This window comes from Vombatus ursinus, unplaced genomic scaffold (genome assembly GCF_900497805.2).
Source record: "Vombatus ursinus unplaced genomic scaffold, bare-nosed wombat genome assembly UNPS02012179.1, whole genome shotgun sequence".
Lineage (NCBI taxonomy): Eukaryota > Metazoa > Chordata > Mammalia > Diprotodontia > Vombatidae > Vombatus > Vombatus ursinus.
The window spans coordinates 5,470,854-5,542,942 of NW_020951957.1; positions in this window are offsets into that span (position 1 = coordinate 5,470,854).

Below are 72,089 nucleotides of genomic sequence, written 5' to 3' on the forward strand. Positions count from 1 at the left end.
CCTAATACATGCCTTTATAGAGGGCAAAAAATTGGACTCAACTCATTCCATTTTGCATCTACTGTTTGCCTACTTTCAAATTTTTGGAAAAAAGATGACTGCTATACCTTGGTGTCTCCCTCTTTTTCCTCTACCTGGCAACTTTCCTACTTCCTTTGTTTGTGTTATCTCCTCATTTAGACTGTATTATCCTTGAGCACAGGGGCTGTCTTTTTAAAAACATGATTATATTTTCATGCATTTAGCATAATGTGTGGCACATAGTAAGTTGTTAATAAGTATTTGTTGGATTGGTTTTCCCTGATAAAGATTCCTTCCCACATGAAAACTGATTGGTCCTAGCTTCTCTGATGTAATATCCTAGGACCAATAAAAAGCCCAAACACCTTAAGACTTGATGGGTTCCTTAGACAATGATAGCTGTTATATGTTTTACTCTGATGACTACATGATGAATGATCAGATATATTTCCAGATGGAGATGAAGGAGTTTGTATCTAGAAAAGCTAAGCACCACTATATCTTTGCTGTATATCCTTGTTGCATATCCTTGCTATGTGTTCTTGCTGCATCAGGGCAAGTAAACTTCTGTTAAATAAGTCCTGACTTCTGAGTACCTCATTTTCTCCCAACATTGAAACTAAACTAAGAGGGTGCTGGTTAGAGTCATGCCTACAACATGTGAACCTCTTTGAGTGTGTGTGTGAGTATACACATGCATATACATATATGCATATATATGAATATACATATTATGTACCTGTACCAGCAACAAATTTGGGGACAAGAGTAATGTGGTATTTTGTCTCTCTTAATATGACTAATATTTATGAGTAGCCATCTTCAGTATGCAAAGTCAAAGTTAGTGTTTTGAAAATTATAGAATATACTTGCATGCATTGCCATTTGGGATTCTGTTGGTGGGGACAATAAAAAAATCAATTTAAAGCAAGAAAGTATAAATGAATCATTCAATAGATCCACATTTCCTTGTTTCTTCATATTTATCATTTTATGACATCGTGACATTTCATTATCATCATACTATGCTAATATGCCACAATACATTCAGTCATTTTACAATCACGGAGAAGTTTGTTACTTTTTTTATCTTCCCAGGTAGATCTCCACTTCCATTTTATGGCATTTCTGGAAAAGTTCTAGAACTCGGATCCCTGGATGTCTCACTTATTTCAAAGGATGCCCACTCACTCTAGACTTATGTCTAGAAGCATTAAACTAGTGACAAACTGTGTGTGGAAAGTGTGAAAGTTTTGTGAAAAATTTTGCTTTATGAGAATGGAAGCAAGGAAAAGAGATACAGACAGTGTATCAGAATACAATCTTTTTTTTCCCCTTTTGGTTCTAAGGAGGTTGTAATTCTCTTATACCCTCAGTCATCCCTACCACTCTATAAAATGTTAAGTTTGTAATATAGTGGGTGGAAATGGGAGCAAAGAGAGAGTAAAAAAAAAGGATAATTCAAAGAAATCTACCATGAATTTATTCAAATAATTGCAATAGTTCTGTTCCATTATCAGACTTGGGGAATTTGGCTACCAATTCTTTTTCTTTTAATTTAATTTCAAACTAACATTATTTATGAGTAGCTAGGGTGGACTGAAATATTTTAAAATATGTCTAAAGGTATGATTGTTGTATAGTCTAGAAGTGTCCATAAAATATTTTATTGTTATGAAACATTATTTTTGTCACTATTCTTTTAAGCTTCGTTTAGAACTGCTTGGGATCTTGCTAAATTAAGAATAAATCAATCCAACTTCTGGGATAAGAACTCACTATCTGACAAAAAAACAAAACAAAACAAAACAAAAACAAAAACAAACAAACAAACATAAAAACTCTGCTGGAAAAACTGGAAAATAGTATGGTAGAAAGTAGTCATAGACAAACATCTCACACCATATATCAAAACAAAGTCAAAATGGGTACACAATTCAAATATAAAGGTTTATGCTTTAAGCAAACTGGGAGAGCAAAGAATAGTTTACCCATCAGATTTATGGAGAACTGAAGAATTTATTACTAAACAAGTGATAGAGAACATTATGAAATGCAAAATGGATAATTTTAATTACATTAAATTGATAAGTTTTTGTACAAACATAGCCAATGCAACCGAGATTTGGAAGGAAGCAGAAAACTGGGAAAGAATTTTTACAACCAGTGTCTCTGATAAGGGCCTCATTTCTAAAATACATAGAAAACTGAATTGTATTTACAAGAATACAAGTTATTTCCCAATTGATCATAGTCAAAGGATGTGAACAGAAAGTTTTCAGATGAAGAAATGAAAGCTTTCAATAGTCATATGAAAAAATGCTCTAAATCACTATTGATTAGAGAAATGCAAATCAAAACAACTCTGAGGTACCACATCACACCTAACAGATTGGCTAACATGACAAAACAGGAAAATGATAAATATTGGAGAAGATGTGGGAAAATTGGAACGTTAATTCATTGTTGGTGGAGTTGGAACTTATCCAACCATTCTGGAGAGCAATTTGGAGCTATGCACAAAAGGCTATAAAAATGTGCATATCCTTTGACCCAGCAATACCACCTCTAGGTCTGTATTCCAAAGAGATCATAAAAATGGAAAAAGGACCCACATATACAAAAATGTTTATAGCAGGTTGTTTGGTGTGGCCAAGAATTGGAAATTGAGGGGATGCCCATCATTTGGGGAATAGCTGAACAAGTGGTGGTATGTGAATGTAATGCAATACTACTGTGCTATAAGAAATAATGAGCAGGCAGGCTTCAGATAAACCTGGAAAGACTTGAATGAACTGATGCTGAGTGAGGTGAACAGAACCAGGAGAACATTGTACACAGTAGTAGCCACATTGTTCAATGACTAACTTTCATAGATTTAGCTCTTTTCATCAATGCAAGGATCTAAGACAATTCCAAAAGACTCATAATGGAAAATCTGTCCACATCCAGAAAAAGAACTATGGAAGCCGAATGCAGATTGAAGCATATTATTTGCTCTCTTTCTCTTTTCTTTCTTTTTTTTGTTTGTTTCTTTCTTTTCATGGTTTCTACCATTGGTTCTAATTCTTCTTTACACTGTAAAAGTAGGTTCAATATGAATGTATATGTAGAACTTATATCAAATTGCACACTGTCTTGGGGTAGGGGGGAGGGGAGAAATGGGGAGAAAATTTGGAACTCAAAATCTTATGGAAGTTAATGTTTAAAACTAAAAATTAATTAATTAAAGAAAAGGAAAAAAAGAATAAATCAAAATCAATTTTATTTGGTAAAAAAGGCTTGTCATGGATATGCCTAGATAACCAAACATCAAGGCACTCTGTGTCATCTCTTACATAGGTGAATTTAGCCTCCTTTGTATGACTGCATAACTGAAAAGACTGAGTCTTTAAAACTGACCATAATATGACAATCTCTTGATGCACCCAGAAGAGAATGATCACAGTTCAACCACAGTGCAGGTACCATGGATTTAATTGGGGAAAGGACTTCAGTCCTTTGCTCTCTCCTTTTGCCCCAGTTAAAAAAAAAATAGGCCTGGAAATGTTTGTTTCTATTCTGTTTCATTTGTCCTTCTCAGTTTTTTTGGTGCCTACAATGATCCTCAAGCTCCTGGAGTTTCAGCTGTAGGGACTTGGTAGCCAAAACTCCGGAAGGAATATTGCAGCCAGCTAGCACAGGAGGGAAGCACTGAAGAACCAGGATACCTAGGACTTGCTTCTACAGGATGTTTTGGTTTTGGAATTGGAACAATGTTTGAAATGAAATTAACTAAACTATGAACCAAATCTGCTTCCCCTCCCCAGAGACTGAGTTGGTGCAAGAAAAAAAGGAGGTTCAAAGCCCATGTGTTGGGGAGAAATTTTATACTTGTAATTATACCTTTTTAAATAAATATTTCTTTGTAAAAGCTAATCTGATTATTAGTGGCTAAATGGAAGTGGGGGTACAACAGATCAGTCCTGTACTACTAGAGGAAGACCATTAGTGGAGGCTACAGCTTTTGTCAGAGAGCTCATACAAACCCATTACCCTTAAGGATATCAGTGAACCCTGGGGAAAGAGTGAAAGGTAACAACCCTGGCTTTTAGAGTAATCAGTGTTACCATATATATGCACATACATGTGTCTGGATATATGTGGATATGCATGTGTATATACATGCATTTATATTAAGGAAAATATGTGACTTTTAGTTAAATAGATGGGTTAATGCAGGTACATATTTTATTTTTAAATTTGCCATGAAATTCTTTAAAACATTTCCCAATAGCGCATAAAAACATCTCAGCTCTTAGAACCTGATTAATCTTTCAAAATTGTCTTCTCTGCTCATGTTTTAGATGTGGTTTTCAATTTTCATAACCTTCTATCATGACTTTCTCTTGGGACCTCATGATTCTCTCTTAGCTTACTTGTTTTCATCTTTCGTTTTAATTTTATGGCTCAATTTATTATTGCTTTCCAGCTCTACTCTTTTCTCTTTCCTATGCATTTTCAAGACCTTGTTTAACTTTCTTTCTCTTCCTGGTCTCAAGGGTCTTTTTTTTTTTTTTTGCCTTCCATGTCTCTGGGTTTCTTTATTATTCAATCCATCAGAATACATTTCTTTTAAGTCTTAGATACTATGTTTTTCTATGTTATGCTCTTCCTCTTGTACACTACATTTTCCCCACCATTTCATGTTTGAGCAAAAGTTTAATCCAGTCAATTTAAAAAAAAAGATTGAAACAATATCACAGGAATATTTGTTGTAGTTAGTAACAAATATCTTGTAATATCTTTAAGCATCAATCAAAACATTGTATGAGAAAATTCAATTTATTTTTTTTCTGAATGAAATCCTTTTGTTCTTATGTTGAATGGATGCTTTACATTGTGACTTTAACTCAACATAAAATATATATATATTCTTTAGCCCTGTGGACTTTTGGGCTTAGATATGGATAAGGTCTTAGTTTTACTCAGCACAGGTAGCTCCTACCTAAACATTCTTATTGATAATAGAAATTCTTTAACAATTTATTGTCATTGTTGTTCTTGAGCAAGTATAGACAATTCTAAGTTTTGTAACCCATTTGATGAATGTGAAACAATAGAATGTCTGCTAACTGAAATATAGAAGGAAACTAAAATATCCTAAAAAAATAAAAACCTCTCTATCAATGATCAAGTATTGACACATGCTAACACTAGAGAATTGAAATTATAAAAAAAAGCATATTTACATGTAATATTGAGAAAGTTACACACTTCACCAGTTACAATTACAAGTAGCTTCTTTTATAATATTATTATGTGAACATTCATCAAGAAATTAAATTAAGGATTTGAAAAAAAAGATTAATAAAAATGAGTCTTTGTAAAAGTACCAGTAGAATCACCACACAATTCTTAGATGCATGTAGACCTGTAGGAATAAAATTTATATCCAGAACTGTCTGGAAATGGATAATTTTGTAATGTCAGTGTCATGCCCACTCTCAAAGGGTTAAAGGGCACAATAGGTGCAAGTTCAAGAGTTCTAGGGCACATCATATTATTAGGGAATGGAGAAGGGAAGGGAGAAGCAGGAGGCAAACCAGAGACATTGTAAGGTGAATTCCAAATCAGGTCACAAATTATGTGACTACCAGAAATTAATATTTTTAATTTATATGAATTAAAACTGGAAAGGGTCTTAGAAATAATTTGGCTAAAAACAAAACAAAATGGAAAAATCTGAAGTCTTGAGAGGTGACAAAATTGAAAGAATATTTAATTTGAATTCAGAAGGTGTGGGTTCAAATTCTAACACAGTATCTGGAAAATGGTAAGTGCTTAATAAATGTTATTGACTAACTGACTCATGGTTATTACCCTGTGTAACCTTGACCCAGTAACAATCTCATTCCTAAAATAAAGGGGTCTGACTAGAAGACCTGTAAGAACCCTTATGCTCTAAATCTATGTAAGAAACTTACTTAAAGTCACACAAGTGTTAACAGGAGCTGAATTTGAATCTAAAACTAGGAATCTTTCTTCCATATTAGGATGGCCTTAAGGTATGTGATGACATTCAGTCACAACTTTCTCTTGTAGAAAGACATAGGTATTTCATACAATAGATTTTATGGCTGTTAGACCTTGAGTTAGCTATCTTTAGCAAAAAAAAAATGTAAAACAAACTTTTATTCAACAGACTTTCATCAAATAGCTTCTACATTGACAAAGTACTGAGCTAGTTATTTTTTTTCCTTTTACTTAGTGACATACTAAATAAAGCAAAATATAAGTGACTCAAAATGCAGAATTTCCCAGAACAGCAATAATTGTCTTCTGGAAAAGAATGCAAATTGAACACAATGAAAGCACCTCCAATCTTTCCATAAAATTAAAATTAAAGATAATCTGGATCTCTCAGCCACTGGGTATTTTTAAAATGAATTCTAAAATGTTATATCACAAAAAAAAGCTTTTCATCTCTCTTGAATTCTCTTGTGTTAGAACAGGAGAACAAACACTGCTCTCTGATACAGCTAAATCTGGATAGGAAACAAAGATGAAAAATGTTGAGAATGAATAAAAAATTCACCATCACACAGAAACATCTTACTCTGTGATGAATAACTGCTGTCTGGCTGTCTGTTTTGAAAGCATCTTAGTTCTTCTGTCACAGTATCTCTTTTTCTCAAATCACAAGCAACATATATTTTAGGAAGTCTTTATTAATGTTCTTTTTTATAGTTTCCTGATTCTCACTTTTATGGTTTCTCAATTCTCATGATTCTTGGGTGTACTTAGGTGATAGCAGGCTATTATAAAATATTCTTGAACTCCTATTAGAATGCATTCTTATATACAGTAAGGAATGGGTGGGAGAACTTGAATGCCATCCTCTATGCATCTATATGGTACTTCCGCACATAGCTTAAGGACCAAAGTTTCTAAAGGCCCCAATGTGGCCAGCTCACTCTTCTGCTACTTTTTCCAGGCATACTCACTGGATCCATTTCAGGGATCATTATTTATGCACACATAGGCTGTGCGTATACACTGTTGATCAATGTACAATTGATGTGGAATTTAGGTCTACTGTGCAGAAACCACATTTTCTCTGTTCTTTTATGCACCCTTCAGGGCAGTGTTTTACCTCCTACTGTGTGTAAAAGCATTATGCTATCTTCTGCTTCTCTCAAAAGATATCATAAGCATGGAGGGAAAAACACAAGTATAGCAAAAAAGACAATCAAAAATTCTTTTCTCTATCTTTTTCAAGAGCATATTAAAGATGCTGTGGTTATTGTTTGATGCTTCATTGTGAAAAATGTTAAGATTCTATCTTGATGAAGACATTTTTGTCAAATTACACATCCTTTGGCAGATAACTGTGATAATTCAATCCAGTGTCTAGAGTAACAATTCAGTCCAAGGCAACATGTATTTAATGGGTACTTTGTTTCAGATACACTTGGGTACTATTGATACAAAGACAAAAATAAAATATATGTCTAGATTATATTTTACTGGAAGAATCTGGGAGATACAAGCTGAAATAAACACAAATTACACACAAAACCAATGCAAAGTTATTTCAAAAGGATGAGTAAACATAAATAACTTGATAGGTGTATAAGGGAAGGCCACTCATATGATGTGACACTTAGAGCTGACCTTTTGAAAAGCCTGCCATGATATTAAGACTGATTGATTGAAGGTAACTAGGGTTTACTAAAAAAAAAAAAAAAAAAAAACAGAGTTAGGAGGAGAGAGCATTTAAGGCCTAAGGTTCAGCCTGGGGTACAGGGTGAAGGCACATAGGTGGTTCTGTACAAGGAACAAGTGGTCATTCTGTCTGTAATGTAGAATGAATTAGCGGAAATGACACAAAATAAGTCTGGAAAAGGTTTATGTTATATTGTGGAGAAAGAACTGTATTTAAAATCAGGAAGCCTTAGATTTAAGTTGAGAAATACTTATTACAGGACAGTAAATCATTCCACTTAACTCCTCACTGTTCTTGGCAATTCTTTGGGACTTTAAATGGCAGAAAAGTTATAGTTCTCCATGAGCAGAGAGCTTCCTTCATCTAGTTATTCTTTAAACTAATAAGATCATAAGTCTAATTCCTATCCCTATACTTAGTTTGGAAGAGTGTGAGAGCTAGAGGGAAGGGGTGGAAATAGACTGATGTCAGATTTTCAATGGTTTTAAAACAAAAAACCAAATAGGAGGACTGTGTGGTTTACCTTAGAGGCAATATGGAGACCTAGAATCTTCATGAGCAATAGAGAGACTTATTCAGACCTTTCCTTTAGGAATATAAATTTAGCAACTATATGAAAGATTAATTTGTTAGGGAAGAGACTGGAAGGAGGAAAAAATGGAGGGTAAAGTTATATCAACCTTTCAATTACAAACACAGTTACACACATACATATTCAAGTGAGTAAAGAGTATATATATATATATATGTATATATATACATATATATTTGTGCATTGCTGTGATAAGGAAATGTTAGAAATGCACTCAGTTATGCAGTCAATTATCTATCTTATCAAAGATATGAATAAGAAAAATAACTTTTTGATAAAGAGATTAATAAGAAGTATTATTAATTATAGTAAAATTGCTACTTGGTGTACTCGTTTGTTGAAGTAGAAATAATGCCACAATGGCTCTTTTTTTTTCCTATAATCCAAAGCTCTATTGAGAAAGGAAACCTAGAACTTTTGTTGCCCAGTACTATAGTTGCTCAGTAACATAATAATAATAATAATAATAATAATAATAATAGACAAATGAATTGTCATTTAGGTAAATATGATAAAGATTACATGATACAGTGTAAAGAAAGACATGATTTTAAATAAAATTTTCAATATGATGTGTTTGCTTTATTTGTTGTACCTAATAGGATTAATTTTTAACCACTTAAGATAATTGCTTATGGAGATGAACTGTCACCATTTGATTGGCCTATATAAAATGTTCTTCCCTTTCTTTTCTTACCCACATTTCCATGTGAAGTTCAAGCCCTCATATCCTCCAGGAAACATCTAAGAGACTATTCAGTCCCATTCTTGATAAGTCCCTTGTCTATACCCTTTGACACACTTGATATTCACACAATCAATACTTTTATTTAATCCCACTTGTAGTACAGGTTGGTTAAGGGCGAGGCATATGTGTGATATTTACAATATGTTCTTTAGAACACTGAATATAGTTCTTGCAGCATTAATCTTAAGTAAAATCTTGATCTATTGACTGAATGATCCTCTTTCTAACTTCTTCCTTGGTGTAATACAATTTTTCTTTAAAATCTAGGTAGGAGGAAGAAAATATAATTCACCTCAATCTACGATACACCTTGTGTTTGCAAGCAAAATATTTGGGAAGAAGTTCAACCAATGATAAATAAGATTTTCTATGTTGCCAGGAGATTAAATTTAAAATTTTGTTGTCCCCCTTTCCACAAATATTCCAAACCTGATATATTTTCTCCTACTCCTTCCCAATACATAGATCGATAAAAAATTTAGTTTTGGAAGGTAGCTAAAAGCAAATTCAGAAAAATAGGGATAATGGTAGGAACTGCAGTATATGTGTGTATGTATGTATATATGTATATGTATATACAAACCAACAGACATAAATAGAGTGTGTGTGTGTGTGTGTGTGTGTGTGTGTAACAATAAAGTTCTGTGTATGCTTGTAGGTACTTTCCTTGCAGCATAGAATCTTAGAGAGTTACCACTCAGAGAATAAGGGACTTCTCAAAGTTCATTTATCCAGTAAGTATTAAAGGGAGAATTCAACTCAGGTCTTTCTAGATTTGTGCCCTGTTCTTCATTTACTCAGCCACATTGTTTCTCATATTACAAAAATGTATGAGGTCACCATTCTATACACTATGCTATTATAACCAATGATCAGTCATAACCAGAATTTTTTTTTCATCTCATTCAAAAACAGTTAACAGGATGTAAGAGAAAAGTCTGCCTGGAAATAGCAACAACATAGAGAATATTTCCGCTAATGGTAAGTCATACCAGGAGAGGGAGCAGTCTACATCCTAGAAAGACAAGAAATATTTACAAGATTTGAAGGGGAAGGTGATCTCTCGGGAAAGTTGTTGCTTGTCCTTCATCCTCAAAGAGGACCATGACATCAGGAAGGTGATGCCATAACATGCAAGTAAATTGGATTTAAATGAGGGAGGTCTGTGCAAAGTCACCAGCCTCACTCACTTTCTCCTCCAGAGCCACCTGGGTCCAGTAGCAAGAATTGGACCAGAATGACTAGAGGATGCCTTGAATACAGTGGAAGACTTTAACCTTTTTAAGCTAAGGTCTTTAACAGAACTCAGTTTGACTGAGGCAATGCCTATTCAGCAATTAAGGCTAGGTAAAAAAAAAAATCTAACTCTTCCTGACCCCATTTGAGGTTTTCTTGGCAATGATACTGGAGTGATTTGTCATTTCTTTTTCTAGTCCATTTTACAGGTGGGGAAACTGAGGCAAACAGGATTAAATGACTTGCTCATGATCACACAGGAAGTATGTGCCTGAGACCAGATTTGAACTCAGAAAGATGAGTCTTCTTGACTCCAGGCTCTGCATTCTGTCCACTGTGCCACCTGGGTGTCCCGGGCAATGACAATGTAATTTGTTAATTGACATACATAGTGATGACCATAAGTCATCAAGAAAAAAATTAAATTATGTGCAGTATGAATACAGCATGTTATGGTAGTAATAATATGTCATTTGTTAAGCATCCATTTTGGGTAGGGAAGTGAAAATTGTCTAAGACTAAGTTAAAACTGTTTTCTGAGCCTCAGTTTCCTCATCTGTAAAATTAAGAGGGAATTTAATCATATTAACTAATGTGTAAGCCTAATTTGAAGACCAAATTAGATAATAGTGTATGTTGTGTATAACCAAAATGTTGGTCTTCCAGGGGAAAAAAGAAAAAAAATAATAAATGAAAACAGAAACAAACAAAAGAAATAGTTTTCATCCTTAGATGAGCAAGTACTCTCATTAGACCCATACAACAAATTTGATGATTCTTTCTTGATTCTTGTCACAATAGCACAAATAATCCAGTTCTCATCCCAACCCAAACATGGATAAGCTACACCAATTTGATCCAGGCCAAGACTTTGTACTTAGACAAGGTTTAGTTCTGTGGTGGTAGACACCAAGAGTTTCATTTTCCTTTTCTTTGGCTTATTCCTACACTCGGTTTTACTCTGGGGAAAAAAAAATTCCAAAAGCATTCACATTTTAGCAGAAGGCAATAAGGTCTTGAGCTCCTATATTAGTATTCAAGGTGGTAAATGCAAATTAGGTGCGGGATAGCCTTTATTTCTCCCTACAAATAATGCAAACAAATACCTACGGGAGCCTATAAGCAAATACAGAAACATATAAGCACAGAAATACTCCATCAGCTCTCCTCATGAGGGAACAACTTGGCCTTTCTATGGAGACAACCCAATGATATTCTGATGAATCTCTCCTTACCACATAGTTCTTCCTACACAGTTCACTTAAGACTCCTAGTTCCAAATTATGCTTTGAATTCCCCATAAAGTAAAATAAAATTTCAGGACTCCTAAATAAGTAATCCTTTATTCAGTGGGATTCCTTTCTCAGAATAACTCCTGGCAATAATGGGGGTAATAAAATTGATATCCCTTGATTCCTTTATGAAGATATTATATGTACACACACACACACATATATATATATATATATATATATATATATATATATATATATATGTAATTAGATTTTCAGACAAGTGATTCATGTTGGTAATTCTCTTCCCTCTTCAACAAGAATACCATTGAAGAAATATTATTTTAGAAGAACAGTGCTTAAAATCTCAAACTTGATAATTTGACAACTGGGGATTGCTTATGAGATAACTCCCAATTTGACACTGCTGAGGAAATTTACCTTTTAGGATTAATAAAAAAATATTCCAGTAGTATGCTGGCTAAAAAAAATCCAGACCTCTTTCTTCGTCATTGTCTGGTACTTAGCAGATTTCATAAGCATATGTAGCTGTTTAATAAATGTTTTGCAAATGATTGACTTCTCTCTGAAATCTTGTGCATATGTAACTGAAGGGAAGAGACTCCAAATAGCCACAAGTGATCCTTCACCCTGTTACCCTCACAGAATGCAAGTCTATACTGCTATATGCCTGGTTTTATTCTGTACAGAAATGTAGAACAGTGAAAAAGCTGTTTTCACAGTTTATACACAATTCTTAATCTTTGGGGATTCTTATCCTCTCTTACCTGTAAGTCTTCCATGGAGCATTTAACCAGCACACTAGAATACTTCCTCTGAAGATTTTTATTTAATGTTGTCACCATTGCTATTGATGAATCATGTCACTGTGTATCATCATATCATCGATTACAGTATTTGCATCAAAAGTCAGAATCAAATCCAAAATGTAAGAGCTAATAAATATGGAGACATTGTAAACAATGAAAATATCTCCAACTTTACCTATTCCAAAAAAGATATTTATATCCCATTAAAAATGACCTACACAGAAAATGCATTGATGCTGACTTCCTTATCACATTTAATGTTGATTGAAAATCCTTGACCACTATGAAGAGGCCTGAAAATCCCAGGATTCAACTTAAGCAGTAAAAACTTAATTTCTATGTCAACCAAAGATAAGTCGTTCAGGGCTTACTTTATTGCCAAAGGTTATAGAGGAGGATGGTAGAGGAGTATGAGGAATATCCAGTACTTAAGACAGTGCCTGGTATGTAGGAAGCACTTAATAAATGTTTATTGATTGATTAATTGATCACTGCCTCACAAAACAATAAATAGAGGTGGATAGGCATGAAGAATTTTTGGCATGATATTTTCTCTTTTTTTCAAACAAGAAAATAGTGAGGATTTATTATACAGGTGTGCTATACTTAACAATAAAGAAAACAATCAATAAAGAATGACAAAAGTCCCATGGCAGAAAGTCAAGACACAGGTAGGTGGAATTAGCATTAAATGATGGCATGTCCTTTTGTCAGAGAAGTTGTCAGATTGTGGTAAGAGTCCTCATCATATGGTAGAGCTGGTACTCCTTCATAGGGTGGGCTGATGTCTCCCAAAGGTTTCTGCCTGCCTGAGAATGTCACCAAGGGTCATTCCATTTATACTCCTGTGGCCTTCGTGGTCCCTACAGTCTGGTTACTTGGACCTCTGCCTCATCTTTCTCCTTTTGTGTTTCAGCCTATGCTTTTGCTTCTTTCTTCACTTGGTTCTCATGGTGCAATGGAAGTCAACAAGATGATGCTAAGAAGAGCTGCATGATATTTTCTAAGATCATTCTAAAAGCATTTATAAATGAAACAAGAATTATATATACGTGAAAAATCAAACAGCTGTCTCTATTTTGATAATGATTAATTTTCATTGTCTATGACAGTACAATTTGCTACATTTGAGTCCTAACATCTCAGGCACTATAGAAAACTATAAAAACAAATAATAAATAAGGTACAAAGGAAAGACTCTTTTTTGATAAAAGTGAGATAACTTCAGAAGCACTGGAATTTATTTTCAAAATATCTAAAAAAAGGGTAAAATGCTGAATGATTGATTGGAAAAAGAATACTGATAATATTATTATCCCCAAAATACTGTTGAGAGGATATAAGAAACTATTGAGTTACATAACATTCTTATAATCTGTTTTTTAATTTTAAAGAAAAGCTCTGGAAGGGTGGAGTCAAGATGGTGGAGTGAAAGCACTGACTTGCTTGATCTCTCCCCCAAACCCTTCCAAATACCTGTTAAAAATAGCTCTAAACAAATTCTAAAGCAACAGAACCCACAAAAAGACAGAGTGAACAAATTTATAGCCCAAGACAAGCTGGATGGTTGATCAGAAAGGTATATTGTGCAGGGAGAGGAACGCAGTTCGGCGTGGGTGCACAGGCTGCAGCAAACCTGGAGCAGGCCTCAAAGGACTGAATTGCGGGCAGTTGTGGCAGTTTCCAGACTTCTCAACCCAGGACCACCAAAGACAACTTAGAAGGTCAGTGGGAAAAGTGTGTGACTGTGGTGAGAGAAGAAGTTAGGTCTCAGCCACAAGTCCTGAACATGGCTGCCTCCTGAGCTTCCGGCCCACAGACTGAGGGGGAATTGAGTGGCTGATCAGAGGGGGATTGCAGGGATCTCTTTGCCAGTGCTGAGGCAGGAATCTCTTGCTTTGCCTGTGTTTGGATCTGGGTCACAATTCTGAGGGGCGGTCCTGGGGTGAGGAGGAGCACTGACATGGTGGAGTTTGTAGTGGAGGTGGGGAGGAAACACCTTACCCCTTATACCACCTTGGAAGAACTGAAAATTTTCAGGTCCCTAGAAGTATCTCTGAAAACAGCTATACAAACCACCAAAGCTTGGGACAGTACATTCTCCACATTGGAAACAGACTCTTACCTTAACAAAGAGTTTAAAACTCAAGTAATTGGCTGGGATCATGAGTAAGCAGCACAAAAAAAGTCAGACTATATTATCTTACTTAGGTGACAAAGAATATCAAAACATACAACCAGAAAAAAAAAAAACCAAAGTTGAAGCTTCTACATCCAAAGCCTCTAAGAAAAATATGAATCAGTCCCAGGTCTTGGAAGAGCTCAAAAGGAATTTTGAGAAGCAAGTAAGAGAAGTAGAGGAAAAACTGGGAAGAGAAATAAGAGAGATGCAAGAAGTCACAAAAAACAAGTCAATAGCTTGCTAAAGGAGACCCAAAAAAATACTGGAGAAAATAACACCTGAAAAATAGCCTAACCCAAATGACAAAAGAGGTCCAAAAAACCAATGAGGAGAAGAATGCCTTAAAAAGTAAAATTGGCCAAATAGAAAAGGAAGTCCAAAAGATTACTGAAGAAAATATTTCCTTAAAAACTAGAATAGAGCAATTGGAAGCTAGTGGCTTTATGAGAAATCAAGACAATGTAAAACAAATCCAAAAGAATGAAAAAAAAATTAGAAAACAATGTGAAATATCTCATTAGAAAAACAACTGACCTGGAAAACAGATCCAGGAGAGAGAATTTAAAAATTATTGGACTATCTGAAAGCCATGATCAAAAAAAGAGCCTACACATCATCTTTCAAGAAATTATCAAGGAAAACTGCCCTGATATTTTAGAACCAGAGGGTAGAATCAAGGTTGAAAGAATCCACTGATCTCCTCCTGAAAGAAATCCCCAAAGGAAAACTCCTAGGAATATTGTAGCCAAATTCCAGAGTTCCCAGGTCGAGGAGAAAATATTACAAGCAACCAGAAAAAAACAATTCAAGTATTGTGGAAACACAATCAGGATTACACAAGATGTAGCAGCTTCTACATTAAAGGACCACAGGGCATGGAATATAATATTCCAGAGGGCAAAGGAGATAGGATTACGACCAAGAATCACCTACCCAGCATAACTGAGTATAATCCTTCAGGGGAAAAAATTGTCATTCAATGACACAGAGAACTTTCAAGAATTCTTGATGAAAAGACCAGAGCTGAATAGAAAATTTGACTTTCAAATATAAGACTTAAGTGGAACATGAAAAGGTAAACAGAAAAGAGAAATCATAAGAGACTTATTAAGGTTGAACTGTTTGCATTCCTGCATTGAAAGATGATATTTGTAACTCATGAGACCTTTGTCAGTATTAGGGTAGTTGGAGGGAAAAAACTATATGTATGTATGTATAGATAGATAGATAGATAGATAGATAGATAGATAGATAGATAGATAGATAGATAGATGTCACAGGATGAGTTGAAGATGAAGGGGTCATATCTGGATAATAAAATTAAGAGTTGGGAGAGGATTATACTAGGAGAAGGAGAAAAGGAGAGGTAGAACATGGTAAATCATCTCACAAAAAAAAACAGAAAAGAAAAGGCTCTTACAGTGGAGGGGAAATGGTGAAGATGAGAGGGAATGAGTGAATTTTATTCTCATAGGATTTCACTTAAGGAGGGAATAACATACACACTCGATTGGGTATGGAAATCTGTCTTACTCTACGGGAAAATAGGGGGAGAATGGGACAAGAGAGCATGGGAATAATAGAGAGAGGGCAGATTGGGAAAGGGGGTAATCAGAAGCAAACACTTCTAAGGAGGGACAGGGTCAAAAGAAAGAATAGAATAAATGGGGGGGGCAAGATAGGATTAAGGGAAATAGAGTTAGTTTTTCATAGCATGTCTACTATGGAAGTGTTTTGCATGACTGCACATGTATAACCTATATTGAGTTGCTTGCCTTTTCAATGAGGGTGGGTGGGGAGGGAGGAAGGGAGAAAATTTGGAACCCAAAGTTTTAAAAACACATGTTTGAAAAAATGTTTTCACATACAACTTGGAAATAAGAAATAAAGGAAATGGGGTACAAAAATCTATCTTGCCCTACAGGAAAATGGAAGGGAAAGGGGTTAAGAGAAGGGGGGAGAGATAGAAGAGAAGGCAGACTAGGGGAAGGGGTATTCAGAATGCATGCCATCTTGGGGTTGGGGGAAGGGCAAGATGGGGCGAAAATTTGGAACTCAAAATCTTGTGGAAGTAAATGTTGAAAACTAAAAATAAATAAATTTATTATTAAAAAAAGAAAAAAAAGTTCTACAAACATGAAGTTTTTTTCCTTAATTAATACATGAAAAAAGAACAGTCATGATTTTGTTAATGATATCCTAATGATTTTCTAAATAATTTTCCAAAGCATATACATCTCCATAGTCTCACAAAGAGATAAAATATATAGAAAATACAGGATGCACCTTTGTCCATTATTACTTTAAAAAGACATTGAATGCCCTATATTAAAATCCCCCTTTATACTATTTTTAATTTGATTCAACTCAACAATGACTTACATACCTCATTCTGTACACAGTTAAATTCTAGGGATAGAGACAAAAATAAAACACTTTTTAACATCCCATCAACAAGCTTATATTTCTGCTGAGATACAGTAGAAATAATTTCTTTGACTTCTTTGTTATATTTTGGGTAGAAGATGAAGTATAAATAGAAAATTACAATTTTGTTTGTCTTTTTCTAATTCTCACTTCATTTCTCCTAAGAATTCTACTTTAATTCATACTCATTTTTAAAATTTTGTTTTGTTTTGTTTTTACTTTGAAGCTTTCCTTAGTGATGTTTTGGAGTCATTCTCTTCTTCTGGGTCTGTGTCTTGAACATCACTTTCTCCAAATTACCTTTTTGTGTTGAGACGTTTTCTTTGTTCATTCTTCTACCCTATTTCCTGACTTCAGGCATGATATTAGGTCCAGGCTTTGTGCACTTCTATAGGGAATGTTTGGTTTGCTTCCTATTGCTTTCTTGAAGTACTGAGTATTGTGTTATTAGGGATCTTGAGGACAGCTCAGGCTGGGGACTTGCAAGTTTTCAGGGCTTCTCAAAGGTTTTGATTCAAGGCAATGTCTAATTTCTGTGCCCTTTTTCTGAGCTATCTGAAAATTTTTGACCCGGGTTTGCACTTGAGCAACAGTCCCATGTACTGTTCCTATTTGGAGTTTTAGTAGATTCTAGACTAAGCCACCATTAGCCATCTGGAAAGCCTTGTAGGATCAGAGTGATGGAATAGTAGATGCCAATTTATCCTCAGATATTTGTCTTGGTTATTTTGCTGCAAAGTTCCAATTAGGGTGGAGGCTAGAACTGAGATCCTGTTTTGCCCCTGGCATGTGAGCTACTGCTCTTCCCCCCCTGAATTTGGTTCTCCCTCAGTACATAGTGTAGGGTAAAAAACTCCATTTTACACTGGAATACTATGTCTGAGCTGAGGTGCCCTCCTCAATCTGCCCTGGATCTGTGACCTAGAACCAGATAGTGAGCAACAGAGATGTCCATTGACACTTGTTCTTGCATTATGTATAAGTTTAGGCCCTTCTGTGATGTATCATGGTCCTTTTGCCTTGATGCAGAGCATTTTCCTGCCCAGGAATGTCCATATCATAGCCTCCTGGCCAGACCCACACCCTGTCAGTCATCTGGTCAATAAATACTTATTAAACACCTAATATATGCCAGGAACTTCTTTAAGTTCTGGGGACACAAAGAAAGTCAGAAGATACTCCCAAGACAAAAGGAAGCTGAAGACATAGGGGATGGAGAAGTTCAGAGGAGGCAGAGGAGTATAGAATTTTTTGCCTATCTTCTTACCCTGATCTGGCCTGGAAAAATAACTCACTATATTTTTTCTTAGATTTCTCAATCAGGACTAGGTTTGGTGTGTTTTCAATTTCTGTTTGGAGGAAGTTTTGGGGTGGTGGGGTGAGGTGGGAATGGAACCCTATACTCCCTTCTGCTGCTTTGCCAGCTTGGTTCTTCCCTTCTCTAAATTATTCTTAATCTAATTTTGAATTCTTCTCCTAGGATCTGAGTCATTCATAAAGACTAGACCTATGATTTCTTTGGTAAACGGAACTCTCAAATAAGGAATCTCCACCTACCAATATAGGTTGGCAAATTCTCTGCAATTTACAGTGTCAGAGAACTGCTTATCACACTGAGAGTTTGAATGACTTGCCCAGACACACCAGTTGTATGTGTCAGAGGAAAGACATGAACCCATCTTCCTAACTTTAAGACTGAATCTTTTTTTGATGTGCCAAATTGCTTTTGACAAGTCATTCATAGAGAATATTTTTAGATGTCCTTTCTCTGAAAATGCCAGAATTAATTATCTGCATGATAATGTAGTTATAATTTTATATATAATGTATATGGAATGAATAATAATATCTTATAAAACCAATACAATTTTATCAATGTTATATAAAATTACTAAAATGGGACAATGTAATTCACCCTAAAAGGAAATTCACCTATACCTATGAAAATTATTCATGTGATAGGATTTACCTAGGCAGACTAAGTGTAAGTTATATGGCATACCTAAGTAACAATTGAAAATTATGAAGATATTAAAATAACAAAGACCTAAATGAAAATACATAATTATGAGAAATCAAAGGGGGGATGACAATTTATTTAATATTTAGTCACAAAAACCTAATTTAGTATGTTAGTGTATATTACTGTGTGTATGTACATATGTGTAAGTGGGGGGGACTAATGTGCAAACTAGAATAATATACAATATTTATTTAGTAGTGGCTTTGTTACTCAAGATTATTGGTTCCATAATCTGGACTTCAAACAGCCCAAGAGTAAAGTCAGGATAGTAGCTGCCAGCCCATAATTAGTAAATCTTATTCTGAGAAAACAAAAGTGTCCTTTCTGCTTTGGGAAGTAATACTTGTTGAGGCTCCCTTTATTTGTTTCTGTCTCTATGTGTTAAATCATTGCTGGAGAAGAAGCAAACAATCTGCTACATTCATTTTATAAATATAATTATGCACTTGCCAAAAGCAGGTTAGCCAGAAATTAACATGACAGCAACATTCACTTTCCCATGGATTATTTATGAACTGGTTCAACAGACATCCTATAGTCATGAAGAGAGAGCCAGGTGTTGCTATAAGAGACAGTATCATTACCATAGTGACAAAAGGCCATGGGGTGTTCTATAAGATATGATAAACTGCAAATATCTTGTGACTTGGAGAGGTAACACAAGTTTGACACTTGAAAAAATATTGAGCATATTTGAAATTTATAACCCTCTATAAAAGTCCTTCTTACAAGGCTTAGATTCTCTGGGTGATTAAGTTGAGTTAATTTTTTTTTCTTGTACATTCTGAGATTGCTAAATCCCTATTGCTATAGTTTCTTGGCACTTACGCCATTGACGTAGACCTCTGAAATAACCATATGATGATGTTTCCCTTTCTTTTGAGAGTTAGCCACTCAAACTTCTTTGAGGTGGAGTTGGGTTTTCAATAATTTATATGGTTTCACATTTTTAGATTCAAGCTACCATGGAAACAGCCAGAAGATTTTCTAAATAAACTGTAACATATAAACCCCATTGCTTTGCAATTTTAACCCATATCCACTCCCATTCTGAAGCCCTTCAAAGAAATCCTTCTAATGAATAGAAGGGACAGGGGTATACCAGAAGGTTCTTAAAATTGTTAGAGTGAAAAAAAAAAAACTGGAGAAAGTTTTTTTCAAAATTCCAGAAATTCAGATTCAGGGTCTTTTTCTCCAAAGTCAAATAGCATACCAGCTAAGCTAATGTTCTCCACCAAAGAGACTTCCATTTCTAGCAAGAAGATCTGTCCTAACTGATCAAAGGGGTGTAGTCTTGAGTTCATTAGTCAAAGAATCAAAGTATTGACATGAAAGAGGGAAAGAGAAGCTTCAGGCAACATGTTCAGAAGGCCTTGACCCAATTTTCTTTTTCATGTGCAAAAGTTCAGTGGCAAATTGAAGAGAATTTCAAGCATATTTTATCATCCTTATGAAATTTTCACTTCACTCTTTCCAGACTCATGAAACCATTTTGGAAAATCTAGAATTTCTGAAATGTACTTCATCGGCCCAAAAAAAAACCACCAACTCTTGATACTATGGCTCTTGACTAGGACAACATATAAATCATTCAACTACACATTTTACAAGTTGTGATTCTTCAGGTCTGTTGAACTTGTCAACTCCTTAATATTACAATAATAATACTTTTACTTTGTAGTGATTGAGACCAATGGATGAAATGCTTAATAAATATCAATTAATGCTGTCAAAATTCCTCTGAGATGTGTGCAGTTACAAAATCATAACACCTCAGAGCTAGGAAGGACCTCAGAAGCAATGTAATCTAACCTGGACCTAAAAAAAAATACTGCACAACATACCTAACAAGTTCTTATCTAAAATTTGCTTAAAGACATCTTGTGAGTAGGAAACTACCCCTCCCCAAGCTTTCGATTCCAAATTTCAATTTTAGGATGTAGCTGTACATGAAGTCTACATTTTCTTCTCTGTAGTTACCACCAGTTGTTCTTATTTTTTTTTCCCTTTTAGGTCCAAGTAGAACAAGTGTAATCTCACTTTTACATAATAGCCATTTGAAAACTTGTAGATAGCTATGCTTGTTATATGATGTCTTCTCTTCTCCAGGCTAAATATCTTCTCTTCTTTCAACTGATCCTTAAATGGTATAGAGGCAAGGTTATTTACTAGCTTGTTGACTTATTCTTTAGCATTTGAGTTCTTTGAAAACAAGTATTGTTTTATTCTTTATACTTGTATCCCCAACACCTAGTACAGTTACTGTCACATAGCACGCATTTTATAAATACCTTTCCACTGCTTATTTGTTCTTTTTAGATATTCTCCAGCTTAGCAATATTAGTCCTAAAATGTGATACCCTGAAAGAACACAATATTTCAGAAGTGTTATGACCAGGACAAAATACAGTGTGAATATCAACTCCCTAGGCCTGGATCCTGCAGCTTAACTTTACTAAATATTTTGGCTGACAAACATAACATTGTATAGGGAGATAAGGGATTTTGTTGAAAAGGAAGAAATGTTGGATAGATATGACCAAATGTGTCACTTTTCCTCCAGTCTTGCTAACCAAAATATAGATTAATTTGCATTGAATATTAGAAGCCAGGGATATAACAAGAGCTGAAAGGAAAGTATTTGCTCAGCATAAGATAAATATTTGGCTCACTTTTGTTATACACTGAGAGAAAATTAAACATTACTGGCTGAATGTGGCAGTGATATGCCTTACAAAAGAGTGGAAATAACCCCGAGCTGTGGGCTATTTTACAAAAGGGGCGTGTCTACTCCACTAAAGATAAGAGGCAGCATAGCTATTGTAATTTAGATGCCAATGGCAGATGGCCATTTTAAGTAGAAATGTTTAAGGGTTCAGACTCAGGCACTAAAATACTGTCAATCCATCTTGAATTTTCAGTCTTCAAACAATAATGATCTTTTTCAGAGAAAGAAAATAAATCTTCATCTAAAGGTTTGATGTTTATGCCCCATACCAATAAAACAATACTAGGCTGAGTCTACTAGTAAAGAGATAAAGCCTAAATCAGATGCAGCATGGTAAGGAGAACATGCTCTATACATTTTAGATGTTTCTACTATATATTCTCACTGTCTGGAGTATATCTAGCCATTCAATTGTTGAAAGTCTCAGCTGCCAAATCTGGCCAAACTCATCAGCTGTATGCCACCTACAATCTACCAAAGAGGAGTTACATGGAGCCCACTCTTCTGAACTTACCATGGCTTACCAATCCCCATCTGCATTTTATCTCCTTTATATCAAAAAGAATATAGAGGTAGAGCTTTGGTGCAAAGCTGAAAATCCATGTATCTATTATAGAGAAGAGTAAACTGAAATAATGAATGAATTTCTGATTATAAATCACTGGATCTTTGTCACAATAGATTATGGGATCTCAATTCTTCAAATGAACATAGATTTAGAAATGGAAAGGCCTTAAATTTTTACCAAATATATTACCAAGCAACAAATATCATGGATTATTAATGATTTATTATGATTAATAATGATTTATAATGATGATGATGCTTTTGCTGATAATGATGACTGAGTTTCCCTATTTTTGAAGTATAGTGGCCACTCAGTGGCTCTCAGTATGGATCAACATCTAAGCTTTGACCAGCTCCAATTCTTTCCTTGCTTAAATCATACCTCCTTAGGCAACTTGGTGACCCTCTGGTGCTAAGGCTTATCATTATGATGTCAGATCTTAGTGTAGGTACAAAATTATGTATGGATATGTGTATGTGCATATATATGTGATATGTATATTGTGGCACATATACATGGTTGAGCTATATGTATATATATAGATAAACATACATATAAATACATGAAACTCACAAAAGACATATTATAGATCACAGGTATATTATATACATATCATAAATATGTATATACAGCATATATATTATAATACATGATATATTCTAAATATAACATATGCTTGTATTATACACATGTGATCTCTCTAGATAGACAGATGAAAGACAGATGGAAGAAAGAAAAAAGAAAGAAAGGAAAAAGGAAGGAAGGAAGGAAGGAAGGAAGGAAGGAAGGAAGGAGAAAAGATGTTTCATGGGAATTTAGCAATCTAGGTACATGAAAAACAGTTTGACAGTGATAGGTAGAGAAGTAGCTAGGAACACCTATTTCAAGACACTCTTCTGATACATACTGCCTTTTTTTTTTACTTTGGTAAGCTACTTAACCTCTAAGTTTGATAGGAAACTCTCCAAGACTATAAGTTACATGGAAGATTGCAACCTAAATTGTTAAAAGAATTTTTCTCTCTCAAGTTTCTTAAACCAATGACATCATAGGTCTAGTTCTAATCACTTATCTTGGAGATATTAAAGCAGGCAAAGACCTTTGTGTTCTGATTTGTTATTTAATAGTGTTTACTAATACACTAGTTTTTATAATTGCAATTTGTTTATTTCTGTAAGTAACAAATTTGAATGAAACTGAGTCAGTTCCAACTATTTGTCTTCAATGGTAATTTAAAGAAAACAGTCATCTGGCATTGGTGCATAACTAATCTAGACTCTGAGGTTATAAAAATTATTTTACTGAAGGAAAAAGCTATGTTGGGGGGTTTGATCTGGGACAGGAGATGGTTAGATGTAGTCTGTGAGAAATCTTTCATTCTTAAGAAACTGAAAAGGCTCTTTTTGGTCATTGTGAGGTATTAATTAAGATTGTGATAATGCCCAAGGAAATCACAAAGGCACTCCTTAACCTTAAAGAATAGCAGAAGTTGACAAAGTTGCCACTCTTTTATGTGGCAAAAAAATAGAAATTAACCATGTATCACCTAAACTAATAACATAGATATCAAATAATATCAGGTTGACATTTGACATTTAGGAGTTATGAATGACCATATGCCATATGCTCTTGTCCATAATGCCAGAAATATACATTGCCTTTTTGGGCTAGAGATATGTGTACACACACACGTATACTTATGTGTCCATATTCAGACATATGTCCAATATAGATTTATGCTTAGGTTTCTTTACACATATATGTATGTAATTTATGTGCACACATATGCATGTGTATACACATGCATATTCTCATTGCATCCACATCCACATCCACATACATACATTCACATAATATACATTTACTTACTATTTACTGTACTTTGCATTTACTTACTATTTTGCATTTGCATTTGCATTTATTTACTACTTACTGTGTTTTGAACTGAAGTCATGTGTTATTAAAGAATCTTGAAACTCCAAATGGAATGTTTCCAGCACTGGAAAAATTGCATTCTCCTCCTCTTTCTCCTTCTCCTCCTCCTCTGCCTTCTACTCTGTGAAAAGTCATTTGCTGAATTCATAGCTTTATTCTATTTTTAAGTGCCATGCACCCTCTATATGCTAGAAACCTTTTCAGGGCAGAGTTGTTTAGGAGGCAGTCAGTATGTAAATGTCCTAATAAGATCAATGTGAAAACCAATAACAAATCCTGCTTTAGCTTCTTTTCTTTTAGAAAATGTAGTAATCTGTGCAACCAACTCACCACAATGTAAACTAAAAATTTGCCCAACTTCATAGTAGAAGTGTTGTTATGCCTATAAGTAATAATATGGAGCTCAATTGTTAAGTTTCTATAGGGGCCATTTATCTCTGAGATGAGTCATGGACTCCCTCCATTTCAAAGGAACTCTATAGATTTAAGACATGTGTGACTGAGTGGCTGAATGGCAGAGTTGAGAATTGATCTGAATGATTTGTTTTTTTCTTTTGGAATTGTCAAAATTCTAATTCTTAGTCCAGTTGAAGATTGTTTAGCTACTTATTTTTGCTCAAATGTGGCATTCCATCCAGTCCAAACTGAGGGTACTTTCTATTTTCAACCAGCCTCATAGTCTTCTCAACTTCCTTGAAGGCTCAGCTCATATATAAATTTTTATAGTAACTGTTTCCTAATCCACCCTAGATCTCAGTAATCTCTTTTGCTTAAAATATTTCTCTCTCTCTCTCTCTCACACACATATGCATGCACACACACATATACAACTATTAACATATTATATGAACTTGGTGGGCTGATAGCCCCTTGAAGGTAGGGACATTTTTCCTTCTTTTTTTTCTTTGTATCTCCAATATCTAGTACAGTATCTTGCACGTAGGTAATTAATACTTATGTGTTAGATTAGAATGAATTGAAAATATCTGATTTTTAATAAGAATTTTGTGCTTCACAGGACCTGAGTTCATGTGTAGAAAAGTTTCTTATTAACTAGTGCCTCACTCTGAACCTTTCTCCCATTATGACCTTCAGCATAATTAATCTATGTCATCTAGGTTTAAAGTCAAGCCTGGGGTATTTTGCTTGTTGCTGTATATACAGAAAGAGAATACTAACTGAAGGAGAGAATGCTGATGCATGCCTTCATGAATGGTGGTATTGGTGAGAGATTTTACTACATTCAGAATATACATTCTTTTTTGAGATGATATTAGTGGTGCTAAACTCTTTTTTGGGGGATATGTGTGGATAATTCCAGACTGGTAGAAAACAAAAGACTTTAGAAGCTTCAGACATGTATAGGATACAACCTTCTCAACATATCCCTGATTTCTGGATTTCTTTCCTAAAGGTTTCAGGGAATATCCTCTTCGGTGAGATCTGGCCATCTCCTTTGGTAGAGCTGAGACCTCATGTCACTGCCACCTAAGGAGTTAATTCGTTTTTTGTATTTTTATTGAATTTTGACATTTTGAACTTTGGTTACTATTTGTTATTTGTTTAAATAAACTTTTTACATGCTATTCACTCTTAGTGATAGTCTTTTGTGAAAATTTTGAAGCAAAGAATCAAATTGGTGAGTTTAAGTTATGGGCTAGTACCTAGGGAAGTATCTTTTTGGTTCTGAACATAAAAATCATGCCCCTAGACCAGCAATATTTTGGGCATGAGATAGATATTTTTTTTTGTACATTACCCCTCTCAAAGACTGGAAAAAAAATGAATGTCAATTCTTGTGGCCCTCATCCTGCTTCCTTTGAATCAGGAATTACAGTCTCTCTTAGAGAAGTGTGACAAATACTCTAAAGATATACATCAGTTCCCCATGCATGCCATATTTAGACAACCCAATGTACATACACATATTATGTGGGCCCATGAACATTTTACACATACATAACAAAGTAAGAAAAGATAATATTAACACAGTTCTGTTTTTGTATGTGTAAGAGAGAGATCAAAATATTTGTGGGGTTTACTAGTTATATCTGCATATAGGCAGGTAAAGGAGATTATAAACTTATCTCCTAGATTAGTTTTATTTCTGTACCTTTACCTATTTATTCATCTACATGGAAGAATGTAAAAGGCTTGATGTTGAAAAAAATACTAATTGGGTGAATAATCTTTACATGAAAAATGACCGATCTAGGCCCTCAGAGATTCAAATCAGAAAGCAAAGAAAGTACTTGCTATAATCTAGGCTAAGGTCTCTGTAGGAGACATCCATGCAGGAGTGTGTGGGAACCAATTCTTACTGACTTGGGGGAGCTGATTGCTAAAACTTTAATATGGGTGTTTATACCTCATAAATAAACAAACCCCTCCACATGTGCATCTTGGACACATTCATTTACTCCATAAATGCATTCCTTTCCACATCCACTCCTTAATACTGCTCACTTCTCTTCAGTATTTTTTTTGGGTCTCCTTTAGCAAGCCGTTGATTTGCTTTTCATGAGTTTCTTGCATCACTCTCATTTCTCTTCCCAATTGTTCCTCTATTTTTCTTACTTGCTTTTGAAAATCCTTCTTGAGCTCTTTCACGGCATGGGACCAATTCATATTTTTCTTGGAAACTTTGGATGTAGGAGCTTTGACATTGTTATCTTCTGGTTGTAAGTTTGATCTTCTTTGTCACTTTCTATCTCACCCAGGTCCAACAGACCTTTCCCACTGACCTTCTATCTTGTCTTTGGAATTTGTGGGTTGAGAAGTCTGGAAACCACCACAACAGCCCATGGTTCAGTCTCCTGAGGTCCACTTCTGACCCCATCTTTGCCTGCATGGCCCATGCTGAACTGCACTCTTCTCCCAGCCCAATGCAACAGACCTTTCCTATCCACCATCCGGATTGTCTTGGTCTGGAAATTTGTTTCATTTGACCTTTTGTGGGTTCTACTGCTCTGGAATTTGTTTAGAGTTATTTTTACAGGTATTTGGAAGGGTTGAGGGAGAGCTCAAGCAAGTCACTTCTTTTACTCTGCCATCTTGGCTCCGACAGTACTACCTACTTCTCAACAATGATATTCTCTGCAGAGTGTATTCCATATTTAAAGGAGGAATGTTTTGCTACATTTTTTCCTATGTCATTTCATTAAATGCTTTTGCTTTCAATTAATTATGTCCTCTAGTTATTAAAGGTAAACATACTCAGAAACATTTTTGAGATATGATTTTAGTGGATGCAGAGTATCCATCCTGCCATAGATGTTTCTGGTGTATCCACATTGATAGTAAGGGTAGCATTTAGATCTATATATACACATTACTTTTATGTCTTTATTGCAGGTTCCCACCTATTTTTCAATGTCACCATATTTTTAAAATTTTCTTGATTTTATAACATAGAAGTATTTATGTGCATATACACATATGTGTGTTTGTATTCATACCACTAAATATATGAACATAATTTTTACAGATATTAAAATGAGTTAAAAATATCCATTCTCAAATTTAAGATTTCATTGTTTTATTTTCTTTCTGTTCATTCTTTCTCTATTTCATTTTGTCATTAAGGATGTGGTCAGCTATTCACCTTTTATGCACTAATTATGAATCCTCAAGCAAATGGAATTGATTTCTTCCTATTCCTCACTTGTTGTTTGGTACTGTAGAGTTTGGGAAGTGATTTGTCCACAATGCTACAATAACATTGTGGGCTGGTAATGTGAACACCATTGTCCCATTTTACTCAGCAAAGAAATGGAGGCTCAAAGAGGGTAAGCTACTTGTCAAGTGTCATACCACTTGTATCACTGGCACAATTTACATACAGTCCTTGCAAGACTCCAAGTCTAGAATTCCTTTCACCACATTATGCTGTCATTTTATTTATTTTTCATACTTAATTATCTGTTTACTTATTGCTTATTTATTTGTTTGCTTATTTATTTACTGAGGCATGATGGGTATGAAACAATAGTATGGAAGCAGAACTGAGAAACAAGCAGTGAAAAATCTATTTGCTTGATTATCCATGCATTGAGGGGACTAGGGAATGAGACTATTGCTAAACTTTTGAAGTTATTGGAGAAGGTCACAAAGAGTGGGCTGTCAATCTTAGGTTTTGTTTAAGGAGAAATTGTGGAAAGAGTGTTGATGGAAAAGTAAGAGGATAACAGAAGGTGGTTTCTTAAGGTTTCATTATATTTAGAATCAAAGGAGATTTGGAGATAAATTGGACTAAGTCTCATGTTACAGGTGAGGACACAGGAAATAGAATGATGAAGTGGAAATAACACTGGTTCTGGGATCATAAGATACAGGTTCAAATCCTTCCTCTGAATCTACTTCTGCTACCTTAGTCATTTAACTTCTCTGCTGCCCTTTTTCTTTATCTATAAAATGAAAGAAAGCATCAGAATAGATGACCTCTGAGGTCTCTCCCAAGTTAAGCCACTATGTATATAATAAACACCTACTATAGACTAGGCACAACTCTATATGGATCTCATGAATCTACAGTGATAATATACACAAATATTCATATATGCATATATAATTTTAATTTTTTTTAGGTTTTAGCATTCTCTCAGGCTGTTAGTTTAATAAATGAGAAACTTAGCTATCTAATAAAGTTTGAAAGATAACATTGGATAGTAAAAATGTTAGGTCCCTGTCGGTACTAGGACCCAGTCCACCCTAATGACCTAACCAATTCCCCTTTTAAAAAATATCCCAAGAATGAAGAGATGGAGTAGGTCCTATTGCTCCTTAAAATGAATCATATTCTCTGCCCTCATGCTAACCATATGTGCTAAAAAGGAATAATGTCTCCTTTCTATCTGTAGAGACAAGTATCCTCCCAAACCTCTATCTATTATCAATAGTAATCACAGAAATAAAAATTTTGGCAGCCACCAAATTTTATTTCATTCAACATATGGTCAGGAAATAAAAGGTACATGTGGTGGCTACTTTTGGTTATCACCCTGAAAGGGACTTATTTCTATTTCTCCCTTTGCCTCTTCTTCCACAAAATGACTTAGTTGGGAGGCAAGTAGGCTGAAAGGGGACTTAGCCAAACTTGTCACAGGAAACAATGTCAGTAAGTTATAAATTTTCTGTTTTTGCTTACATGCTCTTTTCTGGTCTTCACCTTGACTCTCAAAGTATGATTCGATTGTTATTAACTTTATGAGAATAATCCAAAAGCTGATTGCTCATTCTCTAGTTTGGAATCTATCTGTGTTTTCCCTTCTGACTTCTACTTCTTATAGCCCATAGAGCTCTCATGCTTCAGAAAATAACAAAAGAAACAAAAAAAAAAAAAACCCAGACAAAAAAATAGTGGTTCTCTATTTACAATAGAATAAAATTAAAACAAATGAACAATAACAACAGAAAACAACTCTGTGTTTCTCTTTTAATACCCTTCATGTTCTAACTCCAAATTATTCTGGGATTAATATCCCCTAACCAGTAGAATATAAGCTCCTTAAGGGAGGCACAATTCTTTTTCTCTTTGTAACTGTAGCAGCTATCAGTATCCTAATAGGTGTTCAACAAATGTTGAATTAAATTTTAAATTGAATTAAATTAATTAGCCTTTATAACATCTGCTATTAGCAAAAACCTATGTAACACACTATATACATATACATATGCATGTTTGTATGTGAATCCACAATATGGTATAGTAGCTAAAAAAAAAAAGCTAATGCTATGTAAGACTGCTTAATAGAGGAATAGTGGTCATAATGAGAGACAAGCTAGTCCTATTCTTCCCTTTTACTATCAAACCACAGCTGAAATATATACATGCATATATACACAGACATGCATGAATATATATACACACACACATCCACATACATACATACATACATGTCCAAACTGAAGGCATTGAGTAATGAATAGATAATTAGCTTGTATGTATTGAGCATTTATAATTTTAACCAATGGCTGACTGACTGGATTTATTAAGGTTCATAGATTGTCTTCATTTCTATGGATCTTATCAAATCATTACTGAAATTAATACTTGATTTTTTTTTAGATCCCAAACAAGTCATACTTTCTTATCTTGTTTCTTTTCATAAATTCTCCAGAGAGGATCTATCCAATGCACTGCAAACCTTCCTAAAGTCCTTTTAATATTTTATGGGTTCCATTACAATACTAACACTGACAATGGTCTATCCATTGCTATTTCAACTAAGCAAAGTACTTACTTTTTCTTGTTTTTCATATCCATAATAATGCTGTTAATCCAACTTCTCACATTCAGGTCAAGGATAGTGATATATTCCATCCTAGTATGCCCATCATTTTATTTAATTTTGGGGGAGCATAATAGGTAATTTTACTTTTTCTTAGGTCATAGGGTTCTTGCATTTTCTTTAATATTTGGGTAATGTAGAATTATGTTTTACAAGATATATTACTTGCTTTTTTAGTGGCTGGAGGAGGGGTAAGAGATAGGGAGGGAATTTGGAACTCTTTTTTTTAAAGTCACAATTAAATAAATAATATATATATATATATATTTTTAAATCATCTAATTAACCTTGCAAATAAAATAGTTAAAAAACACAATTTTTCACATTATTCAGCTTACCAGGCTCTATTTTGATTTGAGAATAGACCTTCTGGGAAGACAGCATGGATAAGCTTATTAAAGAAACCCTTAGTCAGAAAACAAAAAAAAATCAGCACTGGCACAATTCACTAATTTGCTAACTGTTGGTGGGTATTAACTGTGACATATGTTTTCCTGTGTAACCTAATCAGGTGAAAATTTTTAAAAATGCCTCAAAATGAATGAACATTTTTTTGGTAGAAAATTTTCCATGAAATTCAAAATCTGGCTAAATATTTGGTTATCTGTTTTGTACTTTGCTTATTCCATTTGTTTTATGTGATTCTGAAATGGAACTTGAAGACTGAATTTTCTAACTTCATGCCCTCAGATCACATTGATTTGGCCTTTAATAATGAGGTATCAGCCTAATGAGGTATCAGCAAATGTTTGGCATGAGTATACCCAATCTGTTTCTCAAACATTGTTAGCCTTTTCTGTGTCAGTAATAGCTCCATTGTGCATCAGAACATTTTCTCTTCCATTCTGAGAAGATTGGTAAGTTTTCCTTTCACTGGGGGCATAATTGAACAGAACTCCAAAAGAGATTTCAATGAAGGAGGATGAAAATATGAATATAGAAAAGTCCTTCATAACCTGGCACCCTCTTTCCTTTCCAATTTTCTTATACCTTACTTTCTGCAACATACTATTTGATCTAGTTACATTGCTGTCTTGGTTCTGGGTATTTTCTCTGGTTGTCCCCCATACTTGGAATTCTCTCCCTTCATAACTCTGCCTACTGGCTTCTCTGGCTTCCTTTACATCCCAACTAAAATGCCAACTAAAATCCTTTCCAAACTTCTTTTAATCCTGGTGCTTTCCCTCTCATAATTATTTTCTATTTATCCCATATGTAGCTTGTTTGTATGCATTTACTTCTTGTCTCCACCATTGGATTGTACTCTTCTCAAGTGTAAGGACTGTCTTTTGCCTCTTTTTGTATCCTCAGCACTTAAAACAGTGCCTAACACATAATAAGCTCTTAATAAATATTTACAATGAGTGACTGATTGAGGTAGAGCCCTTTTCTATTTTGTTGAAACAGAGAATTATCTCATATGCCATTGGAACTCAAGAGTTTGTCAATAGTTTTCATCCAAATCTTATTTTATAGACTATGAACTTGAGGTCAGAGAGGCTAAGAAATTTGCTCAAGTCACAGAATGATTTAGTTGTAGAACCAGGAAAAGAAGACATATTCTTCAGACTTCCAATCTCATGTAGTTATACAATATCAAGATATAATATTTTAGGGGAAGTTAGGTGGGGCAGTGGATAGAGCATTGACCCTGAAGTCAGGAGGACCCAAGTTCAAATCTGGCCTCAGACCAAAAATGTGACACTAGCTGTGTGACCCTGGGCAAGTCACTTCACCCTAATTGCCTAAAAAAAAGATATAATATTTTAAAAGGCAAAGATATTAATTTACTAATTTAATTAAAACTTTGAAAAAGCAAGAGTTACAATAAGTTTCCTATATTTGAAGAGTTATAAGTAATATTCTTGGAGACTGGTACTAACAGAATAAAACTCATTAGTGCAAGTAACATGAAACACTATGTTAAGCATTCCCAAACCCCTCAAACAATTTTTTTAATTAATAAAGTGAAAATAATGCAAGAATCAATTAATGAAAATTTATTTGAGGAGGAATGAGTATTCTAACAACTTCTAGATGCTTAAGGATTATATTAGTAAAACTTTACTTTGTAAGTTTTGAGAAGATGCTCAGGAGAAAATCTCTTCACCGCATCCTAGTTATCTAAGAAGTTTCAATTGTGCTTGATTCCTTGGGCTGAAGAACTATGATTTTCTATACTTGGCTATGAATAATTTATAAAACCAGTGAGAGGAAGTATTGCACAGTGGACAGATATTTTGCCTCAGAGTTAGAAAGAGTTGTCTTAATGTCTTTCCATTTTTGTAGATTCAAGGTCAACTGGAGTTACAAGTATAAAACAAATGGTTTAGAGTTTAAAATATTCTTCTAGTACATATTAAAATTACTGTAATATTTTCAAAACATTTTCCCCAATAAAACAAAAGTTTAAGGCAATTTGAAAATTACTCAGAGAAAAGTGAGTCACTAAGTAATCCTGAGCAAAAAATCATTTCCTTTGTGTTTATTTTTCAGTAAGTGAGCACATCACTCCATTAGACAAGAATAATTGAACCCCTTCTAACACAGCACCCCAACTATAATACAAAATTCGCAATCATCCACATGATCCTAATCTAATTTGAATTCCTTGAAATTTCATACTAACAAATTATGGTCCAGAACTAAAAAAGCATGTATTGGGTTTCAGGATCCCTCAGCTCTGTCAGGATGTTTTGGGAATGCCACAGGAAGATAACTTAAATTTTATTTTTCACCATTGAATTCCCTTTAGGAGATAATACTTCTTTACAGTCTCATCCAAATCATCTTACTTGGTCCTGAAAGGCTGAGTTAAGACACATCATTAAGACATATCAAATCCTAGGCTGGATTTGATCTCAGGTCTTCCTGACTCCAAATGATATGATCTAGTCGATGTGCGCATTAGCTGCATTGTCATCTGGCTTTACATTCAAATTGGAAGCAGAGTGGAAGCTGTAGAGAGAAATATTAAAAATCAATACACAGACATAATTTCTAACAACCGGAGCTCCTTAAAAGTAGAATGTAATGCTTTGAGAATGAGGAAATTGAGGCAATTAGGAAATAGTTAATAGTGGGAATGGAGTGAACCACACTGACTCCATCTTATGACTCAATTCTAGAGCTCACTCAGTTCCCTTTCTATTCCATTGTGGATCTAGTCCAATTTCCATCCTGTGAAAAAAACTTTATTCAACTGTGGGAACTGGGAGAAAACCTGATTGCATTGTTGGAACTTAGTCTTGCACAGATGAGAAATCAGATGACCTCTCTCTGATATTTAGAGACCCTTAACTAAGTGTCTATGTTATGCTGACCAGAAACTAAGTCAGATGCAAAATTGATGCAAAGATTTTCCTCACATTTGTATATCTCAAGCAACTCAGATGTCATATCTAAAAACTGGCCCCATCTGATTAGTCAGTTATTGCTTTCATGTTCCTTTGATTGTATAGGATACTTATCTATGGAGTAATTAATTGACTGTATTTGATTGATTGTTTTTAATTTATAAAAGTCTGTCTTCCTCTGTATTCTGGGTCTAGCTCTAAGCTGAGGAAGGGGCCTGGTCCTGTTTTGTTAGGTAACCGCCATGCATTACTTAAGAAATTGAGATGCTCAGAAGATTCAACCTTTGTTTTCTCAGTCATCTCATCTTTCAACTAGAGTTGCTAGTAGTCTATCACAGACTGCAGGTCTTTATTCAAAAGTCTGATAATCACTAGTCACTGATATTGTATATGGATTGTAAAAATATTATTTGGACTACATGAATCCAGTGGTCCATTCAGACTTTTACATTATGTGACTCTGACCTGCCAGAACTTATGCTCTCTTAAAACAGTCTGAGAAGCAGATGCTCCTGTTGTGCATAGTAACTTCTCTAAAAATACTTGTTATTCAAACCCAGAGCAAAGCCCTTAGTCCTGGCAGCCTTAACTCAGTCAGTTTACTTACCTTTGTTAAACATATACACAGAGAGACATAAATAAGAAATATTAGGGTGAAAGGGAAAATAATATACCATTTCATTAATAAATTTTTAAAAATCATACCATATTAAGCCAAGGATATTTGAAACACATTTTAGGGAATGGCAAATTACTTATTTAATTTATGAAAATGTGCCTATTTCTAGATCGTTGGGTGCATTAACAAAACAAAAAAAAGCATAAATAAGGTAATCTACATGCTGATTACAACTGTCAGTTACAATGAACTCACCAATTTTTTATCAGGATCTACCATAGAGAATTTCCCTTCAAGCCTTCATCCTTGAATAGGAATCTGGTCCATAAAGAATTAGACTTTCCTTCAATTATAACAAGGATGTTTTTAAAAGCCATAATAACCTCCCTAAAATGATAGAACTTTGAAACTAATGGGTTCTGTGATCTATTTCTAACACAGATAGGTTATGGTTTGAGTTTCTTTAGCCAAATTTTTCAATATTATCGTACTCTTGATATGGTTTGGCAGGGTAGTATGACTCATTCACACTTACCTTGGGAGTCCTTATCCATGCTTTCTCAGATAGTCAGGGAAGTTGGGCCCCTCTTCTAGACATGTTTCTTCATAAAGCCATAGTGAGGTTTCTTGAATTATTGAATTCTTGAATTATTGATGGTGAGGGTTGGCAGGGGGAGAGGGAATAACCTGAACTGTGTAGGTAAGAACTGTTTCCTCTCCATCTGGTGCTACAAGTTTTGTTGGCCAGTTGTTTCAATTGTGCCTGATTCTTTTTGACCCTACTTGGGCTTTTCTTGGCAAAGGTATTGGAGTGATTTTCCATTTCCTTCTCCAGCTCATTTTATAGATGAGATACTAAGCAAACAGGCTCAAGTGACTAGCCCAGGGTCATACACATAGTAAATGTCTAAGGCCAGATTTGAACTCAAGTGTTCGTGACTCCAGGCCTGGCACTCTATCCACTGAGCCATCTGACTACCACAAGTACCAATGTCCTAACATTGATTACCTGTTAGGAGGCTAATGTTAAGGTTAATCCAAGTGCTACCTGGATTGATGATTAGAGACTTCCAACTCTGTGTATCTCCTTTCTCTCCAACTTACACATCCAGAACACATCAAAAGCCTACCTCTCTCTGTAGCCTTGCACTGGTATACCCAGGGTCCATTTGCCTTGGTGTCCTTTTTCAGAGGCCCACATTTCCCTCAGTCCCTATAGTCTTTGGGATTAATTCTTTGGGCAGTGAATCTTTCTTCTTGATAGGAATAGTCCTTTCATTTGACTCTTTCCACCATAGCCTGACACACATTGTTGTCTTCTGTACTTCTTGCACATTTTGCTACTCTTTTTCTATCTCAAGTTCCAAATATAGCACATATGTCAAAACTACTATAAGAGTCAAAAAATGTTTCTTTCTCCTAGCTCTACCATTACTATGGGCCTTAGGCAGTGGGGAGAACACAAATAGGCCCAAGCAGACTTATCTTACAATAGTCACTGTTCAATAACAGCATGATTTAATAAATCCATCCCCTAAACACTTCCCCAACAAGCACATACATGCACACATTTGTAAACACACAGTATCCTACAAGCATTAAGGAGCATTCTAAGGCATGATTTAGGTCTAAGACCTTTAATTCACCAAAACGTCTGTTATGGCATCCACCTTTCTTTAGTGGCAGGATCAAAATGAAACTAACTTCTAAATCATTGCAATGCCTGTCCATGCTTTCTTGTAATTCTTCCAATAAAGTCTTGTAACATTCCATGCCTATCAATGTAGCACTTGATCAGTACCTCTATTCTCTAACTTTACTTTTTGCTCATTAACTCACTAGACCAACTCTTTTTTTTCTTATTATGCATAGATGATACCTTTTATACCAATATCTGCATAAAAGTCATTGTTGGCAATGTGTTGGTGAATTTTATGGATTGCTGTCATCCATGAAAAAGCTATTTAGCTCCCTGTACACAGAGGGGAAAATAGATATTGACTTATATGATAAACTCTAGCACTAATATTTATATTGTCACAAGAAAACAGATTTAGAATAAATTATTGTATAGTTGGGTTGAGGATGGGAGACAGGTTAATTATGATTTAAATTCTGAAATTAGATATGTAGGTAATTTATCAATCCTTAACTAGTTACTAAGATATAGATTAGTATGTTCTTTGAGTTCTGTAGAATTACATGGTGGCACAATGTGCACCAGCAAATAAGAAGGAAGGAAGGAAAGAAGGAAAAAAAGGAAGGAAAAGAGGGAGGAAGCAAGAAAGAGAGGAAGGAAGGAAAGAGAATATGGGAGAAAAAAGGGATATAGGGAGAAATTACTATGCCAAAGTTAAAGGGAAAACAGAGAATGTAATTACCAAATGCTTTGATGTTTCCACTGGCAACAGTGATCAGTTGCAGATCAACTTTTGGGTTGTAGAGTTTTTATGCTACACATCTATGTGAGCTTCATCCAAATGTAATCTATTTCCCAACATAATGTATTATTAATGAGGCTATGGACTTTTTAATTTCATTCATTTTTATGGTGATATTTTTGCATTAATAGAAAAGGCATTTTATTAATCAATTACTAATTTCCAGGCACTTTATAACATGCTAGGGATATAAATATAAGAGTGTCCTGAGAGACCTGGACACAATACATACACACACACACACACACACACACACACACACACACACACACACAGAACTTGATTTGAGAATTCACAATAATGGTAAGTGTAGGAACAGTTCAGTCAAATGACAGAGCTCTTTTAGAAGCAATACTAGTGTTGATCTGAATATAACTCACTGACCAAGAGCAAATGGACCCTGGGTATACCAGTGCAAGGCTACAGAGAGAGGTAGGCTTTTGATGTGTTCTGGATGTGTAAGTTGGAGAGAAAGGAGGTACACAGAGTTGGAAGTCTCTAATCATCAATCCAGGTAGCACTTGGATTAACCTTAACATTAGCCTCCTAACAGGTAATCAATGTTAGGACATTGGTACTTGTGGTAGTCAGATGGCTCAGTGGATAGAGTGCCAGGCCTGGAGTCAGGAATACTTAAGTTCAAATCTGGCCTTAGACATTTATTATGTGTGTGACCCTGGGCTAGTCACTTGAGCCTGTTTGCTTAGTATCTCATCTATATTTTGAAAAGCATAGATCATACCAAATGGAAGGCAGTGGTATGGATTTCAGCTAGCAACTTTAACTAATCTGTGGCAGATGAAAGGGGAGTAAAGCATAGGACAACAGGGTAGATAATAATATGAGTGAGAAATATGGTTGGGAGGCTGGGGTATAGAATTGAGAGTCATAAGAGCTGAGTTCCACTGCTGTCTGAATGGACACCTCGCTATGTGACCCTAGGCAAACCCTTTCTCTGAGCTTAAATTTCATCATCAATTAAATGAATCTTCCCCACCCTGCAACATATAAACCTTTTCCTTTGCTGGAATTTTAGAAAGTATGTATGTCATAATAGAAAGAACACTGAATTTCAATGTTACTTCAGCCATGTACTCCCTGTGTGACCTTGGACTGGTTATTCAACTTGTATTGATCATAGTTTTCCCATTTGTATAATGAATATGTTAAAACTAGGATTTTCATATCAAAGTCCTAGGTATATAAATAATCTTGTAAATTTGGAATTCTATAAGCGTATAAGCTACTGCCAAGGACAACTATTTTGCATAACTTTGTCATATTGATTAATCAATTACTAATTCCCAATGAGGACGAGGTATATATATATATATATATATACATATATATATATGTGTGTGTGTGTGTGTGTGTATACATACATACATATATGTATATATATATGTGTGTGTATATATATATATTTATATATACATAATTTGGTTTTAATCCATGATCTATTCCAGGATCTTAATTTTTTTTGTCTCAGTGCTATATTTGACATCATTCATTATTATTTACCATCTACCTATGAAATACACAAAGAAAATTGCATGGGAATAAATTTACATTTTTACACATATGCTAAAAACAGGAGAATATGTGTTTGAGGAAGAGAACAATCTAAATTGAAGACATGATTACAAAGGTTGACTATTCAAATTATTTTATCATTGGAGTGGCATGGGCATGGTTAGTTCACATATATATTTGGATGTTTTATGTCTTTGTATGAATGTAGGCATTTTTTATGTGGAATCATCTTGTCTAATCTCATTTTACAGAGGAGAAAACTAATACCTATAGAGTTTAATTTTCCCAAGGTCACATAGATATTAAATGATACAGCAGAGATTCACACTGAGTTCCTTTAACTCCAAATTAAGTACTTTTAAAGTACTTAAGTAGTGTTCCATGCAAGCATTATAACATTTCTCCATTTTTCTCCATTTCTCTCTCTGCCTCTGTCTCTATATGTGATCATCTCTCTCTATCTCTCTCTCTGTCTTTCTCTTTCTCTGTCTCTATCTGTCTCTCTCTCTCCCCCTCTATCTCTCTCTGTCCTCTGTCTGTCTCTATCTCCCTCTCTCTCTCTCCTACTCTTTCCCTCCTTCCTCTAAAATTCAAAGGGTTCCAGTCATCCCCTTTTAATAGGTTATCATATTTTCTGAGTCCCCTAAAATTCAAATAAGCTACTTGGGAGGTATAGCACATTAAGCCATTAATACCTACTGATATATTAGTGTTTGGTTGGCTAACACTCAACAAGATCTATAGAGATAGAATGTGGAGAAGGAATTTTTAATTCAGAGAAGGAAGTTGAGAAGTATGGGGTCCTATAAAGAATGCTTTATTCCTACATGATATAGGCTGTTGCATTCTTTGTTGAAGGTGAGGAATAGAGGAATGTATTTTGAAAAGCATGGATCATACCAAATGGAAGGCAGTGGTATGGATTTCAGCTAGCAACTTTAACTAATCTGTGGCATAGCAAATTGTACAATGTACAATCCTAACGTTCCCATTTTTTCTATACAGCTTTGTAGTTTTAAAGTACTTCACCATGCTCCCAGAGAGAAACTGCTAACCCAAGGAACCAATAAGGGAAAACATTCCTCTCAATATGAGCGTATACAAAGGGAGATGGCCCTATCCCCCCCCCCCCCACTATTGTCAGCTTTACATTACTGGAAGAAAGGAAAATTTGGCCAAGCTTGTGATAAATGAGTATGTGTGTGTATGAAACACTATAATAGAGTTATACATCAGAAATAGAACCCTTCCCAATATTCCCTGTCTCCTGACCCCACCCAGTATTCCAATGCCCATTCTCCCTTTGGCAAACATACAGGCTGGAGAATATTGTATAAGCATTGGCATCTGTGTGGTCTCTAAATGTATGGTTAGTGATAATTGGAGGAATCTTGAGATGGTTGAAAGACTTTTCCCTTGGATAATGGAATTCAATGAAAAAAACACAGTGAAATAGGCACTATTAGACATTTTGGTCAGATCAACAAGCTTGAATAATTCTAGTGTAGTCATTTTATAGTTATTCTGTAAGTGCACACAGCATGAATCACATTTCTAAAACTACATAATTTCCCAGTTATCTTTCCATCTTTTTCTTCCAGTAACTGAAATGAATTCTGGACTATTTGGATAATTTAGAAATAAAAAGAAAAAAGGAACAAGCTAATGACCAGAAAAACTCAACAAATGTTTCTGATGCATCTCAACTACCAAGAAATCATAAAAAGTGGAATCTACTTCCTATTTCATATGACTGATAAGTAAGGGAAAATATTAAAGTATTAATATTAGCTATTCCTAAGTACATGCATGGAGTTGAAAATGTAACTGCCTTTCATTTTTATATTCCCTATTTATGGACAATGAGAGTTGGGAAGGAAAATGCATTTTTTCCCAAGCTTAAAAATATGTTTTAATTTAAGAGAACTGAAGTTAAAAGTTAAAAATAACCTGAAAAGAGAAAAAACACAAATTAGTTGAAAATTAAATAGTGAAGTATAGAAGCACAGCAGTGTGCAAAGATTGTTGAAAGTCAAATAAGTATTTTTTTCTCATCAAAGGTGTCAGATTCTCAAAAAAGTTTAAATTTGCTAAAATTCTCTTATGAAAAAATGTGAGGTTTTTATATGGCTGAATGGGCTTTTGAGGGCTTTAATTTATAATGATATAAGTCAATGTTTTCTACATTTAAAAGTGAAATTATATACAGGATATGGTAAATCTACTCATAACATGAACAATTAAAATATAATAACCATAAAACTGATCATAATTTTTTCCACAATTTTTTAATATAATGTTATAGAAATATCATTTGATTTGAATTCAGAGGATCTGAGGATAAGTCCTAGTTCTGCCATTAATCAAGCTTAGTTTTTTTAGCTATAAAATGGGGATAATGGTAATTATGAAGAAATTACTTGTGAACCTTAAAGCAGATTATGAAGACGTGACACTTAGTAACATATCACTCATATAGTATAAATGGTCACAACAAGACCATTTAATTTTTATTCAGAATATATCCTAACATTTATTGAGTTCTTACACCATATTTAGTATTGTGTTAGGTATTTAAGAAAATGGGGGGGAAGGTATGACAAATAAAGTGTAAACTCCTTGAGGTCAGGGAGAGTTTTCATTATTATACTTCTTCTTGACTTCTAATGCAATACTTTTCAGATAGGAGGTGCTTAACAAATGTCTACTACATAAATAAATGAGTGCAACAAATCATTGTAACTCAAAGAATTGTTGGCCTAAGTAAGGAAACAAACTCACAAAAATAAATGAAAAACAATAAAAGATAATATGACATAATATCTCTATCATCATGATCATCATGATCATCATCACCATTGTACAATATTATGGAACTTGACAGTTTGTCTTACCCTTTCCTATCAACAACCCTATGAGGTAGGTAGTGCAAATACATTTGTCCCTATTTTATGAATGAAATCTGGTTGGGAACAGGGGTGAATTTGCCAAGTTAAATTTAGAGATGGGGTATAAACCTAACAGTACAGAAGTGAAATTTAGAGTTGGAGTATAAACCTAACAGTATGGAATTGTGTCAGATAGGCTGTACTTGGCATAGGAATTCACAAGAAATAGTGAATTATGAGGGTTAGAATATTTGAGAAACACATTGTGGTTATTCTTGGTTATATTTACTTAGGGATAGGGACTGAATTTGTGATTTCATTGATATAAGAATGCCCAATGAGGAAATGAGGTTTGACTATTTTAGGTCAGCACCTAGAACAGTGAGAGGAAAAATGACTTGACTAAGGTCACATGGATAGCATGTATCAGAGACAGAATTTGAACCCAATTCTTACTGACATTGAGAACAACTCTCTTTACTGCACTACCTTAGATCTCAACTTTATATCTCTATATCAATGATAACTAAATGCATTAAAGAGGAGATATTATGTAACTGTAGTTTTCTGGTTAATATTCTCCTTATAAATGTTACCTCATATTTTTATTTTGATAACTTATGGGAATGAAAAATAAATATGTTTAATAATTCTAAAAGGTGTTAAATATTACTGGTGATCAACTAATTTCTAAGGTACTTTCCACTACTTAAGTCCTATGATTTAATTATACTTAATTAAGTTCAGCTAACATTTATGAAGCATTTACTACATGCAAAGAACTGTGCTAGGTACTGTCGGTCAAAGATGAATATGAAAAATAAATACTTTCTTCCTCTAGAACATAGCTTACATTTTACTGGGGGACACAACATGTAAACAGATAAGTAAAAAATTTCAGAACAATTTCAGGAGATAGAAAGTACTAATAACTAGAGGAATCAGGAAGTAGTGTCTGATGGTCCAATGAGCATTCTTGAGTCACAAAAGCAGGCATGGGAATGACCATATTGTACAAAACAAAACTACAGCATAAAACAACACTGATTAGATCAAGAAATACAAGATTTATATATAAACATATAAATAAATAGTAAGATTATACATATATGTTATATATAAATGTATGATTTATATATAAATACAAGATTTATTCATTCAGAAAGCATTTGTAGAGTGCTTACTATGAACGATGCAAAAATCAAAGTCTCAGTCTTCAAGGAACATATATTGTGAGTAGGATGTGTGGCAATCCATGTTGGAATACTAAAGCTGCTTCCAAGGAGATCTGATCTCATGCACATCTGCTCAGGATATAAATGTTCCAGTCTATCTCAATTTCAGTTGTAGTGTTAATCCACTGAATTGTCAGGTATTTACAAATTTTTGCTTTTAGTACGTAGCAGGGTTAAGAAATAGAGTAGGAAGCTGAGTTATTAGCTGATGAAAAATTAGTATAGGAATTGAACATGAAAAGGAGTAAGGGGTGGGGGAGGAAATAAGCATTTATGTAGTCTATGTATCAGGCCTTGTGCTAAGTGTTTTACAAATATTATACCATTTGATCCTCATGACTACCCTGTGAGGTAGGTGCTATTATTTCCTCCACCTTTTAGTTGAGGAATCTGAGGCAAAGAAAAGTAAAGTGACTTGCTCTGAGTCACATAGCTAGTCACTGTCTCAGAATGTATTTGAACTCAGGGCTTCCTGAGTCCAAGACCAGCTCTCTATACACTGTACTACCAAGGCACCAAGCCAAATCAGATCCATATTGGTAGAAATTAATGCTGATAGTACTTAGGATGAATTGCCTGTTCTAATTTTCTGCCTATATGGTACCAATTCTTTTACACTATGCCATGTACTTCATTTTTCTATGATTTCCTTTCACTTTAATGCAAATATTCTTAAATTTTGTGTGTGTGTGTCATGGATTCCTTTTCAGAATAATATTTTTAGTGCATAAAATAAATACAAAGGAAAACAAAGGAAACCAATTATATTTAAAAACAGATATCGAACATTTTTTTTATGTTCATAAACCTCAAGTTAAGAGGAAATTTAGGAGATTTAATCTCATCTGGAGGCTAGTTCTGAGAGCTTTAGATATGCCAAAGTTTGCTTCTATTCTTTTTCTTCTAAAGTCTGCATTAAAAAAAAAATCACCTGACAGTTTGTCACTATAATTTTTTCAAATGCCCAAAATTGGTCTATCCTTTTCAAAATGTGTTGAAGATGTTTTCTTCCTTCTAAAGTAGGTCAACTTCTATTCTTATAAGAATTTTCCATATTAATGTCACTTTGATATCTGGCAAATATCTCTAATGTTCGTACTATGAGCTTTAAGGACATTGTTAGTATACTTGAATCCCTTAACAAATCTGATGTTGTAAATAATGACAGAATTGGGGGAAAGATTGTTGTTGAAGATTTTGGTCCACCACCAAATGCACAATTAAACATGGACCTAGTCGAGTTCTGGGGATATGAGTCTGAATTATATCTATTGACTTCTATTTAGCTTGAATCAGTGTGATCCGGTCTATGTTAAAAAACAAAACAATCAGTTTTCAGGTTTTTGTAAATATACCCCAGAGCTTTTATGTCCACTGTAGAGCATGATACTTTTCCCTTGTCTTAAAGCATTCCTTATTTCCATATCCAACCCCCACCCTCAATGGCCTTGAACATGAGGGTGAAAGAAATACATGGGTCTTCTCTGTTTCAGGATAATAAACTCTAGTAGGTCTAGGGAAAAATAAAACTTTTTCTTTGACCCAGCAATAGCACTTCTAGGGCTGTATCCCAAAGAATCATAAAAATGGTAAAAGGACCCACATGTACAAAAATATTTATAGCAGCTCTTTTTGTGGTGGTAAAGAATTGGAAATTGAAGGGATGCCCATCAATTGGGGAATGGCTGAACAAGCTGTGGTATATGAATGTAATGGAATACTATTGTGCTGTAAGAAATGATGAGCAGGTGGACTTCAGAAAAACCTGAAAAGACTTGTATGAACTGATGCTGAGTGAAATGAGCAGGACCAGGAGAACATTGTACATAGTAGCAGCCATGTTATTTGATGACTAGCTTCAATAGACTTAAACCTTCTCAGCAATTCAAGGATCTAATAAATCTCCAAAAGTCTTATGATGGAAAATGCTATCCACTTCCAGAGAAAGAACTATGGAGTTAGAATACAGATCCAAACATACTATTTGCTCTTTTTTTTATTTTCTACTTTGTTTTGTTGCCTCTTTCTTGTGGTTTCTCTTATTGGTTCTAATTCTTCCTTAGTACATTACTAATGTGAAAATATGTTTAATAGGAATGTATATGTATAGACAATATCAGATTGCACACTGTCTTGGGGAGGGAGGTGGACAGGGATGGGGAGAAAAATTTAAAACTCAAAAGCATAAGGGATTGTAGAAAGCTAAAATTAAATTAATAAAAAATTTAAAAAATAAAAATTTTAACATCTAGAAGTAGATTGTAAAAGCATTAAGGACAAGAATAAAAGTTCCTTGAGGAAAAAAGCACTTTCCTTTTGTTTATTTATTTACTTATTTATTTGTTTATTGATTCATTCATTTTTTTATTTATTTGTTTGTTTATTTATCTATCTATTCATTTATTCATCTATCCAGTTATGTATGTGTGTATATATGTACATGTGTATGTATGCATGCATGCATGCATGTATGTATCTGCAGCTCCTAGTAGAATGCCTGACACTTTGGCATGGTTAAAGACAGTTGTTTATTTGCATTGATTTTTCCATCTGCCAGTTGGTAAGCAGAAAACTAAGCTTTTAATTCTTTTTTTTAACTAATTATTTCTCTACAAGTTGATAGAAGTAAGGAGAAAAAAGTGTCATGGAAATACTTGTTTCTTCCTTATTCCTTCCCTTTAACATTCCTTCTTTTCCTCCATTCCTTTTGTATTTTCCTTCCTTCCATTTATTAGAGGAGAAATAATAGCATGCTAATAAATGTTGAATAGCCAGTTCTAAAGAACAAAAAAGTACACTCTTAATTTTAATCTACATTATTATTTTCTCTATTACTTTTTTAAGTTTAGATACTTTTTTTAAAAAAGTATAAATAAAACCATGATTTGTAATGTTTGCTGATTCCTGAGGTATAAATTCTCACATTGAAAATTTCCTATCATACCCCTGTAAACAGTTTAACGTAATGTAAAGTGTCAGGAAATCAGGGTTTAAATGCTGCTTCTGCACTGAATAACTGTGTGACCATGACCAAGTTACTTCTGTTCTATGAGACTTGTTTTGCTTATTAATAAAATGAGAAGGTAAGCCTAGAATTTCTCATTCTAATATCATTTCCAAAACTAAATCTATGATCCTAGAAATACTATAAGATCTCATTGAAAGAAAACAACAGCATGGGAAGAAGTAATGAAAATGCTTCATGGAAGAGGTAGTTATCCTCTTTTAAGGGTGAAAAAATAGGAATGATCATGGTATACACACACACACATATATATATATATATATACAGAGAGAGAGAGAGAGAGAGAGAGAGAGAGAGAGAGAGAGAGAGAGATTACAGGGGGCCTTGGGAACTAGACAAAGAAGTTTAAGTGATGTGAGAGGCAAAGGAGTAGACATTTCATGTTTCTGGGGTTGGTGATGAACATTGTGACACAATATATTTCAGGAGAATTATTTGGTCATACTACAAAGGAAATGCTCTAGAATCAGAAAAATAACCCACTGGAGAAGTTATTAGATTAATGCAATAAGTAGATGACAATAGCCTAGACTAATGTGGTAGCAGTGGCAATAAAGATGTAAAAAGAAAATTCAAGTGACATTACAGAAAATCACAAATCTTGGTAAATGATCTTTCTAAAGAGTTAAATGGAAAGGTAGAAGTGCACAGGATTGAGGACACATTTCCATATCTTATCTATCAATTTAGGTGGGCAGGAGGGAAGGAGAAAAAAGAGAGAGAGGAAGGTACAAAAGGAGAAGGAATAAGAATGGAAGAGGAAAAGCAGGTTAGCCTCCTGTCACAAAAGCCATATATGTGGTGGTCAACATCAAATATCATGTAGATATTAAAAAAGAATGTCCATTGAGAATAAGGTATATGGAGTTGACTAAAGTTCATTGTGATCTTCGAGGAATGAAATGAAATAATAATGGGGAAAAAAAGTTTGGTGGAGACATTGATAATGGAAAGGAGAGAGTAGGATAAAGCAAAGGATTTCTTTAAGTAAACACAGATTTAGAGGTTGGAAAGAAAGATTTGTGACATGGCGGGGGGAGTCTGGCCTGGGTTCCAAGTCGATAAAATACCAGTGGAGAGACTAGGTGATAGGAATGGAAGCAACTGCAGCTTTGGCAGTTCATAAGCCAGAAATGGCAGGGAGACCTGGCAACTGGTCAAAAAGAGATAACATGGTACCACTTTGCTAGCCCTTGACAGAAGAGCAGACACTATTTGGCAACTCCATTGCCTGTAAGTACTTCTGATTCATAGTTCAAGGGCAGAGAGGAGCACTTACATTGGGAGGGAATTGAAGCCCTGAGAAAAAGTATCACTTTCAGCCCCCATAGGTTAGGAACCCTGAAGAAGGATACCATTTTTGTTCCCAAAGGAGTAGGGTTCTTGAGGAGCAGTATTGCTTGTAAATCCCAAGGAATTAGGGAACCTTCCTCAAAAAGGACCAGGGAGCAGAGCAAGAGAGCAGTGACCACACCTCTTTCCACATCACAACAACTTGGAAGCATCAAAAATTTCCAAACCCCCAGAACTAGCTCTGAAAACTGCAGTGTGAAAAAGCTAAAGCTTGAGAAAATCTCTCCCAGCCCCTACATTGGCAAAAGATCCTCAAGTTAGCATAAAGTCTCAAATAAAAAAAGTAAGGTGGAAAAATGAGCAAGAAATAGCATAAAAAAGAACCAGAACAACAACAATAAAGCTCCTATGATGACAGGGAAGCTAAAGACACAAACTCAAAAGATAAGGAAGTCAGAACACCTACCAAAAATCTCAAGAAAAATGTGAATTGCATGAAAGCTCATCAAAAATTCCTGGAAGGGCTAAAACATTATTTTGAAACTCAAATAAGAGTGGTAAAGGAAAAATAAGGTAAAAAAATGAAAGCAAAGAAAGACAATTATGAAAAGACAACAGCTTGGTAAAAAAGATAAACAAAATACTGAAAAAAATTACACTAAAAAGCAAAATTGACAAAATGGAAAAAGATGTACTTAAGCTCACTAAAGAAAATTTAATTAATTAATATTTAAAAAGTAGAATTGGGCAAGTGGAAGGTAATGACACCATGAGAGCTGAAGAAACAATAAAACAAAATGAAAAGACTGAAAAAAATAGAAGACAATGTGAAATATTTGATCAGAAAACAACTCACCTGGAAAATAGATTCAAGAGAGTAATTTAAAAATTATTGTATTACCTGAAAGCCATTATCAAAGAAAGAGCTTAGACATCATATTTCAAGAAATTATCAAGGAAAACTGTCCTGATAATTTAAATCCAGGGAGTAAAATAGAAATGGAAAGAATTCATCAATCACTTCAGGAAAAAGATCTCAAAATAAAAACACCCAAGCATATTATAGTTCAATTCTAGAGCTCCAATGTCAAGGAGAAAATATTGCAAGCAGCCAGAAAGAAACAATTCAAATATCAGGGAGCCACAGTCAGGATTACACAGGATTTAGTAGCTTCTACTTTAAAGGATCAGAGGGCTTGGAATATGATATTCAGGAAGGCAAAGGTTTTAGGATTACCTCTAAGAATCACTTAACCAGCAAAATTGAGCATAATACTACAGGGGAAAATGTGTATTTAATAAAACAGAGGACTTTAAATCATTTCTGAAGAAAAGACTGGTGCTAAATAGAAAATCTGACATTCATACACAAGACTCAAGAGACACCAATAAAGGGGGGGGGTAATACAAATGAGAAATCATCGTACCCAGTTTTTTTTTTTCAATCTGGAAATTGGTCTATAACCTTTCATCACATAATCATCACATGATATAATTCTGTTCATCATGCTGTTTAAAAGGTAAATAGCCAGCGGCATATGGACACACATTTATCTTTTGCTCATTGTGAGCTCAGAGCCGAGAATTCTCAGAGCATGCTCATTTTCTATGTGTAGACAAACCAGTGATGTCAGAGAGTGTGTCCTTGAGACTTGATGTTTCTAATCATGAGCAATAAAGCATGAGTAAGTAATTAACTTCACAAAAATAAGTTATATAACCTGCTCAAATCCACATAATTCATGGCAAGGTTTCATGTTGACTGACTCAATTTAAGTATTTTTTTCCCCAATGCTCCATGTATTCTTTGGATTGTTAGGAAAACAACAATAACAAAAACAACTCAACTTTTAGGGATGTGTGTAGCTTTAGCCCATTACTGAAATACTCAGCTGAAATGGCCCAGGCTTAATTTTTTGAAGTTGCATCTCACGTATAATATAGTTTAGTTCAGAATTTCCCTTGGAAATAATATGTTGTGACTTAGGTTTGCCCCAATGGAGTGATTCAAGAGGGAATATCAGGATATGGCTCATGTTTAGTTCCCTATGAAAGGAAGAATGTGTCCCTTAGCTACCATGTAAGCACTTAAACTAGTAAAACATCAAATATTACCTGATTGAAAAAAAAAAGCAAAGAACTACTATCTAGGCCTATAAATAATCAAAACGACCCTTTTTCTTAAATGATCCTACCTTTCCTAGGGAACTTTTTAGTTCCTACAACTTATGGAAACAGAGATTTGATAACTCCAAGCTGTTCTTCACTTAGCTCTTTTTTTCTTAGATTAGGAGTTTAACCTCTTTTGTGTCATGTATCCCTGATGAATATACTCCTACTCAGAATAATATCTTTAAATGGACAAAATTAAATTGCTGTGGTTACAAAGAAAACCAATAACTAGTGAAAATAAAGATGTATTTTTTTCTCATCCAAGTTCAATAACTCCCTAAAATGTATCCACAAAACACTTGGGGTTCAGTGAACTCCAGGCTAAGAAACTGCTTTAGGCCAGTTTTGTGCATGCAAATGAAAACCTCTAGGGACTCCAGCACATCCTTTCTTATAACCCCTTGTAATGCCTCATCCTGCTTCTGTGAAACTGTTCCTGTTAGGTAAATCTATGTCTGCTACTCTGGTGCTACTCTCTTTCTGTAGGAATTTGTTATCAATCTTTTTTCTCCTCCTGTCTCCCTCACCTTTCCTGTCCCATTTCATTGCCCCTAGTGGGAAGATTTTTTTTCCCTCCTATATCTAGTAAATATTTCTTTTTTTTCTGATCTGATAGGAGGAGGTATTTTTCTCTTGCTATGGCTGCCTCATTGCTAAGAAATTGACTGGTTTTTAAGACCTAACTTAAAAATACCCTCAGATTATGAAAGTTATTTCTGATGTGGAATCACCTGCCTGATCTTTATTTCTCTTTGACTTCTATTGCTGTTAATAGAAAGCAATACCAATCATTGTAGAAGGACCTGGGAGGATGAGAAAAGTCCTGATCAGCTCATGGGATTGACATTGTGATGGCGATATCAAGAGGGGCAAAAATGTTATCCTATTCTTCTTAGACTGCATTTAGAGTCCTTCCATAAATTTTGTTATATGTGTATTTATGTTTGTGTTAGGTGCTTGTGTGTGTGTGTGTGTGTGTGTGTGTGTGTGTGTGTGTAGGGGTATGTGGTACAACAGGGATGAAGAGGGATAGCAGCAACAACACTTTCCACCAAAATACAACAAAGAAAGGTTGAAAAAATACTATGTGTTTTGATACATGCAAAGGTGTGTGGGAGGCAGCTTGGACAGGCTCACAATAGCCAATTGTAAAATTTTCAATGTGAACATTTACACCTTGGAAATCAGTAAACACTATAGTACAAGGTTTGATTTATTGTTTTGTTAATTGTTTAGATTTGATAAAGAAATATTAATAGTGAAGATTAAAATTAAAATTTTGGTGTGTGTATTTTTTAGAGAAGAGAGCCAGTGGTTAAATATTTACCAGCATGCCCCTAGATATATCAGAATACATTTTCTACTGAAATAAAATCAAATGCCAGTATGGTAGCCTATAGTTGTTCCTTAGGAAATAAATGATGGTGGTCCAAGAGTGGTATTATACACACGTAATCCCTGTTTCTGGGGAATCTGAGGTTTGTAGATATCTTGAATCCAAGAGTGCTGAGCTGCAGTAGCTTATGCAGATCAGATGTCTCAATTAACTAAAGCATTAGTGTGCTAAGCCTATAACAGTAGACATCCATCGAATTGCCTAGAGAGAGGTTCAGTGGCCCAGGTTAGTAATGGAATTGGTAAAAGTTTACATGTAGATTCATTTAAAGATTAGCTATGAGTAGCTAGGGCACATCTAGCATGAGCAGGCTGGGGAAAACTCATAAGAAGAAAGGATGAAGAGGAGTAGGAGGACAATGAAAAGGAGAAGAAGAAAAAGAAATGAGAGTAAGAGAAACAAATATATAAAGAAGGAAGAAGAAGAGAAGGAGAAGGAGGAGGAGGAGGAGGAGACCAACAACAACAACAAAACAACAACAACAAGGAGAAGAAGAAGGAGAAGAAGGAGAAGGAGGAAGAGAAAGGAGGGAACAGGTGTTATTCTATCACTGAGCATGGCAGCAATGATGGTTAAAATTTAGTAAGTTATTTTCTCATTTTCTCTTACTGTTTCCACTGCTTAGCTCAATTATTTGTTAAAAGTGACTAATTCATTGCTCAGATTTGTGTTTGTTTATTTGATTGTTCTACTGGAAGAAATGCCTCTAGGGGCAGCTAGGTGGCACAGTGGATAGAGCACTGGCCCTGGATTCAGGAGGACCTGAGTTCAAATCTGGCCTCTGACACATAACATTTACTACCTGTGTGACCCTGGGCAAGTCACTTAACCCCATTGCCTAGCCAAAAAAATGAAAAATTAAAAAAAAATAAAAAAAAAGAAATGCCTCCAGTTCCTTTTCATTTAGGCCAAAGGACTGTAATGTGTCAGCATAACAGATGGTATACATCAGGAGTGGAATCTGTTATAGCATGTTATATCTTTTTTTTAATTTTTTTAAATTTTTAACATGTGTTTTTAAAGCTTTGGGTTACAAATTTTCTCCCTTCTTCCCTCCCCACTCACCCTCACTGAAAAGGCAAGCATCTCAATACAGGTTATAGATGTGTAGTCATGCAAAACACTTCCATAGTAGTCCTGTTGTGAAAAACTAAGTATATTTCCCTTCATCCTATCCTACCTCCCATTTATTCTATTCTCTCTTTTGACCCTGTCCCTCCTCAGAAGTGTTTGCTTTTGATTATCCCCTCCCTCAATCTGCCCTCCCCTCTGTCAACCCCCTGCTCTCTTGTCCCCTTCTCCCTTTATTTTCCAGTAGAGTAAGATAGATTTCCATACCCAGTTGTGTATGTTATTCCCTCCTTAAGCCAAATCCTGAGAATAAGATTCATTCATTCCCTCTCACCTTCCCCCATTTCCATTCCACTGTAAAAGCCTTTTCTTCTCTGTTTCATGTGAGATATTTCACCTCATTCTACTTCTCCCTTTCTTCTTCTCCCAGTACAATCTTCTCCCACCCCTTAATTTTATTTTCCAGATATCACCCCTTCATCTTCAACTCACCCTGTGTCCTCTATCTATCTATACAAATATATACTTTTTTCCCTCCCACTACCCTAATAATGACAAAGGACTCATGAGTTACAAATATCATCTTTCCCTGCAGGAATGTAAACAATTCAACCTTAATAAGTCTCCTATGATTTCTCTTTCTTGTTTACTTCTCCCATGTTTCACTTGAGTCTTGTATTTGAAGGTCAAATTTTCTATTCAGCTCTGGTCTTTTCCACAGGAATGCTTGAACTGTATTTCATTGAATGACCATATTTTTACCCTGAAGGATTATACTCAGTTTTGCTAGGTAGGTGATTCTAGGTTGTCATCCTAGTTCCTTTGCCCTCTAGAATATCATACTCCATGCCCTCTGGACCCTTAATGTAGAAGCTGCTAAATCTTGTGTTATCCTGATTGTATTTCCACAATACTTAAATTGTTTCCTTCTGGCTGTTTGCAATATCTTCTCCTTGACCTGGGAATTCTCGAATTTGTTACAACATTCCTAGGAGTTTTCCTTTGGGGATCTCTTTCAGGAGGTGATTGGTGGACTCTTTCAATTTCTATTTTGCCCTCTGGTTCTAAAATATCAGGGCAGTTTTCCTTGATAATTTCTTGAAAGATGATGTTTAGGCTCTTTTTTTGATCATGGCTTTCAGATAGTCCAATAATTTTTAAATTATCTCTCCTGGATCTGTTTTCCAGGTCAGTTGTTTTTCCAGTGAGATATTTCACATTCTCTTCTATTTTTTTTCATTCCTTTTGATTAGTGTTACAGTGCCTTGATTTCTAAAATCATCCCTATCTTCCAATTTCTCCATTCTAATTTTTTTTCTTTTTTTTTAACTTTTTTTTCTTGGGCAATGCAGGTTAAGTGACTTGCCCAGGGTCACACAGCTAGTAAGTATGATTTGAACTCAGGTCTTCCTGAATCCTGGGCTGGTGCTCTATCCACTGCACCACCTAGCTGCCCCTTCCATTCTAATTTTTAAGGAAGTATTTTTTTCAGTAAGCTTTTGAACTTCCTTTTCCATTTGGCTAATTTTGCTTTTAAGGACATTCTTCTCCTCATTGGCTCTTTGGACCTCTTTTGCCATTTGGGTTAGGCTATTTTTTTAAGGCGTTATTTTCTTCAGTATTTTTTTGGGTCTTCTTCAGCATCCCTCTCAGTTTTCCTCTACTTCTCTTACTTGCTTCTCAAAATCCTTTTTGATCTCTTCCATGATCTGGGACCAATTCATATTTTTCTTGAAGGCTTTGAATGTAAGAGTTTTGGCTTCATTTTCTTGTTCTGGTGATATGTTTTGATCTTCTTTGTCATCACAGTAAGATAATATAGTCTGACTCTTTTTGTGCTGCTTGCTCATGATGCCAGCCAATTACTTGAGTTATAAACTCTTTATTAAGGTAGGAGTCTATTTCCAATCTGGAGAATGTACTGTTCCAAGCTTCAGGGGTTTTGTGCAGCTGTGTTCAAATATACTTAAATTTTAAAAAATTTTAAATTTTAAAACTGTAAATTTTCAGTTCTTCCAAGGTGGTGTGATCAAAGGCGAGGTGTTTACTCCTTTCCTGGTCTGTGCTCTGGTCTATAATCACTCTTCTCTGTCTTGGAACTGTGAGGAGGGTTTCCTCTCCACAGCCACTGCAAGCTCCACCATGCCAATGCTCTTCCTTGCCCCGGGACTGCCACCCAGCACTGTGACCTGGATCCAGGCATGGGCAAAGAAGAGAATCCAGCACCAGCACAGAGATCCCTGAAATCCCCCTCTGATCAGCCACTTGATTCCCCCTCAGTCTGTGGGCCAGAAGCTCAGAAGGCAGCTGCTGCCCCCACCAAGCTTGGGGACTGGAGCTGAGACCACTGGTTTCTCTCTCTCCCTGCTGACACAAACTTTTCCCACTGACCTTCCAAGTTGTCTTTGGCATTCGTGGGTTGAGAAGACTGGAAACCACCACAGCTGTCTGTGATTCAGCCCTCTGAGGCCCGTTCCAGGGTCTCTGTGGCCTGCACACCCATGCTAAACTGTGCTCCTCTCCCAGCCCTTCATGATATACCTTTATGATCCACCATCCAGGTTGTCTTAGGCTGCAAATTTGTTTTGCTCTGTCTTTTTGTAGGTTCTGCTGTTTAGAAGTTGTTTAGAGCCATTTTTACAGGTATTTGGAGGGTTTTAGGGGAGAGCTCAAGCAAGTCACTGCTTTTACTCCTCCATCTTGGCTCCATCCCCAGCATGCTATATCTTAAAAGTACTCTGAGGGGGAAAGAGAAAAAAAATTCATTTAAAGTTACCTTCATAATGTTCCTTATTATGACTTGTGAGCTTGAAAACCTATATATGTTGTTGATTTTTTCCCCAAAAGAATATACAAGCTCTTTTCTCTTTTCCAAAGAAACAAAAATTTCAAGAAATCTGAATATGATTTTCCCTGCATAGTTTATTCTTTTTGCCTTATTCCTGTTTTAACAATCTCATATTATATGTGTTGTTCTTTTTGTTATTGGTTCAGAGATATTTGTGGGACATGGGGAAAAATCAGGTATTATTTGTGTTTATTCCTGGAAAACTGGTTTATATAATCTGCCTGAAATGAAAATGGAAATATGAAAATTGAGAGAGAAAAATTAAATCAGAACTATAAAAAAGAGAGTTACTCTTCTGACTTACCCAATAAATGTGTGACTGTAGATAAATGGGAAATGCAAATATTCTTCTGGCATTCTTTTCTTTAAACAGATTTTTCTCCCAGAATTTCCATTTGTGGGCACAGACTCAAAAACACTTCTATGCACATATATCTTACTGTGCTTGTGAATTTCATGGCACAAGAACCTAAATCGTGGGAATGCATTTCTTTTTGTGAGAGAGATTCATGCTCGTTTTTATAATTAGCCATATCTAGTCTCTCTTTTAAGTGATGTTGCCATTTTCATATGTGAATTTATTTTATTAGGAACAAAATGAATAAAATGAAAGTTTTATTGCAAAGAATTATAGTTCTATGCTTAGAATTAGGGCTTTAATCTTAAGCCAGTAAATATTCATTTATCTTTATTTGTAGTTCTTAATCCAGCCTTGAATACTCCACAAAACTATACTTACACAGAAAATCTTAGGCAAATATAGAAAAAGTCAGAAGATAGTTCTGAATGCACATACTTTAAAGAGAAGTCTGTAATATATTTAACCTTTCTTTCTGTCTTTAGGATTTGAACTTGTGTATTTTATGGAACTAGTAAGCATGGAATTTGGTCTTATCTAAGGCTAACCAAGACTTTCATAAGCATCAGAACATCTACCAAGTCAATATCCTTTTAGTCAGGGTGCTGCTAATAAAGGAAGGCCACCTGCTAATTAGATTTACATAGTATAGAAATTCATTTTTCTGTAGGCAAGGTACAATAGAAAATAATTTAATTCAAAATACTAGCTATAGTGCAAGCATAAATTTACAAGAAGCTGTACTCATTAGAGGAAATAAGCCAGCATTAAAGATCAATCTGTCATTAAATGATTAAATCCTTGATATTTGGAGAGCTTGAATTGAATCTTATATCTGGCATTACCTCAAAGAAAACATCTCCAATTTCATTGGTGTTGGTGTTCCACATAAACATGGAATGCAATCCCTAAACAACATATTAGAAGGTGTTGTAAGAAACTAATCTGAAAGAAAATGTCATCACACCATAACCAACCTTCACAATATATCTCTCCAATCCTAGCTATGCTGGCCCTTAGAAAGCAAACATACAACTCTTCTCAAATCAATCACTAAAGTGAGCATTATTTATTAAGAAACTACCACGGGCTAGGCACTGTACTAAGCACAAGGAATTAAAAGACAAAAGTGAAACAATCTTTACTTTCAGTAAATTTACATTCTAATAGATAACATACAAGATAGTTTACATGTTTCCCTCTATATATTGCCTTTTTTCTTCCTCTTTTGCTTTCCATTATGTTTCAAGTGGATTTCAAGTGGATTCATAATTGATTAACACATAGATGAATAATTTTAACAGACAATCTGTACACAAGATTATGCTATCTCATTGGCATGATTTCATCTTTGCAACATCTCCTGAATATGCCCCCTTCTCTTCTCCACCACCACTCTAATGTAGGCACTTATTACCTCACCTTGGATTACTGTAGTAGCCTGTGGGTGGGTCCCCTGCTTCAAGTCTCTTTCTTCTCCAATTCTTCTTCTAATCATCCACCAAAATGATTCTCTGAAGGCTCAGGTCTAATTACATTATGCTATTAAGAAAGGGTAAAATTCTGATAACCATCTGCAGAATAGTCCAGGAAGAGCTATTAGTGGCTAGGAGGAGATATGCTGATAAAGGCAAGGGATTGGAAGGCACAAAGTTAATCTAAGCTACATGGTTTCCTTGGAGTATCTGAAGGCCAAGCTTGTATTGAGCATGACCATGGAATAGAGGGGTTGTCCTTAATGGCATCCAGAAGTCAGACCTTTTGGGAAGGACAATCACGTCTGGCAGTGGGTTACTCCATCCTCATGGCAAGCACAAACAAGGTGGAGCATTATAAGCACTAGTTCATGTTTGATACCGTTATTTTGTTTGTTTGTTTTTTGAAACCCAGGGTAACTTCCAAACTGCAATAAAGTATCTGAGTGAGACCTTAGTATGGTCTATAAGCAGGTTTTTTTTTAAATGGAATAAAGAGAACCAAGACAGCAGAGTAGAGGAAACATTATTGCCAAGTTCTCTCAAAATTCCCTTTCAAAAAACTTTAAAATAACATCTCAAATAGAATTCTGGAATGTCTGAGTTAAAAAACAAAACAAAACAAAAAAAAATAAGAGTGAGAGATTTTTTTCCAGCCCAAGACAACTTATGAGATAGAAAGGAGAGATCTGTGACATTGAAATGAGGGGCTGACACACAGCTCACATGGGAGCAACACCAGTTGTGTACCTTGGAAGTGACAACAGAAGTATCAGTAACTTTGAGTATCAGAAAGAGATTACAGGGGACCTCAGTGTAAGCACTAGGCACAGAATAGGGTACTGTTTGGCAACTCCCTTGTCTATATCCACTTCTGGGTCTCAGTTTTGAGGAGGTACAAGATAAAGAGAGAGAAAGAGAAAGATATAATATGGAAATATGTTTCGCATGGCTTCAAATATATAACTGATATCATATTGCTTGCCTTCTGAAAGGGTTGGTTAGATTTGGGAAGGAGAGAATTTGGAGCTCAAAATCAAAACAAAATAAAAAATATATAAAAAATAGAATATTGAATCCATTCATCAAATAATTAATAAGCATTTATTAGCCACCCACTTAGTGTCAGATACTGTGATTGTCACTAGGGTTATAAATGAAACAAAATATTCCAAGGCCTCATGGAAATTACATTTTACTGAGGGTGAGGAGGGGTCATGGATGCACATTCACAAATAAGTGAATCTAGGACATATAATAAATGAATATAATGTTATATGAGTGGTAAGGTGTGCCTTACATCTGAGAAAACAAGGAAAGGACTATTGAAGGTGTTATCACTTGAATTGAAACTTGAAGGATCCAATGAGCTCCCAGTAGTGAAGGTGAAGAGGTGGAAAGATCATTCTAGGTATGGGGAAGAGCTTACACAAAAGCATGATGTTGAGAAATGAGATGACAACTGTGAGGAATTTGTAGGTGCCAATTCCATTTTAATGTTGAATATCTTAAAAGCAACATACAATTACCTGGATAGACTGGAGACACATTGTGAAAGGCACATTGTGGTAAACAGAGGAGTCTATATTTTATCTGAGTGCCCTTGAAGGGAGCTACTGAAGCTTCTTGATCAGGGATTGTTTGACATAGTCAAACTTTTAATTTTTAAAAATATCAATCTGTCACTCATGCCTACAATGTTCCAGGCATGGTTTTAAACAATGAGGATACAAATAAAGGTAAAAGTTCTGGCTGTTAAGATGTTCATAAGATAATGAGGAAGATAAAATGCAAACAACTATGCACAAAAAAACAATCTAAATACAGTATAAATTGGAAATGATTAACAGAAGGAAGAACTAGAATTAATTGGGATCAGGAAAGGCTTCCTGTAAAACTATAGGAATGATGAATTTAAAAGCAATCCAATTGGATAGAGAGACACCAATTAGAAGGGTATTACAGAGAAGGCCTGAATCTGGATAACCTGAATTATCCAAGTTGTTGTGGAGAGAATGGAACATATGAGATATTAAAGAACTGGAATTAGCAAGATTTGACAATTCATTAGATATGCATTTGGTATAGTCAAAATTAGGTAAACTGAGGTACACAATTCTGAGCATGATCAGGTCATTAGCAAAGTGTGAATTTAACAATAAATAGGAATTCAGTTTCCTCAGCAAAGCCAAGATTCCAAATTTGAGGGACAGCTCTTGTAATACTTTTGGGAGTACAGAACAAAGAACAGGATTTTGTAGGTGAGGAACAAATCACGATTGGTTATAAGAGCTTGGCATGATGAATGATGAAATCAGTTTGAATGGTTAAATAGCTGAGTAGTGGGGGATAATATAATTGTTTGGGAATTGGGAATGATGGGTTATCAAGAACCACTTCCTTCCCACCTATGACTGAGAACTGTTCATTATTTGAGTCTACCTGCAAAGTAGGTAGATTAACAAACCAGAAGTCCTTGAAGGACAGCTTGGTGATATACCAGATTCCCTGGTATCTACCTTAATTGCTCAAGGATAACAAATTTCCTTGAGGCAAGAATAGAATGTTCATTTGCAGGAGAACTACATTTCTAAACTTAACTCACTACAGGGCAGCTGAGTTTTTGAACAAAGTTCAGAGACAAAGAACCATGACTTAGGCAGTTACAGGACAAAACTGATTAACTGTAAATAAGATCAATCTAAAAAATGAACTTGATTATTTCAGAATGTTAATTAAATATAAGATTGAAAATTATTCCAGGTTGAGGAATTGTGTGATTGACATAAATAGTAATAATAAATTGAGAGGTAAATTTAGAAATTAAGATTGAATTTGAGAAGGATGAAGGGAAGAGCTCCTGTACATAGAGAAAGAAGAAAAGGAGTAATGTAGACTATTTTAGGAGAAAAGTAAACCTTTAAAACAACCATAGTAGAGATTTCATGACAGTGTGTCAATAAAAAAAGTAGAAAATAAGGAGCAGTAGTGAGGGTCAACTCCTTCACTCTAGGAAACTGTACCATATTGACAAAGACAAAACAGAAACAAAGAAATCATCCTTAAGTATTTCTTGGATGTGTGATTTTATCAGTGTGCTATCATTCCTGCATGCACACACACATACACACCCACAAACACACACACATATGCACTCACACCCCTCAGTCCCCCCCAGATATTGATCACAGTTGTTTTAGTGGAAAATTTTTTAGTGTATTTTTTATTAATTTATTTTAATTTATCAACAATCACTTCTATAAGCATTTGAGTTTTAAATTTTTCTCTTCCTCCCTTCCCTCCTCCCTCCCCAAGACAACACACAATCTGATGTAGGCTATACATATACATTTCTATTAAATATATTTTCACATTAGTGATGTTCTAAGGAAGAATTGGAACCAATAGGAGGAACCACAAGAAAGAGAAAGCGAAACAAAATAGAAGATAAAATAACAAATAATATGCTTCAATCTGCATTCAAACTCCATAACTCTTTCTAGGGATGTGAATAGTATTTTCCATAATGAGACCTTTAGAGAGGTCTTAGATCCTTGCATTGCTGAGAAGGGCTAAGTCTATCAACATTAGTCATTGCACAATGTGGCTGTTACTGTGTACAACATTCTCCTGGCTCTGCTCACTTCACTTAGCATCAGTCCGTACAAGTCTTCCCAGGTTTTTCCGATCATTTCACAGCTTCCCAACAATGAATTAGTGTTCCAATTTTCCCACATCTTCTCCAACATTTATCATTTTCCTCTTTTGTCATGTTGACCAATCTGATAGGTGTGATGTAGTAGCTCAGAATTGTTTTGATTTGCATTTCTCTAATCAATAGTGATTTAGAGTATTTTTTTCATATGACTATAGATGACTTTAATTTCTTCATCTGAAGACTGCCTGTTCAAATCCTTTGACCATTTCTCAATTGAGGAATGACTTGTATTTTTACAAATTTGACTTAATTCTCTATTTTAGAAATGAGGCCCTTTTCAGAGACACTAGTTGTAAAAATTCTTTCCCAATTTTCTACTTTTCTTCTAATCTTGATTGCATTGGCTTTGTGCAAAACCTTTTCAATTTAATGTAATCAAAATCATTCATTTTGTATTTTGTAATGTTCTCTATCTCCTGTTTGGTCATGAATTCTTCTGTTCTCCATAAATCTGATAAGTGAACTATTTCTTGCTCTCCCAGTTTGCTTACAGCATCAGCCTTTATATCTAAATCATGAACTCATTTTGACTTAATTTTGGTGTACGGTGTCAGATTTTGGCCTATGCCTAGTTTCTGCCATACTCTTTTCCAGTTTTCCCAGCAGTTTTTGTCAAATAGTGAGTACTTATCCCAGAAGCTTGGGTCTTTGGGTTTATCAAGTAGTAGATTCCTATAGTCATTGACTGCTGTTTCTTGCATACCTAACCTATTCCATTGATCCACCACTCTATTTCTTAGCCAGTACCAAGTAGTTTTGATGATTACTGATTTATAACACAGTTTAAGATCTGGAAAGGCTAGGCCACCTACCCCTGCATTTCTTTTCATTAGTTCCCTCGATATTCTGGACATTTTGTTATTCCAAATGAATTTTGGTATTATTTTTTTCTAGCTCTATAAAATAAGTTTTTGGTAGTTTGATTGGTATGGCACTGAATAAGTAAATTAATTTAGGTAGAATTGTCAATTGTACTATATTAGCTCAGCCTACCCATGAGCAACTGATATTTTCCCAATTATTTAGATTTCATTTTATTTGTGTGAAAAGTGTTTTGTAATTGTGTTCATAGAGTTCCTGGGTTTGTTTCGGTAGCTAGATTCCTAAATATTTTATAATGTCTTCAGTAACTTTAAATGGAATTTCACTTTCTGTCTTTTGCTTGGGCTTTGTTGGTAACATACAGAAATGCTAATGATTTATGTGGGTTTATTTTATAGCCTGCAACTTTGCTAAAATTGTTTATTATTTCAAGTAGTTTTTTCCTTGATTCTCTAGGATTCTCTAAGTATGTCATCATATCATCTGCAAAGAGTAATGGCTTTGTTCCTTCTTTGCCTATTCTAATATCTTCAATTTCTTTTTCTGCTCTTATTGCTAAAGCTAACATTTTCAGTATAATATTGAACAACAGTGGTGATAATGGACATCCTTGTTTCACCCTTGAACTTCTTGGAAATGCTTCTAGCTTGTCCCCATTACATGTGATGCTTGCTGAAGGTTTTAGGTAGATGCTACTTATTATTTTAAGGAAGACTTCATTTATTCCTATGCTCTCAGTGTTTTTAATAGGAATGGGTGTTGTATTTTGTCAAAAGCTTTTTTCTGCATCTATTGAGATGATCATGTGGTTTCTGTTAGTTTTGGTGTTGAAATGATAAGTTATGCTGATAGTTTTCCTAATATTGAACCAGTCCTGCATTCCTGATATAAATCCTACCTAATCACAGTGTATTATTCTTGTGATAAGTTGCTGTAATCTATTTGCTAATATTTTCTTCAAAATTTTTCTATCTAAATTCATTAGGGAAATGGTCTATAATTTTTTTTTTTCTGTTTTAACTTTTCCAGGGTTTAGGTATCAGCACATTTGTATCATAAAAATAATTTGGTAAGACTCCTTCTTAGGCTATTTTCACAAATAGTCCATGCAATATTGGAATTAACTGTTCTTTAAATGTTTGATAGAATTCACTTGTAAATCCATCTGGCCCTGGAGATTTTTTCCTAGGGAGTTCATCAATGGCTTGTTCAATTACTTTTTCTGAGATGGGGTTATTTAAGTATTTTACTTCCTCTTCTGTTAATATGGGCAATTTATATTTTTATAAATATTTATCCATTTCATTAAGATTGCCAGATTTATTGGCATACAGTTGGACAAAAAAGTTCCCAATTATTGTTTTAATTTCCTCTTCCTTGGTGGTGGATTCACCCTTTTAATTTTTGATATTGGTAATTTGGTTTTCTTCTTTCTTTTTTAAATTAAATTTACCAAAGATTTATCTATTTTATTGGTTTTATCATAAAACCAGCTCTTCATTTTATTGATTAGTTCAATAATTCTCTTTATTTCAATTTTATTAATTTCTCATTTGGTTTTCAGTATTTCCAATTTTGTGATTAATTGAGGACTTTTAATTTATTCTTTTTCTAGGTTTTTTTAGTTGTATGCCCAATTCATTGATCTCCTCTCTCTCTATTTTATTCATGTAAGCATTTAGAGACATAAAACTTCCCCTAAGAACTGCTTTCACTAGTTCCCATAAGTTTTGCTATGTTGTCATTATTGTCATTCTCTTGAATGAAGTTATTGATTATTTTTATGATTTGTTATTTGACCCATTCATCTTTTAGGATTAGATTATTTAGTTTCCAATTATTCCTTTGTCTATCTTTCCATGGCCCTGAATTACATATAATTTTTATTGCATTGTTATCTGAAAAGGATGCATTTAATATTTCTGCCTTTCCACACTGGATGTTGAGGTTTTTATGCCCTAGTACATGGTCAGTTTTTGTGTTTGTGACATGTACCACCGAGAAAAATGTGTATTCCTTTCTATCCCCATTCAATTTTCTCCAGAGGTCTACCATACCTAATTTTTCTAAAATTCTATTCACCATCTTAACATCTTTCTTATTTATTTTGTGGTTAGATTTATCCTGTTCAGAGAGGGGGAGGTCGAGGTCCCCCACTAGTATAGTTTTGCTGTCTATTTCTTCTTGTAACTCCCTGAACTTCTCCTCCAAGAATTTGGATGCTATACCATTTGGTGCATATATATTTAGTAATGATATTAATTCATTGTCTATGGTGCCCTTTAGCAGGATGTACTTTCCTTCCTTATCTCTTTTGATAAAATCTATTTTTGCTCTTGCTTTATCTGATATCAGGATTGCTATCCCTGTTTTTTTTTACTTCACTTGAAGCATAATATATTCTACTCCAGCCTTTTACTTTTTACCTGTGTGTGTCCCTCTGTTTCAAATGTGTTTCCTGTAAACAACATACTGTGGGATTCTGGTTTTTAATTAGTTCTTCTATCCACTTCTGTTTTGTGGGAGAGTTCACTCCATTCACATTCACAGTTATGATAACTTTCTGTGTCTTTCTTTCCATCCTAATTCCCCCCTATTTATGCTTTTATTTTTCTTTTCCATCTTTCCCTCCTCAGCAGTGTTTTGCTTTTGACTGCCAGCTCCCTTAGTCTTGCTTCTCTTCTATTATCCCCTTCTCTTTTCTTTTCTTTCTTTTTTTTTTGTTTTGTTTTTAGGCAATTGGAGTTAAGTGACTTACCAGGGTTACACAGCTAGTAAGTATCAAGTGTCTAGTCTGAGCCCACATTTGAAATCAGGTCCTCCTGACTTCAGGGCCAGTGCTCTATCCACTGTACCACCTAGCTGCCCCAGGCCCCTCTCTTTTCTTCCCCTTTACACTTACTCCTGCTTCCCTCCCTTCTATCTCCCCTTCCTTTTCTTTCCCCTTTTCCCTCCTACTGCCTATAGAGCAAGTTAGATTTTTATATCTAACTGATTATGTTATTCCCTCCTTGAGCCAAATATGATGAGAGTAAGGTTCAAACAATGCTCATCTCCGTGCCTTCTTTCCCTCTACTGTAAGGGGTTTTTGTGCCTTTTCCAGTAACATAATTTACCCTTGTTTGCCTCCTCCTTTCCTTTTCTCCCAGTACATTCCCTTAGGTAGATCAGATTAATCCACTTACTTGGATCCATTTAACCCACTAGATCGGGTTTTTTTTTTATCATTACATCAAAGTTAACTTATATTCACCTCTTCTATGTATATACTCCTTTAAAATGGTACAATAACAATACAGTTCTTAAGAGTTACAAGTGTCATCTTTCCTTGTAGGGATGTAAACAGTTTGCCCTTATTAATAACATTTTTTTTCCTGTCCCTTTTACCTTTATATGTCCCTTTTGAGTTTTTTATTTAAAGATCAAATTTTCTGTTGAGCTCTGGTCTTTTTATCAGGAAAGTTTGGAAGTCTCTTATTTTGTTGAATGTCCATCTTCTCCCCTGAAAGACCATGCTCATTTTAGCTAGATAGTTGATCATTGGTTGTAATCCAAGTTCCTTTACCTTATAGAATATCATATTCCATGCCCTACAGTCTTTTAATGTAGAAGATGCAAAGTCCTGTGTAATCCTGACCATGGTTCCATGATATTTAAATTATTTCTTTCTGGCTGCTTGTAATATTTTCTCTTTGACCTGGTAATTTTGGAATTTGGTTACAATACTCCTTGGTGTTTTCAATTTGGTATCTCTTTCAGGAGGTGATAGGTGAATTATTTCTATGACTATTTGACCCTCTGGATCTAGGACCTCAGGGTAGATTCCCTGATGATTTCCTGGAAGATGCTATCTAGGCTCTTTTATTCTCTTTAATCATGATTTTCTGGTAGACAAATAATTTTAAAATTTTCTCTCCTGGATGTATTTTCTGAATTAGTTGCTTTACCAATGAGGTAGTTTACATTATCACCTTTTTTTTTTATTCTTTTGTTTGTTTGACTGATTCTCACTCTCTCACAGTCATTAGCTTCCAATTGCCCAATTCTCATTTTTGACAAATTGTTTTCTTCTATTAGATTTTGTACCTTCCATTTGGCCAATTGTATTTTTTAGGGACTTGCTTTCTTCAGTGTACTTTTTTTCCATTGGCCAATTGTATTTTTTTTAAGGACTTGTTTTCTACAGTTAATTTTTGTCCTTCCTTTTCCAAGCAATTGACTCTCACATACCTCTCATTTCTTTTCCCAATTTTTCTTCTACCTCTCTCATTTTACTTTTAAAATCCTTCTTGAGCTCATCTAAGAAGGTTTTGGGCTAGTTCATATTCTCTTTTGCAGCACCTGATGGGGGTTTGTGGACAATATTGTTCTCCAGAATTTCTGCCTTGATCTTCAATGTTTCTGCCTTGATCTTCAATGTTCTCATAATAGGAATCCATAGTATGTTTCTTTTTGCTCATGGTGTTTGCTTATTTTCTGGTCTTTAAAAAGATTGAGCTCTCCTGCTAGGGAGCAGGGGCACTTACCCGAGCTTCTTGTTTTGGGAGCCTGGGGCCTGGTGACTGGCTTTGTGTGCTGGGGCCTTTGATGCTGACAGTTAGAGGCTATAGGTTTCTGGCAGCTTAGCTGGTTTTGGGCTTGAATCAGCAACACTGGAACTCTAGGGGTAGAATTGGGTAGTCTGGCCCCTGGAGGTTGCCTTCCACCCAAGCCTTTCCTTCATTTTACTTTCTTAGGCTCCTTTCAGAAGGATATTTCTCTGCCTGGGGGCAATCCTTGGAGCACTTCCTAGAGTTTTGCCGAGGCACTGGGAGTCTTAGTTGCCCTAGAATGCTGAAACACATGGAGGCTTTTTCCCTCCAGTTTCCACTGAGGCACTTGGGGGTCCTGGTGTTGGTGTTTGTCTGCTTCACCACCTGGGTTTCATGATCTCCCCCTGGTATGCTGAGGTGGGGCTTTCCACTAGCTTTCCACTAGCTTGCTGGAATGCTTCCCATTCTGTAGTGTTCCCCTTCCCCCAGAGCAAGAGGAGCCTTTCCCATTAATCCCTCAAGCTACCTGGGCTACCAGACTTCTACACCCCATTGTTCTGCTGGTTCAGCTGTTCCAGGGTTTTTCCTGGGGTGACATTTTCTGGGCTTTCAGAGGCTAATAAGTGAGGGCGAGAGCAAGTTACTTCCTACTCCACCATTTTGGCTCCCAGAAGCTGAATCCTTAGTAGAGAATCTTTTAAAAATTTTGTGGATTCTTCCACTCTCACTGCCATTCCCACATTTTAATCACTCTCTATCCTGAACTTATGAGTTTTTTTTTTTTTAGGAGATTAGATAGGTTTATCCTTAGATAACAGAAATACAACTCTTCCTTACTACCATATTTGAAATCTTTCCAATATTCCTTGGTGTCTTCAATTTTGTATCTCTTTCAGGAGGTGATCAGTGGATTCTTTTTATAGCTATTTTGCCCTCTGGTTCTAGGACCTCAGGGCAGTTTCCTTTGATGATTTCCTAAAAGATACTGTCCAGGCTCTTTATTTCATCATGATATTCAGGTAGACCAATAATCTTTAAATTGTCTCTCCTGGATTGACTTTTCAGGTCAGTTGTGTTACCGATGAGGTAGTTTACATTTTCATCAATTTTTTCATTTTTTTTGTTTTTATTTGACTGATTCTTACTCTCTCACAGAGTCATTAGTTTCCATTTGCCCAGTTCTAATTTTTAACAAATTGTTTTATTCTATCAGATTCTGTACCTCCTTCCCTATTTGGCCAATTGTATATTTTAGGGACTTGTTTTCTTCAGTGTACCTTTTTTCCAGTTGGCCAATTATATTTTTTAAGGACTTGTTTTCTACAGTTAATTTGTGTCCTTCCTTTCCAAGCTATTGACTCTCTTACATACCTCTCATTTCTTTTCCATTTTTTCTTCTACCTCTCTCATTTGTCTTTTAAAATTCTTCTTGAGCTCTTCTAAGAAGGCTTTTTGGGCTTCAGACCAGTTCATACTCCCTTTTGAGGTTCCAGGTGTGGGTTTGTTGATAATGCTGTCCTCTTCAGAATTTCTGCCTTGATCTTCACTCTTCCCATAATAAGAATCTATCATACATTTCTTTTTGGTCATAGTGTTTTCTTATTTCCTGGCCTTTAAAGAGATTGGACTCTCCTGCTGTGGAGCAGAGGGCACTGACCCAAGCTTTTTGTGTTAGGAACCTAGGGCCAGGTGGCTGGCTTTGTGTGCAGGGGCCTCCAATGTTGGCAGTTGGAGGCTGTAGGGTTCTGGCAGCTTATCTGGTGTTATGTTGGAATCAGCAACACTGGAACTCTAAGGGTAGGATTAGGTAGTGTAGCTCCTGGAGATTTCCTGCTCACCTGGGCCTTTCCTTCCTTTCACTTTCTTCAGCTCCTTTCAGATGGATGTTGTAGGGTGTTTATCTGCCTGGGGCCCCTTAGAATGCTACTTCCTTTAGTTTTGCTGATGTACATGGAGAACTGGTTACTATGGAATGCCCAGGCACCTGGTGACTTTCCAAGCTGGTTTCCCCAGTTCCTTATTCTCAATGAGGTACTTGGGGGTCCAGGTGTTGGTATTTGCCTACTCTACCACCTGGGCTTCGGGATCTCCTCCTGGTATGTTGAGGTGGATCTTTCTGCTAGCTTGCTGGATCCCCTCCTGTTCTGTACTGCTCTACTTCCCCCAGGGCAAGAGGGGCCTTTCCCATTAATCTTTCAAGCTACCTGGGCTACTGGACTGCTGCATACCATTTTTCTTCTGGTTCAGTTGTTCCAGGGTTTTTCTTAGGGTGATATTTTCTGGGTTTTCAGGGGTTAATAAGGGAGGGTAAGAGTGACTTACCTCTTACTCTGACATCTTGGTAGCCAGAAGCAGAAGTCCATAATTTATTGTAATATTGTATCAAGATCCTTTTTTTTAATCACAATTTTCAGGCAGTCCAACAATTCTTATATTATTTCTTTTTGATCTGTTCTCCAGATAAGTTGTTTTTCTGATAAGAAATTTCACATTCTCTTCTATTTTATTCATTCTTTAGATTTTTAATTGTTTCTTTTTGACTTGGAACATCTTTAGTTTCTCTTTGCCCAATTCTAGTTCTCAAGGAATTATTTTCTTCTTTAAGTTTTTGGTTCTCTATTTCAGGTTGGTTGACATTCTTTTCATAACTTTCTTGGATTAATCTTATTTTCTTCTAATTTTTCCTCTATCCCTGTTATTTCATTTTTAAAGTCCTTTTAAAGTTCTTATTTAAAAAATGCTCATGGGGCCATTTGATGAAGATGAAAAAGGAGTGGTTTTTTTTTAGCTGTACTATCTTTCACTGAATATCAATGAAGATCTCTATCATCATAGTAGCTATTTATGGTTGGGTTCTTTCTTCTTTGCTTGTTCATTTTTACTTTTTTTTTTTAAAGCAATTTTAGCGTGATCAAGTTCTAGGTATAAGTCCCAAGGTATATGGAATAATGCTCCAAGCCTCATGTCACTTCTTACTGTTATTTTCTGAGGTCTGTTCCAGGGCTCAACCTACTAAGCTAGAGTCCTCAGTCACACTGTCCCAAAAATGATCTCTTTCCCTGTAGTCCTTCTTAAAGCTGCAAACTACAGCTGTCCTCTCTTCTCTGGAACTGAGAACAGGAACTCTATTCTCCTGCAAGTGCCCACAGCCAGCAGCATCCCTACTCCTCTGTTACTGTACTCACTAGGTGTGCTAGCTCTTTCTCCCCACAATGGCAGCCCAACCCAGAAGATGTGTGGCCAGCAATCTGTGCTTGGCAGACCTCAACAGTGGAAGGGCCTTCAATCTTCTCCTACTCTACCATTAGACCCCCCCAACACTGTCTGTGAGATGAAAGTTTCTAAGACTGAGGCTGCCTCATAATTACATCTGCCCCAGGGTTTTTTGTTTGTTGATTCCATGAAGTTAGCCTAGAGGTGTTTACACTTCACTCAGGTCAAAATTCTATCCCTGGAGGTCAGGTCTTTCCTGGGGTTTTCTTAGTTTTCTTAGGAGAACAACTGCTTTATCCTGACTTTGGTTTATTTCTGCTGCTCTACATTCCCTCTGAGGAAATGTTCTGTAAAAAAAAAAATGTAGAGGAAATTTTTATATAGAGGAAATTTGGAGATCCAAAAGTTTTCTGACCTATTCAACCATCTTCCCAGAATCCTCCTCTCCCTTCTACTATTAAAGCTCTTTATTGAATACCTCTTTTATGTGAGGAAAATTTCTACACTCTACCTCCCTTTTTTCTTAATGCATCCTTCTTTCTGACACCTTCATTTTTTTTTGAGATCATTCCATCATAATTAACTTGTGTGTACACCCTCTGCCTATGAAGACTCCTTCTAACTGCTCTAATAATGATAAAGTTCTTAAGAGTTGCATGTACCATGTTCCCATATAGGAATATAAATAGTTGGACTTTATTGAGTCACTTATGATTACTCTTTCATGTTTGCCTTTTTGTGTTTCTCCTAAGTTCTGTATTAGAATGGTTTTCTATTCACTTCTGGCTTTTTTGCCAGAAAGACTGAAAGTTCTCTTTTCCTTCAATATCCATTTTTTTCCCACTGAAGTATTATCTTGAGTTTTACTAAGTAGGTTATTGTTGATTGCAATCCTAGGACATCTGCCTTATGGAATATCATATTTTAAGCACTCCATTGCTTTAATATGGAAGCTACTAAATCTTCTGTGATCCTGACAATGGTTTCACAATATTTGATTTTTTTCCTTCTGTCCACTTGAGTTATTTTCTCTGCAACCTGGGAGCTCCAGAATTTGGAATATTCCTGAGAATTTTCATTTTGGGGTCTCTTTCAGGAGGTAATTGATGCATTCTTTCAATTTCTATTTTACTCCTGGTTCTAGGATACCAGGACAGTTTTCATTGATAACTTCCTTTTTTTTCCCTTAGGCAATTGAAGTTAAGTGACTTACTCAGGGTCACACAGTTAGTGTCAAGTGTTTGGTCTGAGGCTGTATTTGAACTCAGGTCCTCCTGACTTCAGGGGCGGTGCTCTATCCACTGGGCCACCTAGCTTCCCCAATAACTTCTTGAAATATAATGTCTAGGCTCTTTTTTTTTAAATCATAGTTTAAAAATTCCAATAATTCTTAAATTTTCTCTCGTCAATCATTTTTTCCAGGGCAGTTTTTTTTTCTAATGAGATGTTGTCTTCAATTAAAAATTTTATTTTCTTTGTTTTATTGTTTCTTGATGTCTTATGGAATCATTAGCTTCCACTTGCCCAATTAAAATTTTTAAAGAATTATTTTTTTATCCATTAGTATTTTTTATTTCTTTTTCCATTTGACTAATTCTGCCTTTTAAGGAGTTCAGTTCTTCAGTGATTTTTTTTGCCACATTTAGTATTTAGGCAATTTTGTTTTTCAAGGTGTCATTTTCTTCAGAATTTTTTCAGCCTCTTTTACCAAAACATTAATTCCACTTTCATAAAGTTTTCACATCACTCTCATTACTTTCCCCAATTTTTCCTCTATAGCTTTAATTTTATTTTTCTTAAACTCTTACAGGAATTTTTGTTGGGCGAAGGTCCAGTTGAGTTGTTCATTTATTTATTTTTTTGAAGGCTTTGGTTGTATCTGTTTCAAACTGCTGTCTTCTGAGTTTATGTCTTGGTATTCCTTGTCATTTTAGTAATAATGGCCAAGTTCTTTCTCTGTTATTTTTTTTTCTAGTTAATTTCTTGACCCTGAACTTTATGTTGAAGTTGGACTCTGCTCACATGGGGATGGAGAGTCACTGTCTTAAGCTTAAGACTTTTTTTGTTCCTCTGTTTTCAGTACTAGTACTTGGGATCTACAAGTTTTTGGTGCTTCCAAGTTGATGGGATCTAAGGAGAGGTTTGTTCATTGATCTCCTACTTTCTGATTTGGACTTATCCAGGAATGGCCCTGCTCCCCTGCACCTGCAATCTCTACTACTCATCTTGGCACTGGAACTATGATCAAGTGCCCTGTTACCCTGTAGCTTGCTTTCCTCTTGGCTCTGAAACTGTGACCTTGCTCTTTTGTGACTAACAAAAGTCAGTCTACCTGCTACTCAGAACTACTTATATGCAACAGAGTTGCCAGTCAGGACTAGCTGCACCCTTGTAGAGTCCCTTGTAATCTCTTTCTCATCAGTTGTCTGATTTCCTTACCAGTATCTCTAAACTTAGAGCTACCAAAGCTGTTCCTGAGTATATCACAACCTCCTCCAAAGTTTGTCAAAGTCAGCTGCTGCTGACATCACATGTGGTATGGTCTGACCCCTAAGTTTGTGTAACAGACCTCTTCTGCCCTCCTCCTAGGGTGGAAAATGCATCTAAGATTGGAAAAAAATCTCACTCCAACCTTTTGTTGTTTTTGCCATTCCAGAATTTGATCTGAGTAATTATTTTCAAGTTGTTTGGAGGGGAATGTTGTAAGAGTTCAGCTGGGTTGCTACTTCTAATTCATCTTACCATCTTTGCCACCCCCCCACAATATTAATTCAGTGGGTATGCACACATATGGTGTTTTGTTGTAGGTATAAGGTATTTTATGCTTCCTTATAGATTTGTCTAATCAGGGAGAAAGAAAGCTGCCTGAGGTCTTGAGGTCAGAGAACATTGAAATATTATGTAATAAGATTCTATCATAAGGTTGATAATTGAGAATTAGTAACTCTTGATTTTTTTTCAAATGTGCCTAGGTCAGGGAACATAGTACCCTTACAATGCCACATTTGACTTCTAGATTTCATTTTATTTAAATGTTGAGAGGGAAAGTGAAGTAGTAATAAATAATATTGAGTAACTGAGTCACAAACAGCACTGGAAACCCATCAGTTTCTATGAATAGCATGGTATATCCCTTAGCAATTCCCTTTTAGACTGCTGTCAAACATTTATTTTGTATTTTTCATGTTATCAATAAATTTGTTTGCATACCATATGCTACCTTGACTGAAATCATAAAATTATATGGCTTACTTGAGGCTGTCTTTAGAGTCTTAGTGTTAGAATCTATTAAAAATAGTTGCAGGGTAAAGTATTACAAATCTTGTATTAGGCTACTAGCATATTTAATTTTGTTACTACTTAGAAATGAATGGGGATTTTCTCAGACTTATTTTTTAACTGTGGATAACTAAGATGTGAAGAATTCAAAGCTAGATAACTAGGCAAAGTAAATATTATAACTAATAAGTATATAAAATGCCTTAATAAGCAAAAATTAACTCCAGAAATAGTGATATTATTAACTAAACAACAAGTGCTAAAAAAAAATTATGAATGGATGAATCATGTTACA